The following is a 70,577-nucleotide window of genomic DNA, read 5'->3' as shown; positions in this document are numbered from 1 at the left end:
GTGTCCCCGCAGGGGATCCCGAGGGCATCCGGTGCAGGCACACGTGCTGGGCACAGCAGGGAGCCATCTGGGGAGTCTGGGTCAGGCGGGTCAATAGTACATTGATGCAAAGGAAAGTGGTCCATGTAAATAGGAAGAAGAAACAGGAGGGGAATGATGGGAAGAATGAAATAAAGAAAAGAGAGGAGAGAGAGAAGAAAGAAAGAAAGAGGAGGGAAGGAGGGAGGGAAAGGATGGGCAGCGGGTGAGGTGTGGCCAGGTGGACCTGGGTGGGCCCTGACATCACCCCCTCCTTAAGCCGCTTCGCCTCGAAGTGGCTAGGCAATTCTCTCTCTCTCTGCCTGGGGCATGGGTCAGTTGGTTGCAGGGGAGCCATTGGTTTTCTGAGTTGGGCCAGCCCACAAACTTCACCAGGTACAGGAGTTTTTGGTGCAGCCATTTAGAGTCCAATACTTTCTCGACCTCATATTCTTCCTCTCCATCTACCAGCTCTGGGCCTGGGCAGGGGTCAGTGGGTCGCTCTGTGACTTCGTCCAGGTGGTATGGCCTAACATTCATCACAGATATGACCAGGTGGATCCCCTTCTGTCGTGCGGTGAGTTGGAGTTTGAGGGCAGTGGGGGAGATGACCTTGATGATTTTGAAGGGGCCCAGCCACTTATGGTCCAGCTTTTTGGTTGGGTGGTCGGTTGTGTAGTTCTGGGCACTGAGCCATACTTGGTCAACCTCCCGGTATTCAGGGGCTGTCTCACAGCCCTGGTCATAGTGGCAGGCCATGTCATGGCCGTGCATTCCAGCCCGTTTGTGAGGTCTTAGGGTGGCTCAGCACACAAGGCCGTAAGTGATACAAGATAGTGTATTTTACGGTGGTGTGTAAGCGGTTACCCGGAGGTTCCCGCTTGCCCACGTGACTATATGTATCTAGTTTACATGTGACTTGGGGTTCGGGGCTATTGCCCTGACATTCTCCCCCTTGCGTTGCATTTGTGACGCATACAAAGTTGGTAGTGAATAAAACAGAGTTTTAATAGTTGATTTACATTGAGTTTGGAATTATCAATGAGTGTTTTGTTGTTGCCACTTTAAAGTGGGCGATTTTGTACATGTCGGTGAAGAAAAGAGAGGGGGTTTAAGGAATGAATGAGTGTGGGCTGTTACTTTGAAGTAAACGGCGATACATTGGTATCGCAGGGAGATGTCATATCCCGGAATCCCGACCCTGCGCACTCCCACCACATCACACCTTCCTAACAACTTCACCATCCCCTACGCCGTGCCTCCCCACTCCCCAAGTCACCTTCCCTCCTGACTGTCTCAGCTCCGGTCTGGTTGCAGCACACCGAACCTTGGCCACTCCCATCCCGGAACCTCGGTCCCGAGTCGGAACATTCGGAGACCCTGGATTCGCTCCGATATCCTGACGGACCTCCGACATCCCGTGACATGCCCTTAAACCATTCCTCCACCCACTTCATTTATTGGAGTCACCCAACATCCTTCGGATACGCAACTCCGCTTTCGGAGCTACCCGCATCCTTCGGTGATCTCCCTCACGTTATCACTTATTAGTCATCTTCCATTCTTAGCACAACTACCTTCTTACTACCATTCAGTCGGCTAACCCCCTTTACCCATTTGTCTTCCCCATTCATTTTCCGGCCTCCAACTCCGCCCTCCTTGGCCCGACACCTCGGTTCCCTGTTTTAGATATCGTTCGGAACCTTTCGGTACCTCTCGGTATCATTCGGTACCTTTCGGTGTTTTCCCCATTTTGTCATTTCGGGCTTTGACTAAAGTCCTCCCCATCCTCCTTTAATAAATACACATAGATTAGAACCTGTAGTTCCTCAGTTCTAATCTTGACTAAAATGCCACCCAAAGTCCCTCTGAGTGAATCCTGTCCCTGTTCTACAAGACACCTCAGACATAAGAAATACAAGGACTAACTGAGATGTAACGGAGGCACAGCACTCCCTCCGAGTCGGTGAGGCCGCGTCCTTCTTAGAGCCTCTTGTACCATCCAGCAGAACCGGGCTCCCTGAGAAGCTTCGGTTCACTACCGGAGCCCTCGGACCCCCCTCTAGTTGAGCCCCGCCTGCATTCGGACTCATGCATTTATCCCCTCTCCCACAACCCGGGTTTTTAACAGGAGAGAAGAGAGAAAATGGTGGAGTTTGTCGAAAATGAATTTCGACCCAAAGGTTGTATGTCTTTGGTGTTCCTCACTTGTTCTGTGAGGGTTCATGTGTAAGTGGTGTTTACACACGAGCGGTGGTGGATGTGGGTCTTTTGACGGAGTGGAGATTTCCGCAATTGTTACTTGCGGTTCCTTGCATACAGTATTGTGTGCGGGGCCTCGAGTTGGGGGAAGGTGTTTTCACGGGCGCCTCGGTGGTGTATTACCGTGTCACTTTCCCTTCTCTCAAGGGTGGATTCATTGCCCCGGAGGAGGGTTTTCCTCTGGGTTGTTCATCTGGACATCCGATTGCTGCGTCGGATGCGATGACATAGCCTGGGCTACATTGTTGGGCTGTGGGCTCGATGAAGTGGGTGCTCCCTGGGTGGGAGCGGGTTGTTGTGTTCCTGAGCTGCTTGGCTCAGGTGTAGAGTACGGTAGGTCTACTGTTCTTCCCATGGGGAAGGGTGGTTGTTGGGCTGGTTGTCCAGCACGGAGACTTGCATCTCTTTCCCGGTATTTGGAAGCTTTCGCTTCCCGTTCCGCAGTTCTTGCGGCACGTTCCTCAGGAGTCCTGAGTGGTTTGAACTGGGACTTTAAGTAGGCAGCTTTGCCTAGACTTTCCCAGGAGATTTTTCCCTTATTCTCTGGGGAATTATATTCCTCCGTGAGTCTTGCGATACTCGGGAGTCCCAAGAAGTATTTCTCGGTTTCCTTCGCTTTTTCGCGAAGGGTTCTGTGTACCTTGCCGCTTTTGAAGGCGGCTTTGGCCTGTTCGTACCAGTGTATGAATTCTTTCCCACTCATGCTTGTCCACCAAGCGTATGCGGTGTCATGCGCCGCTTCTGACCCCGTTATTCTCCTCATGGGGAAGTTGGGGTCGATTGTTATGTCGACTGGAGCTTCGACTTTGCTGAACTCGTTGAGTTCGGCGGTCTCGTATAGCATGTGGACACTTCCCTGCAGGGTAGCTTGCCCATAGGGTGCTGAGGTACTCAGCGGCCCGCCGCCTCTGGCAGTGGTCCCTGTTTTAGGGTCTGCCGTCGGTTGCCTACCGCTCTCCCTCTTCCCCTTGACATGGGTTTGCCCCTCTGAGGGCGGGCCCTTATGCAACCTGGACAGGGTCGCCTGCCCATGGGGTGGCGGGATAGTCGGTGCCCCGGCACCGTATCCCCTCCCCCTGACCTGGGAGGCCCCCATCATGATGGGTTTGGCAGCGAGGTCTGCCAGTGCGTGTGCCTCTCTGAGCTCACGTTTCAGTAATTCAATCTCCCTTTTTTGGAGATCAACTTCTCTCTCTGTGTCTTTCAGAGCGTCAAAGATGCCCTCAGCATCTCTTCGTGCTCTGTTGTATTCGCGCCTCCAGTGGGCGCAATGGTCGCAGGCGTCTTCTGATGCCCTCGAGTTATCAGACTGTGCCCGTTTGGACGGTCTGGACGAGGAGCCGCTGTCGCTCCCTCATCTCCCTCCTACGAGGGACTTCATCTCTTTCAGCTCCTCATGGAGCTGACCTGTCTGAGCAGCTACCGCTGATGCGATAGCTGATTCTGTCAGGGCACACCCGCCTGACCCGGCTCCACCCGGCCCAACCTGACCCGGTACCCCACTGGTCCACCCCTCCTTACCTCCTCCCCCTTTCCCTTCTTTCCCTCTCATCCTTCCCTCCTCAGCTTCTCCTTATCCTACTCCTTCTTTATTCTCTCTTTATTCTACATGGATGACTTTCTCTGTATCAATGTACCATTGACCCATCTGCAGCGCGCCCACCATGCACCCGGCCCGGGCACCTTGGGCGACTTCCCGCTGTGCCCAGCACGCGCGCCTGCACCGGATGCCCTCGGGATCTCCCACGGAGATACCCGGGTGGTTACAGCTGTGTGCGAGGGTGACGTGGCACCCGTCATGTGATCCAAGCTGCATGTATATAAACGAACCTGAAGTGGGAACCGAAGAAGTAGCCTTCTTCTCAACTTTCCACTTCAGGTAAGTAGTACAATATCCCTCCTTTAATGATAATAACAACTTTCCACTTCAGTCTAAGTGGTCAGGGGCCATTGTCCCGCATCGGGCCTGTCAGTACGCACGCCCGATCCGCCCCCCGCCAGGCTCTCAGTCCCGGATGCTACACCCGGGCCCCCTCGACCCCGGACAAGTCCCTGACAGATTCCCAGCCTGTGTTTGGCTGGGGTGTTGTTGGACCTGGGCCAAATTGGCTAATCCAGGGGTTGATCTGGCCAGGGAAGTTCCCTGGGGAGTATGCCTGGGGCTGCAGCAGCAAATGCTGCCCCTGGAATGGCGCTTGTTGTGCCATCGGTGTGGTTTGCACCATGTATGGTTGGAAGCCTCTTTGGGGAGGCTGGGGGTATGCGGTGCCTGTTAGCAACGTGGATGGTTGTTGGTTCACAGCACTCATTTGTGCTGCGTGCATCGTGTAATCCATGGCGCTTATCTGTGCCTGGTGTTGTTGTTGTTCCGGGGAGCCTTGCTCCCCGGGTTGTCGTATTTTGATATCCGGTGGTTTGTTTGGATCGAACCGAGGGTTGCCTCCCCCAGAGAATGACATTTCGTCGTTATGTTACTTGTGGTGGTGGGAGGGGTTTTCGTTCTTGCATGCGTGGGATTCGCCGCAGATGTGTGTTCTTTTGCACGTGAGCCTGTGGTTCACGTGGTCTAGGCGGGTTACTCGCCTAGCCCATGTGATTTCTAGTACATGGTGTGGCTGTCTGGGCAAGTTACTCGCCCAGAACTTTCCCACACTCTTGGCTGTGGGCCATCGTCCCTCGGCTTTACTTCCTCCACCTCCGTTTTTGGGGGCGTAGTGATGCCGAGAGTTCCCTGTCTTCTTTGATAGGGAGTTTTTCTGGTTCCCTTACATTTTGTAAGGTGAGGTACTCGTCCAGGTGGACAAGGTCGTTGCAATTTCCTAGGGGTTCCCATGTGGTGTCCCCTAGTTCCCATTTAACCTTAAACCAGAGTTCGTTGTGAACCCATGCGTGGTTTAGGATTTCGCGAACTACTGCTTTGCGATCGGGGTCTTCCCCAAAATCGTAGAATATGTTTACTTCCCTATTTGGGAAGATTTCCTGGTCATTCGGCTCGTGAGGTGCGAGCTGGGATACATGGAATCTTGGGTGGATTCCGCATTGTTCAAGTTGTGGTGGCAACTTGAGGATGTAGTTTGACGTTTCTGGAAATGTTTCCAGAATTTCGTAAGGCCCTATGTATAAGGGCTTTAGTTTTCCTGCCCTGCCTTTGGGTAGGTTCAGCTTATCCGTGGATAAGTATGTGAGCTCGCCTTTTCTCAAAGGCGGGTCCGGGCATCTTTTCTTATTCGCCTGGATTGTTTGAGCAGCATGATTATGTATTATCGCGTCGTGTGCTGCCATGAGGTTCTCCTTCGCTTTTTGAGCGAAGTCATTTACTCCCGGGTAGTCCGAGAGTGGTGCTGTTAGGCACATCTTTGGCATATGGCCGTAGATTAATTCGAACGGGGCAAATCCTGTCGATGTGTTCGAGCTCGCATTGATCGCAAATTCCGCCATCGACAGTTTCGCTGCCCAGTCGCGTTGGTCTGGTCTAACCATCGCGCGTAGTATTTGTACTACTTTTTGTATCATTCTTTCCGCTTGGCCATCGCCTTGTGGGTGGAATGCAGTTGTGAATTTCAACTGTACACCGAGTATTCGGTGTAGTTCGCGCCAAAATTTTGACGTGAATTTTGAGTCTCGATCTGATATGATCGAGTGTGGTAGACCGTGGAGTCTTACAACTTCACGAAGAAATACGAATGCTAGTTCTAGTGTGTTCGTTGTTGTCTTTATTGGAATTAGGTGGACATTGGACGTCAACCTACAGATGATTACCCAGAGGTAATCATATCCCAAGCTTGTTGGGAATGGACCTGTGAAGTCCATGGCTATTGACGACCATGGTGTCTCCGGGGTCGGGAGTGGGTGAAGCATTCCGGGATTTCTCCTGGTGCTTTTCTTTGTCGTTTGACAAGTTCCGCAAGACCTGCAGAACTTGTGGGTATCCTTTCTCATCGACTTCCACCAGAAGTGTCGACGGAGGGTTTCCACTGTTTTCTTGGATCCTAGGTGTCCAAGTGTTTCGTGGATGTTCTCGAGGATTATTCCCCGAATGGACTTCCTTTCGTAGTTTCCTTTCTGGACTACTATTTGGGTCGTTCCTCCTTCTCCAAGTCGGGTTATCAGCCCGTCTTTTATGGAGAAGTTTTTGAAATTCCCCGGGTTCTCTAGGATTTCCCAGTGGATCTGGCTTTTCAAGTATCCAGATTTTATTGCCTCAATGAGGTCTTTTTCTTCGAATTGTTTTCGAAGGTTCTCTTCTGGAGTTATGATTTCTTCCAGATTTTGGGCGCTCCCCCCTAGAGTTTCCTCTAGGTTATCGCTCCCCCTAGAGCTTCCTCTAGGGTGTTTCTCGCGCGTATCGCTGCGAGTCTCTTTCTCTCTGAGTTTTTACTCAGGGTACTGCTTAGTAGCAGTTCTTCGTATTCCTCGATTCTGTCGGGGATAATGTCTTCTGCATTTTTGTCCAGGTGGATGTCCGCTGACACATAATCGTCGAAATGCAGATCCTCGTCCGTTGACGAGTCGTAGTATTGTGAGAGTGCATCTGCCACTTTGTTTTTGTCGCCTTCCACGTATTTTATTTCGCAATTGAAGCTTGCGAAAAAGGCTTGCGATCTCAGGTGTCTCCCTGAGTTGTGGTTTTTCGCTTTGAAATATTCCAAAGCTTTGTGGTCCGTGATTACTGTGAATTCACGGCCTCCCATGAGGTTGTCTTGCCATCTCATGAGTGCTTCGAGGACACCCAGTGCCTCGAGCTCATAGGCGAAGTACCTACGTTGTGTGTTGGTGAACTTTTTGGACATGAATGCGGCCGGGCGGCAAGTCTGCCACCTTTCGCCTTGTCCAATTAATGCACCCATGCCCGCTGGGCATGCGTCTGTTATGACCCAGATGTGGAGTTTGGTCCTCTCTTCTTCTGAGAGGCTTTCCGGTGGGTTCCACTGGACGGGCTTCAGGATCAGAGCCCTGCATGCTAGACGTTTGATTTCGTTGAAGCATTTCTGGTGGAGTGGTGTCCACCTGAATGTCTGCTTGTTTGAGCAGATTGTTTGCAGTGGTCCTGTGTAACCGCTGACGTTTGGCATGAATATCGATAGATATTCTACCATTCCCAGGAATCTTAGGACTCCTGTGTGGTCTACTGGCTCTTGCCAGTTGCGGATTTTTTCCATTTTATCCGCTTGAGCATGGATGCCCTGTTCGTCCACTCAGCTTCCTAGAACGTCTAGGATTGGGGCAAATGGCTGGAATTTTTTCCGGCTTATGTAGAATTTTGCCCCTTTTAGGCGAGTGAATAACCACAATAGTGCTTTATTGTGGTTTTCCACCGAGCTTGTGCCGGTGAATATGTCGTCGAACCAGACGTGTAGGCGTCTGCCTACTTCTCCTCATAGTTCCCAGGTCAGTGCGTGCTGGAAGGTGCAGGGAGCGTTGCAGTCTCCTTGCTGCATCGTGTTCGAGTTGTACGTCCCGTGGGGTGTGGAGAATGTTGTCCTATGGACATCTTCTGGATCCATGCGTATTTGTTCGTACACGTCCAACATATCGATCTTGGATCAGTATGTTGCTCTGGCGACTGATTCTTGGATCAGTCGCATGTCTGGCATTGGTGTGACATCGAGGATCGTGTTTGAGTTACGGTTCCTCACGTCTATTACCGTGCGCAAAGATCCATCTGCTTTGCGGATGCACAGTAGCAGGCATGCTCGCTCGCTGTTCGCAGGATACCACCATCCTGCTTTTACATAGCGATCTATTTTGGTCGCTAGTGCTTCCTGCAGTGCTGCGGGACATCTTGGGGTGTTTTCCCGAAATTTCTTGTTTGGATCCTTCAATGGGATTCGATGGTTCACCTCCCTCAAGGGAGGCATTTCTAATGGTGCTGGCGCCATTACGGTTTCAAATTTTTCTCTCCACCACTCCCTGAGTATTTCGAACTCGTGGTTGTTCATGGAGAGACCTTCCAGGTGTGGTACGTCTGGAAGTTCTAGTCCTTCCAGACTAGGATTGGGCCAACCTTCAGGGTATTTTCTTGTGATTACCCTGAGGTGTGTTTCAATCCCACCTCCCTGTCAGGGGGGCTTCTTTTTTGGTTGTTCTCGGGCTCTTGCTTGAGTTTTCCATCCATGTGATCTCGTCACACGGTCTTCACTTATTCCAAGGGTGTCTATGTTGCCCTTGTTCACCGTTCTCACTTTGTGGGACCGGAAGTCTAAGCTTACCTGGTTTTTGTTTAACCAGGGGGGCACCGAAGATGGCATCGTATCTGTCAATGTTAATTACATCGAAGTAGTGTTTTTCTAACTGGTGTGCTACAGCCAGTTTGATTTTATAATTTATGTCATCGTGGTCGATGACTGACATTGGGCCCATTCTTATGGTCCTGACGTTGACTTCCTCACCCTCTGAGTTGGGTGAGTATTGAGGTCCTTTGTATGGGTCCTCTACTTTGAAGCTTGATGCTTCGGAGTTACCAGAGTTGTTCTCTGATTTCTCATCTGATGAGCCTTTCGACTCTTCATCCATTGAGTTCGCGATCTCCATGGCAGCTATGCGCCTTGGTTTTTCATCGCTCGTTATATTGTGTCTTGGGCAATCTTTTGTTTGCCCTATTTTGCCGCATTTGCCGCAAATTGGAACTGACTTTTGGTCAGTTTTCCTCGAGTTTTTCGAGGATGTATCCTCTTTCCATCTGGGTTTCAGCTCTTCCGCCTTCTTTCCTGATGGGAGGGCTCTGCCGCGGCTTGTGGTTGCCGTGGTAGTTGTTCTGGTATAATAACCTGATTTGTAGGCTGAAGACATCTTCAGCCCGTCAATTATCTCGTCTACACGAGATATTGCTTTTAGCATCTCCTCGTTTGAGGAGAAGTCTGCTCTGATTCTATCATGAGCAATCATTTCCCTCTTCCACTCGAGGGGAATGTAGTTTAGGAACCTGGCATTGAAGGATGCCTGGTCTGGCGGCGTCACCATCTGGGACGCTGCTTTTGACAGTTCTAAGTAGAACTGTTTTAGGCCTTTTTCCGCTTCGTATTTGACGTTGTGGTATTTCTTTGTCACATTCAACGCAGCGGAGGCTTTGATGAAGGTTCTCATCAATATGTTGAGAACTTCGAGGAACATGCCCTCGTCTCCTCTGAGGAGAGTTTCGTCTCGGAGTCTAATTCCGAGGTCAAACGCGGGCCCCCCTAATCCACGAATCAAGCAGTCCAGGTGGACTTCGTCAAATTGGGGACCTTTGCATCCTTGCGAGGCGAGGAATCCCAGTAGTTCTGTGAACCACTGCCAGAATGATTCCATGTCGTTCTCCCCTGACCATTTCTTGTCAGGGAATGCCGGCCCATTCTTTAGGGCTTCTGGTTTCACTCCTTCTGGGTAGGGAGTGAGTATTCTCACTTTGGCCATTCTTATGGCCTTTTCGTACCATTTCTCCAGGTACTCTTCTTGCTCCCCTGCCTTCGCGGGGTCGCTATCCAATGGAGATCTCTCCTTTGGGGGGGTTTTTGCTGGGGGAAATCTTCCTCGCAGCATTTCTTTGGTTTCAGGTGAATTCGCCTGAAGTTGTATTTGTATTCTCTCATTGTTTTGAGAGGGTCTGAATGAGTTACCTCTCTGTTCGAGAGGTCCGTCATAAGTGGACGTTTGGCCGAACCTTTGGTACGTTGTAGGCGGGATAATCGCCCACGCGCAGAGCCGGCTTGGATACCCGATTTCACGACTATAAAACCACTTCCATTCACACAACAACTCGATACGGATTCGGTATCTAAAAATAGTACTAATTCGTACGATTCCGACGATATCAAGAATGTCCCAATCGGTGGAGATTTGACGGAGTTCCGTGTTGGAGGAGTTAGGCACAGCAGGTCACGAGTATGTGCGGGCGTGGGAATCTCAAGCGGCAACCCAGAATTCCAGCCTCACTCGTTCCCACAGCGTCTAATAAATTGGTAAAAAATGCTCATTGGCTGCATAGTAGTTCTATTCAGTCACATTTCCAATTTCGGCTCATAATTCCGTAAATCCATTGAGATATCGCTTATTTTCTTTTATTTTCATATTTCACCATCATTTCAGTTATTGATTGATATTCTTTTATTGTTACTGTTACCCTTTTTTATTATTTCACCTAATAAGGTATGCAGGTGCCATATGGTACCAATATTTCCCATCAATTATTCTAAAAATAATTGTTCCTTATATCCTGTACATACCGGGTTTTGGAAAAGAAGTTCTCCCCTCCCCCATTTTCTCTAAGGTGCTAGGACACGCTAGAGAGGGTGTGAGTGTATGGAATTCCAACAGTAGGAATAAGGGCAGCTGTCTAGCTCACAACGAGTGAGTAGTGGACGCTGAGCCCGGACCTTGCGGAAATCCCGGAGAACCCACACGGAGTTTAAGGATCGAGAGTCAAGCGAAGTTTAGAGAGAAAGTAGAGAGTTTAGGAGAGTTTGGCCCCACGAGCTTAGTCGGCATAGAGAGCCGCGAGCCCTCTTGCAACGTGCCAATTCTCCTCCTAATCTCTGAACGATGCCTTCTTTCGGCATCGTCTTCTCCTATCCTTGGGAGAAGGATCTCCTGTCATATCCATCCCCGGCCATCAACTTCCGGTTCCTCTGATCCCTCCGGTCTAACTCCACTCCTCCCTCACTAACCTCGGAGCCCCCATATTCCGCAATCCTCTCAGTACCCCTCGATGGTCACCACCCCCTCATTTCAATTTATTACCTATGCCTCCCTAAGTACGGAGCCCCAAAGACTTCCGGACAGCTCCGACGTCCGCTAGCGCACCCCCGCCTCCACTGGGCAATACACTCGCCTGCCCTGCAGAGCCCACCTTCGGGCCTATCCCTCCTTTCCGTTTCTGGGTTATCGCCTGCCTTTCCGCTAACCCCGCGACCCAACTCGTCGGTAATATTCAGTCAGCTAAGGTTTAAACCCCGTTAGCTCCGCTCCGTTCGGCTCCGCCAATTGCGGGCCTGCCTTCGCTGTAACCATATATATATCCCACTTGTACATAGGTTACACCCCAGTAGTAAAATCAACTAGAGTTACCCCCCTAGGTTCTAATTGCCAGTCAGTAAGTTAGGGCACGGACGTGTCACTAGGCACAGCGCTCTTGGCAGAAGTCGCTGAGGCCGAAGCCCTCCGCTATGGAGACATTCCTTCATCTCGAATCTGGTCTCTGACATCTCCTTAGCATCTCTGTCGAGTCGCTGATGATATTCCAGTGTGCTTTCACTGGTGGTTCTTTTCGTGAATTTTTCACGAGTTCTATTTATGTCCTGGATCGTGGTCCAGGGGTGTTTATTTGTTTCCTCACTTTTTTGTGAGAAATTTATTTCCTTCAGCAAATCTGTTTGTTCGCTGATTTTTTCAGTCAACGCATCGATTGCGTTGGCCATTCTTTCTAGAGTTATCTCTAGACAAGCCATGCTATTATGGTTTGTTTCCTTGATCTTTTTTTGGATCGAGTTTATTGCGTTTATTATGCGCGATTCCTGGTTTTCCAGGAGGAAGTTTGGTTGGGTGAGCAGAGACTCTCCCCAGTTGACATTTCCGCTTCTGGGGGTTCCAGAATGGGTTCTTGGAGTGAACACTCCACGCTCGCTTTGTTTGGGCGAGGCCGTTGTGGAGGGTGCTTCCCTTTCATAGAGGGGTTTGTTTGCTGGTTTTTCCCCACTCTTATGTAAGGCTTCCTCAGCGAACTCCCTCATTTCAGTTCGCCTCCTCTTCATTATCTCGGAGACCTCCTCCGAGGTTGGCGACCTTGCCTTGTCTTGCATGGTGTGTGGGAGTGTAAACAGCGGAAGTTCTTTTGGAGCTTCCATGCTCTGGGAGATTCTGCTCTCAGGGTGTATTTTCGTGCCTTCTCGGGCTTTCAGCCTGAGAAGAAGTTGATCTTCACTTTCCATCCTCCATTCAGACAGAACCTGGAACAAGTCCAGTAGTTTTTCGGATAGCCGACGTGGGGGCTCTTCCCTTTGTTTCCCTTTGTCTGCCTTTGGGGCTTGACTTGGGGACGTGAGGGGGGGCTCCAGGGGATAGTGGGGCCCTGGAGTTTCCTGCGACTCTATCCGATCAGCTTTTTGGGCTGATCGTTCGGCACTTACGCGTTTTTCACGCAAGTCGATCACCTCATGAGGAGGTGAGGGATCTTCCCCAGCTTGGGTTAGATCGGTATGTTGTGGAGTTCTGGGGGTATTTTGCCCCGCACTTACTCCACATAAGTTTCTAAAACCTTCAGGGACCAGCCCTGAGGTGGTTGCTAATGCCGGATCATGTTGATCCTCATCATCGTCTGACGACGGCTTTTGGTTTGAATCTCCCATGATGGGAGATTGCGGTTTCTTTATAAACCGCTCATTTCTTTTTAGTGTCACTGCAGATGCGACCTTGCCCTTGCGGGCGTGTTTAGGCGCCATAGGCACTTCCGAGTCAGATGTTAAGATTGTAGAGTTGTGGGTTGTGTTGTAAAACACACCTCTTGCACTTAAAAAAGTGTGAGGTCTTAGGGTGGCTCAGCACACAAGGCCGTAAGTGATACAAGATAGTGTATTTTACGGTGGTGTGTAAGCGGTTACCCGGAGGTTCCCACTTGCCCACGTGACTATATGTATCTAGTTTACATGTGACTCGGGGTTCAGGGCTATTGCCCTGACACCGTTCCCCGCCCATCCCGATGCCACCCGAGCCTGTTCCTGCTATGCAAGCGTGAGTGCAAGCCCCAACCTCAGCCCTGTCCTCCCTGAGGACTCCCTGCTCACTCCCCTGCTTGCCCCTAGGCTCCCCTACACTTGGCTGACTCCCCTGCTGCTGCACCAACCTTCCCGCCCTGAGTCTGCCTCTGGCACCGTGCCCAGCGCGACTCCTCTACCCCACCCACTTGGCCCCCACAGGGCCGCTACCATTCCTGCGCCCAACTCTGGCCCAACTCCGAGTCCAGCACCGCTATGATACCATCACCACTATCACGGCCTGTCAGGGCACCCACCTGACCCGGTTCCACCCGGGCCCACCTCACCCGCTCACCTGCTCCCCGCTACCCATCCTTCCTCCTCCCTCCTTCCTCCCTTTCCTCCCTTTTCCCTCTTTTCTCTTTCTCCTTTATTTCATTCTCCCTTTCTGTTTATTCTTTCTATTTACATGGACCACCTTCCCTTGTATCATTGTACTGTTGACCCGTCTGGCTCGGACACCCTGGACAACTTCCCACTACGCCCAGCACGCACACCTGCAGCGGATGCCCTCGGGATCCCCCACAGGGATACCCGGATGGCTGTGGCTCTCTCCGTAGATGACGTGGCACTCGTCATGTGACCCAAGCCGCATGTACATAAATGTACCTGAAGTGGGAACTGAAGAAGTAACCTTCTTCTCACGTTTTCCACTTCAGTCTAAGTGGCCAGGGACTACAGTCCCAGATCGGGCCCATCAGTACGTGGGCCTGCTTCGTCCCCTGAGAGGGTCCCTCTGCCGGGTGCTACAGCCGGGCCCCCTCCACCCCGGATGCATCCCTGACAGCCCCCTAGCTGTCTCTTGGCCCTCATTTCAGACTCACTGGGGTTGCCTTGTTGGGGTCAGGACTTAGGGGTCATGGTCACATCGATATTAGAGCTAAGGTACAGTAAAGTATCATACAGGATATATATAGGAGGAAGAATGAATGGAAGCGGACCTGGGCCGAAGGCCGAAGGGTCTGGAAGCAAACAAGAATAAGGAGCAGGGTTGGCCGCATAGTGGCTGGCAATGACCAAGGGTCAAAACAAACAATAACAGATAAATAAAGGAAGGAGTGTAGGGCTGTGTCAGAGACGCGTCTGGGGTGGAGGGGGCCCGGCTGTAGCACCTGGCAGAGGGACCCTCTCGGGGGACGAAGCAGGCGCATGTACTGATGGGCCCGATCTGGGACTGTAGTCCCTGGCCACTTAGACTGAAGTGGAAAACATGAGAAGAAGGTTACTTCTTCAGTTCCCACTTCAGGTACATTTATGTACATGCGGCTTGGGTCACATGACGAGTGCCACGTCATCTACGGAGAGAGCTGCAGCCATCCGGGTATCCCCGTGGGGGATCCCAAGGGCATCCGCTGCAGGTGCACATGCTGGGCGTAGCGGGAAGTTGTCTGGGGTGTCCAAGCCGATGGGTTGTTAGAACCGGGCAGAAACAGACGACTCCGGAGTGGAATCGGAGACTTAGCGTGGAGGGACCTTGGCCTCAGCGACTCAAGCGGAGCGCTGTGCCATTGCTGTTTGTCCATTTGGTCCTTAATTTCACAGTAGGTGAGCAGGAAGTCTCTAGGGGGCATTTCAGGTCGTAACTTGGCAGAAGGGTGGCGGAGGAGTAACAGAGGGAGGAGAGAGGGGAAAGGTAAGGGAGAAGGAGTGGCGGAAAGGAGAGTAGTCAGGTCCGAAGGTGAGTATCGGAGCGGACGGGGGAAGCGTAGGAGGATGACGGGAGGGTGGAGGTGTTGTGAAGGGGGAGCGGAGTAGTAGGAGGGTGGTGAGAGGGGTGGTGTACGGTCCGAGATGAGTATCGGAGCGGACGGAGATAGGGTCGGAGAGGTAAGGAGGAGGTGTGTTGCCAGAACCGAAGGTGAGTATCGGAACGGCAGCGGTAGGTTATGACTCCGGAGGTGAAGAGGGTGGAGGTCCGGAAGTCGGGTTGGGGTCGGGTATGCACAGATATGACAGGTCAACAGTACAATGATACAAGGGAAGGTGGTCCATGTAAATAGAGAGAATAAACAGAAAGGGAGAATGAAATAAAGGAGAAAGAGAAAAGAGGGAAAAGGGAGGAAAGGGAGGAAGGGGAAGAGGGAGGAAGGAGGGAGGAGGAAGGATGGGTAGCGGGGAGCAGGTGAGCGGGTGAGGTGGGCCCAGGTTGTTACAAAATGGGGCCAGAGGCGCCCATTTTTGTCCGTTCTGAGCGCAGGAGAGAAGGGAGAGGAAGGGAGAGGGTCCATTAGAGGTTACAATGGTTTCACAGTTGGTGTAACATGTGGTTTAACAAATAGTTCACAAGTGGCGATTTTGGTGGTTAATTGATTCGTTAAACTATATTACTATATAAATCACATGATACAGAACCCATAAGAGTCTAAAATGGGAAATTCCCATTTCCATAACACAGGTGGAACCGGGTCAGGCGGGTGTGCCCTGACAGGGGCACAGCACTCCCTTTAGAGTTGCTGAGGCCAAATGCCCTACCCTCGGGCCTTGTCTGAGGCATCGCAGCCATTGTGGCCAATAGCGGCCCGCATTGGTGACCTTCGGTGCCGACCCCGGACCAGTGTCTAACAGGCCATCTTGTCTGCTGTGTGCTCTAGTGCTGCCTTTGCTTCCTCCTGCATCTTCATCATCCTTGATGAGAAGGCATCGGCAGCCTCTACCTTGGACGTGCATGTGGGTTCTGTCCCCATCCTGGGGTGCTGCCCGGTGTCTAGTTCGAAGGGGGTTCGGCAGGTGGAAGAGTGGATGCAGTTGTTGTAAGCAAACTCTGCTAACGGGAGCCAGTCCGCCCAGTTGTCTTGGTGGTGGTTGACAAACACCCGGAGGTAGGCCTCGATTTCCTGGTTGACCCGCTCCATCTGTCCGTCCATCTGGGGGTGGTAGGGCATTGAGGGGGTTAGCTTGACTCCCAGGAGGTCCGCAAGTTCTCTCGAGAAGCACGAGATGAAGGCGCTTCCCCTGTCGCTAAGGATCTCCTCAGGGAGCCCATGGTGTTTCCAGATGTGCTCTAAGAAGAGCCATGCGATACCCACTGAGTCCACTGACATTATGGTGGGGACCACATGGATGCGTTTGGATAGGCAGTCCACTACGACCAGGATGGCATTATAGCCTTTCGACTCTGGGAGCTCCCCCACCATGTCCACCAAAATTACCTGCCAGCAATGGGTGGGGACTTTATTTGGGGTGAGCTTCCCAACCTTCCGTGCAGGGAAGGATTTGACATGGTTGCAGGTGTTGCATCCACATATGTATCGCCCAACATACTCTGCCATCCGGGGCCACCAGTAGTCATGGGAGACGAGCTCCAGGGTCTTCCATCGCCCCAGGTGCCCCGTCACCCATGAGTCATGGTGTAGCCTCACCAGATCATGGTGGAGTTGTGGGTCTTTTGGGACGTACACCCTACCCCAGTAGAGGACTAGCTCTCCTTGCTTCTCCCACTCGTCCGACCTCAGCATCCCCTCCCCCAGTTCTTGCATGGCCTTCACCACCTTCTCATCATGATCCTTCGCTTCACGTATCCTCTCTAGGATACCTGCCTCTTCACCCTCTACTGAGACTGCCTCTGTCGCCCAGGCTTCAAACCAGGCTGGTTGGAGGAGTGTCAGCCCCTCGTTGTCATCCTTTCCCTTTGGGTGGTCTGCGCGGTGGGAGAGTGCGTCTGGCTTCCCCATGAGCCTTCCTGGGTGGTGGACGAGGGAGAAGTGGAAGTGGGAGAGGAAGAGGGACCACTGGGCCTGACGTTGGTTCAATCTTTGGGCTGTGTGGAAGTACCCTAGGTTCCGGTGGTCAGTGTAGATCTTGACCTCTTCTTTGACGCCCTCTAAGAAATGTCGCCACTCTTCGAGGGCCCGGACGATCGCGAGAATTTCTTTGTCATACACTTTGTAGTTCCGCTCCACGTTGTAGGCGGGATAATCGCCCACACGCAGAGCCGGCTCGGATATCCATTTACACCATTCAAAAATCATCTTCATTCGTTCTATAATTCGATACAAACTTGGTACCTAAAAATACTCCTAATTCCTGCGAATCCGTCGATGTCAAGATCGTCCCAATCGGTGGAGATTTGGTGGAGTTAAGTGTTGGGGAGGTTGGCCACGGCGCGGGTCACGGGATCTGGTCATGTGCGGGCGTGGGAAGTTCAATTTAGGCAAGCGGGAAGTCAGAAAAGCATGCTTCACACATTCCCAAGGCATCAAATAAATTGGGAAAAATGTTCTTTAGCCGCGTAAAGGTTATTCCCAGCCACATTTCCAGTTTCGGGTACTAATTTTGTGAAATCATTGATAAATTCCCGATTTTCCTCATATTTTCACATTTTTACCATCATTTTGATATATTGGATGATATTCTTTTATTCTTTTGATGCCCTTTTCAAATATTTCGCTTACGATGGGGTCCAGGAGCCATATGGCGCCAATATTTCCCATCAATCATTTCTAAAAATGTTTATTCTTTATAATCCTGTACATACCGGGATTGAAAATTAAGTTCTCCCCTCCTCTAAATTTCTCTAAGGCGCTAGGACGCGTCAGAGTTAGTGTGAGTGTGTTAGAAGTTCCAACAGTAGGAGTAAGGGCAGTCGTCTAACCCACAAAGAGTGGGTAGTGGACACTGAGCCCGGACCTTGCGGAATTTCCGGAGAATTTCCCGGAGTTTTAGGATCGAGGCCAGTGGAGAAAGGAGTTCTTGTGGAGAGTTTCCCCCACGAGCTTGGTTGGCGCTGAGAGCCGCTAGCCCTCTTGCATTTCTGGTGGTCCTTACAGGGGGACACTCTCACATCATCGGACATTTCATCAAGTTTTTCACGCATCGTTGGAGTTTCTCAGGTCTCAGTTGGATCTTAGGGACGCTGGGTTTGGGGTTATCAGTTCAGACGAAAGAGATCACGGTTGTTCGAGAGGGATTTTCATTGCGCGAGTTTTAGAGAAGGGTACATTGGGTAACTAATGGCACACATCGTTGAGCCGTTTGGTTTCCAAGCCGAGGAACATGCTCCTCAGCACGAGTTCGACGGGGTTGAAGAGGGGTATGAGTACGAAGAGCAGGAAGGGGTTCCGGAAGATGAGGGTGGTGAAGCGCCAGAGTTGGATGGAGTTGCTCAGAACGTAGCTGGAGTCGCGGCCGCGACCGTTCACACGACGGTTACGCGCATGCCAGGACCAAGGAGTAGAGAGGCCCCGAAGTTCAAGGGGAAGAAGGTGAAGAAGTTTCTGTATGAATTCGAGTTGCAGGCGAGGAGTGCGCGCCTATCGGAAGTGCAGAAGTGCGAGTATATTGTCTCATACTGCACGGAAAAGGAGGCGAAGTTTATTAGAACACTTACCTCGTTTAAGTTGAAGCTTTGGCATCAGCTCAAGTCCGAGCTGTTGAGCTTCTACCCTGCAGAACACGAAGATCGCGCTTATAGGACGCGAGACCTCAGGAAATTCGTCAAGAAGGATCGCAAGATTAGACGCCGATCCCAGCTCGACGATTACCGACGGAAATTTCAGGTGATAGCCTCCTCCCTCGAGGAAAGAGGAGTGCTCCATACTGTGGAGCGCGACGATTGCTTCTTTAGGGGGATAAAGCCTAAAAGTTTTAGGAGACTCATTAAACACGAGCTGAAGGCACAGGGTGGGTGGATTGACCTTACGAAGCCTCCCGTTATGGCCCAAGTTGTAGCCACAGCGAAACATCTGTTGAAACACGACTTGTATCGCGACGATGATTCAGATGTGGAGACGGATAGTGATGATGACGGTTCGGATAGCGGTTCAGATTCGAATTCGAGTAGTGACGGGAGTTCAGACGATGAGTCAACGGACGATGAGAGTATGAAGCGTACGGTTCGCAAGCGACAAGAGGTCAAGGTCGTAAAGAAAAAGACGCCCGTTAAGAAAGTACAGAAGAAGTCTCCATCGACGACAGAGGCGTCGAAGTCTGTGGATAAGAAACCAGAGCCGCCAGTCGCAGCTCCTAGAGTCGAACCTGACGCGGGCTTCAAGTCCAACATGGACGATCTCGCAGATAGGATCAGCAAGCTCACGATTGAACTTGCTAAGGCGGAAAACAGACCCAGAGCTGGGCCTCAGGTATCCACGGGTGGAATTTTGAAGTGTTACATGTGCGACGATGAGGGACACGGGGTTAAGGAATGCCCCGAGACGAGAGCGTTTTTAGCGGCGGGAGTGTTGAAGTACGATGCCACCAACAGATTGGTTATGGCAGATGGTAGTAGGTTACCCCGAGCTTTTGGAGAGAAGCTGGCGCATTTGATCAGGCAGAGAGCCGCGATGCGCACTACGACAGCCAACTTAGAATGGATGCGGGATTTTGATTTTGAGACCGCGAATCATGAGTTTGGAGGGCTAGGGGACGCTGTATACGAGGTGTTTCCAGCAGAGCGAACGGAGAAGGAGAGGGGAAGGCCATCTAAGTCGAAACCTTACGAACGGCCGAAGAGTCCTCCACCGCCTCCACCCCAAGTCAGAGTAATACCGCAGGATGAGTTGAGGAAGCACGCGGCGCCACCGAATAGGGCATATGTTGAAGTGCCAGCGCCCCCGGTAATTCTTAAGAGGACGCCTCCAGAGAGTGGTCCATCGAAAATGGACGTTGATCGAGAGGAACCCTTGCGAGACAAGGGGAAGCAGAGGGCGGACCCTCAGGTCGCGCCGAATCCGAGAACGCTACCCAGTACGAGTAAGACCAAGAAGATGCCTGAGAATGTTGAGGTGCAGGACCCGAAGCGGACAAACTTCAGACAGAAGTCGGGCCCAGCATATCGATTTGCGTCAGAATTGCAGGAACGGGTCAAGAATGACGACTTATTTGAACGTTTGATGAATCAGGAGGTCACCGTTCCGTTGGGAACGATCTTTGGGACATCTTACGAACTTAACAAACGGTTGACTGCAGCGACAAGGATTCATAGAATTCCTACGAGGCAGACTAATATCGTAGAGTACATGACGGACGAAGAAGAGGATGCGAGAGTTATGAACGCGGAGGTTTCTTTGATTTCGAACGAAAATTCTCCGATCTCGACTGAGATAGCCAGTCTCGATGTAGACGATAGCGATGACTGTACCTACGTTGGATCAATCGAAGAGTTAGCGGATTTGTACTATCAGCGCATGCTGGAGTCAGAGTATGAGCGTGCTTACGGTGTGGCAGATCTAAACCACGTCAAGCGGCCACCCTCGTTTCTAGCGATGGTTACTGCGAAGGTTCAAGGAGTGATTTATAAGCGCCCGTGTACGATGTTGATCGACACGGGAAGTGAACTCAACATTATGACCAGCGAGCAGGCTGACGCGTTAGAGTTACCGATCGACCCAGCTGGAGCCACCTGGACGCTGAGAGGCGTTTCCGGTCATCAAGTAGCGTTAGAGGGATTGTGTAGAGACGTACCCGTTACCATCGGAGGTGTTGAAGTTCCTCACAATTTTTTCATCACGCGAGATAAGCTGAACGGCAAGGATATTATATTGGGCCAGCCATGGTTGTTCGGCCATAGCACGCGCATCGATTACGTTCAGGGTATGGGAATGGAGATACAGATTTGGAATGAAGGAGACAGAGAAAATGGCGCTTCCGTGAAGATCAAGCTGCCTATTCTTTCAGCGCCTAGAAACGTTTTTCCAGCGTATGCTCGTAAGAGATTGAATTCGGCGATGGCAGAGTTTGATCTAGAGAAGGTTAAGCCGGGCGACGACCCTAAAGCCAAGGAAGCGCCAGTGTTCCTATCGCGCCTTGCCAACGTGTTCGAGACTCTTGAGACGGGAGAGGTAAGCTCGAAAGAGCTTAGGCCTAACAGCCTTGAGACCATTGTCGCGTTGAAAGAAATTGAAGAGCCCTCAATCTTGAGAGCGGTGAAGCGAGTTTGGCATATCGTGAAGGAGCCAGAGAGTCCTCCTATGCCAACTAGAGTCGAGAAAGTTCTGATGGCCCGAGGAATGAGCCAAGAGGAAGCACAGGGCACGGCGAGAAGATTCGCGAGAGCAGTGATGGGCGCTAAGTACAAGCCTGTAGCCCAAAAGATATTGCCGGTCGCAATGCATGATCCGGAGGCGACTGTGCCTACGTATGCACCTATAGAGGTTGAGGAACTGCCTCAGTTGCCGACCAACCCCCCGGAGTTTGCGAACGTGGAGTTGAGCGGTCGGCTGACGAGAGACCGTATGGCGAAGATCATAGCGCGGGTGCCAGCAGAGTTTTTGACGAAGCCAGAGACGAACTTATTGGCTTATGTGTTGAAGCAGTACGAGAACGCTATAGCGTTTACAGACTCCGAGAGAGGCACTTTCAACAGGAAGTACTATCCGGATTATGTCATGAGGACAGTGCCTCATACGCCGTGGCAGATCAAGCCTTTGAGGTTGCCTTCAGCGAGAACGGAAGAGATACTGAGAATGATGAGAGAGCAGATGGACGCTGGGAAATACGAACCATCCCAGTCCTCCTACAGAGCAAGGTTTTTCGCGGTGGAAAAGAAGGACCATAGTCTTAGGATCGTCCACGATCTACAACCGTTGAACGCAGTGTCGATTAGAGATGCAGCAGCGTTGCCGAGAATAGACGAGATGTTGGATTCTTTCGCGGGTTCAGCGATTTATGGGATTTTCGATTTGAAGAGTGGATTCGACAGTGTCGTCTTAGCGCCCAGTTCACGGGATATGACGACGTTTGGAGCTTATAGGATGGGATCGCTGAGGCAGACAACCTTGCCTCAGGGATACACCAACTCCCCAGTCGAATTTCAGAGACGCACGACTCATATGATCGAGCCCATGATACCTGAGAAGGCAGACGTGTTCATAGACGACTGCGCGCTTAAGGGTCCCAAGACACGTAGTAACGATGAGTCGATTCCAGAGAATCCGCAGATCAGGAAGTTCGTGTGGGAGTACGCGCATAATCTACAAGAGTTGCTAGCGAGAATCAAGGAGAGTGGAGCGACGGTGTCAGGGACGAAGATGGTGTTGGCTACTCCGCGTTTAGCTATGTTGGGTGCGGTAGTATCGATCGACGGGATGCATATATCCCATGAGATTACGGCCAAGCTTAAGAACTGGCCCTCGTGTAAGAATCCGTCTGAAGTGAGAGGATTTCTCGGAACTGTTGGAGTCGTGAGGCGCTGGATTAAGGACTTCGCGAAAGTCGCCAAGCCTCTTACACTCCTCACGAAGAAGATGGCGCCGCATGAGTTCAAATGGTCGAATGAGGCCGAGCAGGCGATGATAGAGCTTAAAGATTTAGCATCGCGAGCGGTACCCATCAGATCGTTGAACTTTCAGCTCGCGTCATCAGTGAAACCCAAGAACCAGCGGGAGACAGACTTGGGCCTAGTCACGATCCAAGTTGACTCTTCAGTCATAGGAGTCGGGTGGCTCATTAACCAGCGTTTTGAGGATGGGGTGTATCCAATCGTTTTCGGATCCCTCACGTTCAACGAAGTTGAGAGCAGATACTCGCAACCGAAACTGGAACTGTATGGAGTACTACGGGCTTTCAAGGCAGAAAGGCACCGTTTATACAACATTCATTTCAAGCTTCAGGTCGACGCGATATCTTTGATCCAAATGATAAATTCGCCAGACTTGCCGAACGCGGCGATGACGAGATGGATAACATTCATCTTGATGTTTAGCTTCGAGATTGAACACAATCCTGCTGAGAAGCACAGAGCCCCAGATGGACTCTCCAGACGAAGAAGTGCAGAGGAGGATTCCGAGTATAGTGACGGTGAGATCGACGTAGAGGAGGGAGTGAAGTTGGTGAAGGCTCTGGACACGCCTTACAACGAGGAGTTCCGCGAAGTTTCCAGCATGGAGATTCTGGAACAAGAGTTTGATGTTGACGAGGACCTGAGGGTCAAGGATACTCGTCTTGATCGTAGAAGCGGAGAGTGCAAGGCGCTCGAGGTTAGTTGGTTAGAACCCGAGAGATTAGCGCGAGCCAAGCGAGATGGTGAAGTGTATGAGGGAAGGGCAGACGAACCCGAGCCGAAAGAGCAGAAAGAGAAGCTAGAGCACCCTCACAGGACGGAAGAGTACGATTCAGAGCAGTATTGGAAGGAAATAATATCATTCCTCCACTTGGGGACGATTCCAGCGGACAAGCGTGTAGCGCGCCAGCTGATCAATCGCGCAAGAAACTTCCTCATCTATGAAGGAGTGCTGTGGAAAAGGAACGGGGATAAGCCCCTTTTGCAAGTTGTCCTCAGTCCAGAGATTCGCGTGAGGATTATTAGAGACGCCCACGATGGCAGTGGACATCGAGGTCGAGATCCTACATATCAGAAGATCAAAGACAGTTACTGGTGGCCGAACTTGTACCACTCAGTCGGTCGGTATTGCCAGACATGCCATGAGTGCCAGATGCGATCGACGTATAGGAACGCGATCCCAATTCAACCGCAGTATGTTAAGACGCTGCTCAGACGGTTTGACGCGGACACTGTGAATATGCCCCGCGGTCGCGGAGGATTTAAGTTCGTGGTGGATCTAGTGGATAATCTGACGGGTTGGATTGAAGCTAAGGCGCTTAAGAATATCAAGTCTGAAGCAATAGCCAAATTTTTGTTCGACGTGATGTGTCGGTTTGGATGTATCTTTCAACTCACGGTAGATAACGGTAGCGAGTTTCAGGGTGCGGCCCAAGTTCTCATGGACAAGTACAAAGTGCCAATCGTGAGGACGACGGCATACAACCCAGGCGCGAACGGGAAAGTTGAGCGAGGGCACGGAGTTTGGATTGAGAGTATATGGCGCGTTCTCCAAGGGAGGACCAACGAATGGCCAGACTTTGTTGGATACGCGCTGTGGGCAGATCGAGTTACTACGAAGAAAACCACGGGCTATTCGCCCTATTACTTGCTTTATGGGCAGCATCCGTTGATGCCCTTTGATGCCACAGATCGGACTTTCCATGCGTTGGATTGGCCATCCGTGACGACAACCCGAGATCTCATAGCGATGAGGATAAGGCAGCTCTCCCAGCGGGAAGAATTCCTTGCGAAGGCTGCGACATCGTCGTATGAATCCAGGAAGCGCGTCGCAGATGCTTTCAATCAGAAGCACGCAGCGAGAATGTTTAAGGGAGAGTACAGGAAAGGGGAGTTGGTGTTAGTCTCAAACGAGCGCATGAAGATGCAACACGACATGAAAGGGCACCTTAGATGGTTTGGTCCTTATGTCGTCGTCAAGAGATTGCAGTCTGGCGCGTTCATACTGCAGGAGTTAGATGGGACGACTCTTAAGCGCCCAGTTGCGTGGAAGAGAATCAAGCTCTACCACTTCCGTAAGAGCACGGAGCCCGTTATTCGGAATGTGCGTCTCATGCCAGAGGACGAGCAGTTTGATGACGACAATGAGGGAACGAACGAAGTAAACGTCGTCAAAGCCAAGAGAGTAGGACTGCCACATCCCTGGGAGCTTAAGGGACGGGAAGCAGAGAAGTATTGGGCGGACAAGCATAGGAGGATGAAGCTGAGAATCAGCGATCCCAGCAACCCTGAGCTTGCGATCGCGAGCCAAGCAGACCAAGAGTTAGAGAAGTTTATCGAGGAAGATGCCCAGTTTTGGGACTTTAGGCACGAGACGTATCCGGGTGAAGATGGGGAGTTGGTCAGATTCAAGAATAAACCGAGCGGGCGGCCAGAACTCTATGAGTGGAATCCGTACGGCCCGCGTGGTTACTTCATGCCCTGGCACTCCTTCCCGATCGTCGTGGATTCAGAGCAGAAAAGTTCAGATCAGATGTTAGGGTTGGGCGACCCAGAGATAGAAGTCGTAGCGCCCTCGGAACCGAAGCTAAGCGCAGCGCAGCCACCAATTCAGAATGGCGGCAACGTGATCGAACTCGTTGAGACACAGACTATGCCATCTATGGAGACGGTCTCAGATGAGAACGGGAGCATAAAAACGCGCAGTTTTTCTTTTGAGTGCAACGTGGCAGAGAGCAGTCACCCCAACGACTCAGGGAGAGTGAACGCTGCGAGAGCCTCTAAGCCAGACAGGAATTTTCCAATGCAACGAGGATCCGCGTACCAGAAAGGAAGTCGTGGATTAGGAGGACTGTCAGGTCCGCCCCATCTTCGACCTCCTGTACCTGGGCGAAATTCCTCACCTCCTAGAATCGCGCCCACGGAGCCTAAGTTTGAGCGTGAGATAGCTCAGAAGATCGATAACTACGCAGCGGAAGTGGCCCAATTGAGACGAGAACTAGAGGCGGAGAGGCGAAGGAATGCGACACCCCCACTGAACCAGGGACCCATCTCCTCCTCGCCGAAGTCGAAAGAGAGAACACCAGATCTGAACACGAGTAGGCGAGCGAATAAGAGGAGGCGGGGCAACTCACCTAAGGATGGTGATTGGAAGAAGCGCGATGGACCGTGGACGGCGCGGGCCTCCCCACTGACTGATGAGCCGAAGGACGAACGTTCCTTTGCCGACGTGATAAGAGAGGAGCAACAACGAGAGAAAGAGGACGAGAAGAAGAGGCAGGCAGATGATGAGAGGACGGCAGAGAAGAACAAAGTTAGGGAGTCACTGAAGCGGGCCCCCCACATGCCGATGATAGCGGCCAGTAGAGATGTTGTGGACTGTATCGTGGAGGCTAGGGAACGGACGGACGAGCTACTGGAGATGGGGCGGAACTTCAAGAGTGAACATGATGAGCGGGTTAAGCTTTTATACGAAGCCTTGAAGGAACAGGAAACTCTCATTTACCATCTCAACGAGCGGACTACGACGTTGATGGGTGGACTTAGGGAATCGGGCACGAAGATCCAACTCATGCACGATCGGTTCCAGCTCCAATTCACGAGAACGGCAGATGCGGCACGCGCGGTGGAGAAGATGTTCACTGCGACTCACGAAGAAGAGTTGACGAACGACGATTATTATTTCATCGTCCTGGAATGTCTAGGGGTAATGCAACGTAGGATAGGAGACGGAATCTCTACGACGGATTTTCGATACCGCAACTTTGTTGCATACACGCGGTTGTTATGGGATGCGTGGGGGACGATATTCCCACTCCCTTCCATCCTACCACCCATGGACTATACCGAGTTGGACTTGGCGCAAGAGCAGTTTCGTCGGGAGAGGTCGGCAGAACGAGAGATGGAGGCAAGGAGAGTCGTGAGGAATCAGAGGGCGAAGGAGAAGTTGGAAAAGGAGAAGAAAGAGGCGTTGAAAGGGAAGGAGAAAGAACAGATCAGGGAAAGGGACGAGGTGAGGCCTTTGGAGGCCGAAACCTCGGGGTCCGCGAAGGGGAAGTTGTCCTTCAAGGACGACCAAATGATGAGTGGTGAGGCGAATAGGTCGGCCGCAGGAGGCAGGAAGTCCAAGAAGACTAGGACTTAGTGGAGAAAGCTATACCATGTACGATAGGTTGAGGACGGGAAATTGTTTGGAAATATTTATACGGGGATGGGGAGATATTTATGTTTGGACTCAAGTTGTTAACGCTCGCAGGACGAGCAAGGAACCTCAAGCGCATTGTGAGGGACCACAATAAGAGCTAGGCCTGTATGTAGGCGGGATAATCGCCCACACGCAGAGCCGGCTCGGATATCCATTTACACCATTCAAAAATCATCTTCATTCGTTCTATAATTCGATACAAACTTGGTACCTAAAAATACTCCTAATTCCTGCGAATCCGTCGATGTCAAGATCGTCCCAATCGGTGGAGATTTGGTGGAGTTAAGTGTTGGGGAGGTTGGCCACGGCGCGGGTCACGGGATCTGGTCATGTGCGGGCGTGGGAAGTTCAATTTAGGCAAGCGGGAAGTCAGAAAAGCATGCTTCACACATTCCCAAGGCATCAAATAAATTGGGAAAAATGTTCTTTAGCCGCGTAAAGGTTATTCCCAGCCACATTTCCAGTTTCGGGTACTAATTTTGTGAAATCATTGATAAATTCCCGATTTTCCTCATATTTTCACATTTTTACCATCATTTTGATATATTGGATGATATTCTTTTATTCTTTTGATGCCCTTTTCAAATATTTCGCTTACGATGGGGTCCAGGAGCCATATGGCGCCAATATTTCCCATCAATCATTTCTAAAAATGTTTATTCTTTATAATCCTGTACATACCGGGATTGAAAATTAAGTTCTCCCCTCCTCTAAATTTCTCTAAGGCGCTAGGACGCGTCAGAGTTAGTGTGAGTGTGTTAGAAGTTCCAACAGTAGGAGTAAGGGCAGTCGTCTAACCCACAAAGAGTGGGTAGTGGACACTGAGCCCGGACCTTGCGGAATTTCCGGAGAATTTCCCGGAGTTTTAGGATCGAGGCCAGTGGAGAAAGGAGTTCTTGTGGAGAGTTTCCCCCACGAGCTTGGTTGGCGCTGAGAGCCGCTAGCCCTCTTGCAACGTCTGTAAAGCTCTTGGACATGAACGCTACTGGGTGGAACTCTCCATCTGGCTGGAGCTGGGAGAGGACTGCACTGGTCGCGAAGTTGGAGGCGTCACACTCGAGCCTGAAGCGGCCAGAGTCCGTGGGGAAGGAGAGTATGGGGGCAGAGGTGACAGCTTCTTTGAGGGCATGGAAGGCCCGGTCCTCATCTGGGCCCCAGCTCCAGGCTTGGGCCTTCCGGGTCAGCGAGTGGAGGGGTCATGCTTTCTCAGAGAAATCCTCAATAAACCAACAGTAGAAATTCACAAATCCTAAGAAGGATTGTACCTCTTTCACCTTGGTTGGGGTTGGCCAGTCGAGGACTCCACAGATCTTCACCGGGTCCATTGCAATGTTGCCCTCAGAAATGACAAGGCCAAGGTATTCGATCCTTGTCTGCTCAAACTTGCACTTCTCAGGCTTTAGAAAGAGTTTCCTCCTCCACAATGTCTCTAGGACCTCCTGGACGACCTTCCGGTGCTCTTCTAGGGTGGCAGTGAAGATGAGGATGTTGTTCATCATCGTCTGGAAGGTTGCAGGGGAGTTGCACAGGCCGAAGAACATCACCATGGGCTCGAACAGCCCTCGGTTGGTTGCAAATGCTGCCTTCCACTCATCCCCATCCTTGATCCGGACATTGTTGAACCCCCAGCGCAGATCCAGGGCTGAGAAGTACTTAGCCTTGCAGAGGTGGGCAAGGATGTCTGAGATGAGTGGGAGTGGGTATGAGTTCTTCATGGTGATCTCGTTCAACTTCCGGTAGTCCTGGACCAAGCGTAGCGACCTGTCCTTCTTTTTAATGAAGAAGACTGGGGCCCCCATTGGGGACTTGGATGGTCAGATGCGTCCATTCTGTAAGTTCCCACGTAGGAACTCGTCCAGCTCCTTCTGCTCCAGGTGGGAGAGGGGGAAGGTCTTTCCTCGGGGAAACTTAGCGTCTGGCACCAGGTCTATGGCGTGGTCCCGGGCAGTCAGTCGAAGGCCTCCTTCAAGAACACGTCCCGGAAGTCTTGGTAGTGGTCTGGTACCAGCTCTTCAAACAATGCAGGTTCTGCATCCGGCTTGCGAGCTTCCTGGGCCATCCGCTGGGAGGGTGTCGTGGTCGCCCTCAGGTTGTGGCCCCATCCTGGGGGATGATTGCTGCACAAATCCCATCCCCAGGCTCTAGCTCAGGGTTCTGATCATCTAACGCCCGTGGTAGCTGGCAGGATGATGGACAGCGGGACATGATGACTTTCTGTCGTGCCCAATCCACTTCCGGGTTGTGGTGGAGCAGCCATGAGTGCCCTATGATGAGGGATTGCCGTCCGAGGTTTGCAACAGCGAAGCGGTGAAGGAGAGAACGAAGGAAGGTCAGTTGGGAGGTTCAAACGAGACCACCACCAAGCTGTTCCCTGGTTCTTTAGTTAGGATGGGGAAGTGTACTAGTGTTATTTATTGTAAATATAGTACCAATCCGAGTGTTTTGGCTAATTCTGTTAGAACGGGCGGAAACAGACGACTCTGGAGTGGAATCGGAGACTTAGCGTGGAGGGACCTTGGCCTCAGCGACTCAAGCGGAGCGCTGTGCCATTGCTGTTTGTCCATTTGGTCCTTAATTTCACAGTAGGTGAGCAGGAAGTCTCTAGGGGGCATTTCAGGTCGATTTCGGACTAAACCAAAACGAGTATGTACAAGCGCCGATATATATAATGGAAGGGGCAAAAGCACAAGGAAAACAAAGGGTAACCGAATCGGAACGAAGACGTCCGAACGGGAACAAAGGGTAGAAGGAGCGGAGAGGTACCGAAGGTCATAAGGCAGGACCTGTGATACATCCGAAAGGAGGTAGGGAGGGCGATGCCCAGAGGGGCAGGAGGATGAGGGGAAGTGGGGATGATGACTAACTGGCTAGAATAGGAAGAAGCAGTAGTCCAAATAGGGGTGAGGGGAAAATGCAAGAAATACATTACAAGCGGCGAGGGTGCCGAAGGCGATCCGTGAAGCTCGGGGGTTGCGGAGCTTACGGAGGTTACGGAGGCAGGGTTGAAAGTCCGAGGGATATTGGCAATGGTGTTTACGTAGTATGAGGTCACCAATGCAATGGACTAAGACCGAGGTGGAGTCAAAGTCCGAGGTAGGGACTATGACGGAGGCTCGGAGTAAGGTATGAGCGGTGTCCGAGTGTGAAGTACGGAACAGCAGTGGAAGGTCGTAACTTGGCGGAAGGGTGGCGGAGGAGTAACAGAGCATCAGCAAACCTGGATGCGGAGGCCTGAGAGCTCATAGAGCTCATAGAGCTCTCAGAGCTCTCAGAGCTTCAGTACTTTGAAATTGCAGGTCCCCTTCTCTGAGAGCTCCAAAAAGTAGTCAAAGCTCCGAGAGCTCATAGAGCTATATTTGCACACAGGGGACTATTATCTATATGAGCTCCCTGAGTGTTTAATTTACCCGATATCAAAATTTAAATTTAAAAGCATTGACTATGGCATCATGTGACTAGCCATAGCCAACTCCCTACCATACAAGGGACTGAACAAACTCAGCTTCACTTTCAGCACCAATGCGGCACCAGACACCAAGGGTATGTAGCCCAATCAATATATAGACCAAATTTAGGGATATAAATGCAGTTAATCTGAAATTACTTAGGGAAAATGCGGGAAAATGAGTGGGGGGGAAATGGGGGGAAATGGGGGGGAAATGGGGGGGAAAATGAGGGGAAAATTGAGGGGGGGAATGGGGGGGAATTGGGAGGGGGAATGAGGGAAAAATCAAAGGGGGAAATGGGGGGAAAATGAGGGGGGAAATGGGGAAATTTGGAGGGGGGGATGAGGGGGGAAATGAGGGGGAAAATGAGGGGAAAATGGAGGGGGGGAATGGGGTGACATTTGGAGGGGGAAATGAGGAGGGAATTGGGGGGAATGAGGGAGGAAATGAGGGAGGAAATTGAGGGGGGAAGTGGGGGGAAAATGGAGGGGGGGAATGGGGTGAAATTTGGAGGGGGGAATGAGGGGGGAATGAGGGGGAAAATGGGGGAGGAAATGGAGGGGGGAAATGGGGGGGGAATGAGGGGAAATTTGGAGGGAGGATGGGGGGGAATGGGGGGAAATTTGAGGAGGGAATTGAGGGGAAAATTGAGGGGGGAATGGGGGGGAATGAGGGGGAAATTGGGAAGGAATGGGGGGGGAATGAGGGGGAAATTGGGAAGGAATGGGGGGGGGAATGAGGGGAAATTTGGAGGGGGGAATGGGGGAGAAATGGGGGGGAAATTGAGGTGGGAATTGGGGGGGGAATGAGGGGAAAATCGAAGGGGGGGATGGGGGGGAAATTGAGGGGGGGGATGAAGGGGAAAATGGGAGGAAAATGAGGGGGAACTGGGGGGTTTCTAAAAACTTGAAAAAAAGTCAGGGAAAATTAAGGAAAATTCAGAAAATGGGGGACTTTCTAAAAAAGGAGAATGTCCAAAAAATCAGGGGGAAAATCAGAAATTTTGGGATAAGTTAGGGAGAGATATTTCAGGAAATTAGGAATAATTGGAAAAAAAATTAATTCACTTTTTTGATAATTCAATGTGCATTGGAAAGTGCCAAAGTGGGGCAATGTAGCAATGTATGTTTCAGTGTTAGAAAAGTCTCCCACCATGTTTTGGTGAGTGTCAGGGCACAGCCCCTCACTATTCCACAATCCCGCATGCATGCAGACCCATGGGAAAGTTCTGGGTAAGTTACTCACCCAGAAACCATCACAGCCACAACTGTGGGAACTTTCTGGGTGAGCAGCTCGTTCCCACGGGGGGGTGCCATTTATGGGGAGTCAACAAAGAGCTGAAAACTGTATAGTTCCTGGCTCCCATTTGTAGAGGAGGTTGAGAAGGTTTAGCCCCCTCAGTGAGTTTGAGGATCTTGGACTGGGACTAGATACCCCAGCGACTAGGAGGATCCCCCTGGGCCTGTCACAGAACAAGGGCTGGGCCCTGACAGTGAGCCAAATAACCATGGCTTTTTGACCATGGGAAATTTGGTGTCAAAGGCTTGGATGATATCTGAAGAATACATCAGCTTTTTGTTTGCTTTATTGGGTGGTATTTTCAATTTACTTCATTTGGAACACTTTGTTAAAACTGATTTATACCCTACATAACATGCATGGTTACATTGCCACACTTTGGTGCTTTCCAATTCACATAGAATCATCAAAATTGGTTGAGTTTTGAGCAAGAAATGAGATGAAAGATAAAGTGCAAATTTTTGAATTTCAGAGTTTTCCTCATATTTTGTAAATAGCAATAAACAAATAAGGTGCTGATTTTAGTAAACACAAAAGGTATATGAGCTCTATGAGCCCACTGAGTTCATAGAGCTCATAGAGCTCATAGAGCTTTCAGAGCAATGACAATGGCCATTTTACACACATATATATCCATATTATCTTTGCACTACTGGTGCCAAAATAACTAAGCAGATTTCATGGAGATATGAAGACCATCCATGATTTAAAAACAAAAAGCTCTATGAGCTCTATGAGCTCAGTGAGCTCATAGAGCTCATAGAGTGTTTCAAGTAATGATGCTGGCCATGGAATATGCATTTCCAAAAATGTATATACATATTATCTTTGCACTTCTGCATCCTTAGGAGAATAAAATCATTCAAACATTTAATTTTCTCCACCCAATGTGTAGAGGGTGCACAGCAAAAAGACTCAATTTGCTCACAGAGCTCTGAGAGCTCTGAGAGCTCCAAGAGCTCCCTACCAAGTTTGCTGATGTTCGCTAATTTCTATCAATGTTTTATCCACGAATATTCTGATATTGTGGTACTGCTGACCCGACTCACCCGCAAGGGAGTCCCCTGGGTGTTCTCTGACGACTGCTGCACAGTGTTTCAATGCCTAAAGCAGGCCTTTACCTCTGCCCCCATCCTAACCCATTGGGTCCCCGATGCGCCGATCATCATCGAGACAGACACCTCTGATTACGCAATATCAGGCATCATCTCCATCCGCTGCCCAGATGATGAGATACACCCTGTTGCTTTCGGTCAAGGACGCTGACGGTGCCGGAACTCAATTATGACACCCACGACAAGGAGCTTCTAGCCATCTATGAAGCCTTTCGAGGATGGTGGCACTACTTAGAGGGCTCGGGAACACCCATTGACATGGTCACCGACCACAAAAACCTGGAATATTTTTGCACCACAAAGCTCTTGACCTGCCATCAGGCACTGTGGTCAGAGTTTTTATCCCAATTCAACATGGTGGTCCGTTTCTGCCCAGGAAAATTGGGCACGAAACCGGATGCGTTGACTAGACGGTGGGACGTTTACCCCAAAGAGGGGGATAGGGACTACGCTCACGTTAACCCTCAAAACTTCAGACCGGTGTTCACACAGGAGCAGCTCGCGTCCTCCCTAAGAGCTACATACCTCGCAGAACCTGTCCTCCACACAAGCTCCCTCATTGACATCGACGCTATCCATAAGGACATCATCACCACCCTTCCCCATGACCCCACCGTTGCAGACTATCTCACTGCCACAATACCAGAGGATTCCCGTTGGTCTAAGGATGCAGATGGCCTCATAAGGCTGGACAACCGGATCTACGTCCCAGATGCCAACAACCTCAGGCTTCGCATACTGAGATACAAGCACGACCACCCACTCTCTGGGCACTTTGGACGGAACCGTACCTTGGATCTCATCTGCCGGGAGTATACCTGGCCAGCATGTGCACCTTCATTAAAGACTATGTGTCTTCCTGCACCACTTGTGCCCACGCCAAAACTCCCCACCACAAGCCGTATGGCCTGCTCAAACAACTCCCAATCCCCAAATGCCTGTGGCACTCCATCTCCATGGACTTCATAGAACACCTTCCCACCTCTTCTGGGTACACTGCCATATTGGTTGTTGTTGACCAGTTGTCCAAGCAGTGCATCTTCATACCATCAACGGACACCATCACGGTGCCAGATTTGGCAAAACTGTTCTTACTCCACATCTTCTCCAAGCATGGTGTTCCCTCCCACATCACCTCGGATAGGGGATCCGAGTTTATCTCCCACTTCTTCTGCTCCCTGGGCAAGGCCCTTGATATACGGCTACACTTTACCTTGGGATACCACCCTGAGGGCGATGGTCAAACCGAGCAGATGAACCAAACCCTGGAGCAGTATCTACACGTTTATTGTAACTACCAGCAGGACAACTGGTCGGAACTCCTGCCCCTCGCCGAGTTCGCCTACAATAATGCCCTGAATGCTACCACGGGGGGTTTCACCGTTCTTCACCAACAAGGGGTATCACCCCAACCTTGCCATCCACCCCAAGCGAGATCTGACCTCGGCGCGAGCACAAGATTACTCGGTTGATCTCGACTCCCTCCACCAATTCCTCTGTGAAGAGATGACCCATTCCCAGCAGCACTACCAAGGCCCTGCAGACACTTGACGGCTCCCTGCACCACCGTTCAACATCAGCAGCTCAGCATTCGTCAAGGCCAAGTATTTCTGCACTACTAGGCTGTCGGCAAAACTCACCGAGAAGAACCTTGGGCCGTTTGAGATCATTGCACAGCCAGGCTCTCATTCACGCACTCTCTGCCTCCCCAACACCATGAAGGCTGTGCACCCAGTCTTTCATGTCTCTCAACTTGAGCCCGTGACACCCAATACCATCCCTAACCGGGAACAGCCTCCGCCACTGCCAGTCGAGATCAATGGTGAACTCGAGTACGAGATCACCGAGATCCTGGATTCCAAGACTGACTGATGGCACAGCTGCAAGCTGCTGTACCTGGTACATTGGCTTGGTACGAAGGCACTGACAAGGAAACCGAGTGGCTCCCCACTACGGAGCTGGAACACACCTCGGATCTCATCACCGATTTCCACGCATGATATCCGGCGAAGCCGGGACCACAACATGCTTGATGACAGAGGATGGGATTGTTAATCGGTAAAGGCAGAATCTAACAACAGAGTGGAATAGGAGTCAGAGGTACTAGTCTCAGCCTGCCCCACTCTCTCTCCACCCAATCTTGCACCCTGCTCCTCAGCCTCCACGTGTTCTCTCCTCGACCACATGTCCATTAGGCATTGTTCCTCAGTATCAGTGACATATTCGAGTAGGCAGCCCGCTATAGCAGTCAGGCCTGTCAGAGTCTTGTTCATGGCCAGGATCGCCTTGTGGATCCACACAAGGTGATCCTCAGTGGAATGCTCTCCCTCATCATCTGATTTGTCATCGTCCACTTCCAACACCTCCGTGTCCTCCTTAGGCCCCTTCACTCATGGGCACTTTGCCACAGGTGACATCCAGTCCCCACATCAACACTTCTGCTTCAGTCTCTGGCACTCGGCACAAACACTGCAATTGCCTGTACTGTCAGAGATCAGATCGAGATGAAGGAATGTCTCCGTGGCGGAGGGCTTCGGCCTCAGTGACTTATGCCAGGAGCGCTGTGCCAAGTAACACATCCGTGCCCTAACTTACTAACTGGCAACCAGAACTAAAGGGGGTCAACTCTAGTCGATTTTATTACTGAGGTGTAACCTATTTACAAGTCAAGTATATATAGTTACAGCGGGGGCAGGCCCGTAAACGACGGGGCGGAGCAGAGTGGAGCTAACGGGGTTAAACATTAGCCAATTGAATATTACCGACAAGTCAGGTTACGGGGTTAGCGGAATGATAGGCGATAACCCAGAAACAGAAAGGAGGGATAGGCCTGAAGGTGGGCTTGCAGGGCAAGTGAATGTATTGCCCAGCAGAGGTGGGGGTGTGCTAGCGGACATCGGAGCTGTCCGGAAGCCTTCGGGGCTCCATACTTAGGGAGGTGTAGGTAATATATTGAAAAGAGGGGGTGGTGATGTCAGGGACACGTCCGGGGTGGAGGAGGCCCAGGTGAGATGCCCGACACTTGTCATATCCATCCCCAGCCACCGACTTCCGGTCCCTCCGATCCCTCCGGTCTAACTCCGCTCCTCCCTCACTAACCTCGGAGCTCCCATATTCCGCAATCCTCTCGGTACCCCTCGATGGTCACCACCCCCTCATTTCAATTTATTACCTACGCCTCCCTAAGTACGGAGCCCCAAAGACTTCCGGACAGCTCCGACGTCCGCTAGCACACTCCCGTCTCCGCTGGGCAATACACTCGCCTGCCCTGCAGAGCCCACCTTCGGGCCTATCCCTCCTTTCCGTTTCTGGGTTATCGCCTGCCTTTCCGCTAACCCTGCGACCCGACTCGTCGGTAATATTCAGTCAGCTAATGTTTAACCCCGTTAGCTCCACTCCATTCGGCTCCGCCAATTGCGGACCCGTCTTCGCTGTAACCATATATATATCCCACTTGTACATAGGTTACACTCCAGTAATAAAATCAACTAGAGTTACCCCCCTTCGGTTCTGATTGCCAGTCAGTAAGTTAGGGCATGGACATGTCACTAGGCACAGCGCTCTTGGCAGAAGTCACTGAGGCCAAAGCCCTCCGCTACGGAGACTCTCCCTCGTCTCGAATCTGGTCTCTGACAATACTAGAAGTCTTGCAGGGTGTGGAGCGGGTGTGTGTACTGGTGGGCCTGGCTCAGGAGACAGTCCCTGGCCACTTAGACTGAAGTGGAAAAGGGTGTTATTATTATTAAAAGGGAATACTATGTTACTTACCTGAAGTGGAAAAGGGTGAGAAGAAGGCTACTTCTTCAGTTCCCACTTCAGGTATGTTTATATACATGCGGCTTGGGTCACATGATGGGTGCCACGTCATCCTTGCATACAGCTGTAGTCACCCGGGTGTCCCCATGGGGGATCCCGAGGGCATCCACTGTGAACACACAAGCTGGATGTAGCGGGGGTCGCCCGAGGCGCCTGGGCTGGGCATGTTGTGAGCACACTGCAGGTGGGTCAATGGTACATTGATACAAGGAAAGGTCGTCCATGTAGAATAAAGAGAAAATAAAGAGAAAGTGAAATAAATGAAGAGGAAGTGAAATGGAGAAAGAAAGAAAGAGGAAGGGGGGAGGAGGTAGGAGAAGACTGGGTGGTGGGGTACCAGGTGAAGTGGGGCCGGGTGGGGCCAGGTCAGGTGGGTGTGCCCTGACAGGTGACCATCGAGGGAAGCAGAGGTGATTGCGGAATATGGGAGCTCCAAGGTTAGTGAAGAAGGAGTGGAGGTAGTCTGGAGAGATCGGAGGTAGTGGAAGTCGATGGCCATAGATGGATATGACACGTACCCAAGATGCAGGTAACCTTATGCTGGACGCAACGATCACAAGGTGGGGGATCATCTCCCACTGTAGATGGTCAGTTACTGGCCACAGGACGCTGTGATCAAGATGATCAGGATGATCAGTAGCACCCTGTGCCCCCGATCAGTCGACCAGGACTACTCACCTTCCCTGTCACTGACTCAGCTGTTTTCCTTTTCTTTTTCTCTTCTTCTTCAGCAGCAAGACAAGCTGCCGCTAGTCGCTCTGCCTCGCAGTGAGCCTCTTCTGCATGACGCAACTCCTCCACACAATCAGCCTCAACCCAGCGCCATCTGTGGCGTTCCTGGCATTTCTGGAGCATGAGCTCCTGCTCATCGCCAGAGTCGTACTGGAGGTCTTCAATCTTCCAGGAAGAGAGGTCCATCGCACGAGCCTTAGGGGGCATCTTGGGTTGCAACAGCAAAGTTAAGTCCTTTTGTTCAGATCGCTGTCGGAATCAAACCTGGCATAGGCCACAGGATTCTCACACACGCATGGGACTTCAAGGGTTCAGTCCCAAGGGGGGATACTGTCATGACCCGGTAATTCCCACAGTCAGGTGACCACTCCCCACACCTTCTCCCTCCTCCGCTTCAACCCCATCAACTCCGCTGCCCGCCTGATGCTGCCTGGACAAGCCCGTCATCCCTCCCCGTCACTGCTACCTGTTCCACAGCCCATCATGGGCCTATGAGTCATTCCTTATTACACTTGTTTTCTTGATGGCTGTGCACAGCCATCCTTCTCCCATGCTCTTTGTTTGTTTTCGTTCCTTCTTAAGGCTGCCTGCAATCTCTGTGAGATCTGGCGACTTATTCCTATTCATTCCATTACACTTAAATACTGGTTGTACACTACCTTGTACATTAGTTCGAAAATCAACTAGGGTTACCCCCTGTGTTCTCTGTCTGACCCAGTCGCACTCTCTTATTAGACGAAATGTTGGACTAGCAATGTTGTCGCTCAGTCCCGTTGTACGTGAACTAGAAATATATAGGAAGTATTCACCTAGCGATGTTGTCGCTGGTGTAAGAATATTAGATACAAGTTGTTAAACACATAAATGAAGGAGAAAACTTAGACTCACCTCAGTCCGCTATGCGTGAACTGAGGAAAAGTCATAAGGTCCAAAAAATGGTGTTTTATAGTCAGGCGCTATCAATGTGCACTGACTTTAGTAACAACTGATCCAAAAAAGGGAAACAAAGTAAATCTTAGCGCTGCAAGACTCAACATCAACAACGTGAGTTGGCCTCAGCGTACGCTTGTATCCCAAGAAATTTAACATCTCTGTCCTCCAAAATATCAGGGCCATGTCAAGTATGAGGTGCAACGCTCATGAACGAGTCGTTGAAGCCGAAACCCTGCTTTGCCACGATTGTCATCCCCACCCTTAACGGGCTGTTATGCTGGAGTAGCGAACCTTAACGGTCACCAACAGCGAGTCACGGTAATGTTTTCCCATGCCCTGACAGATAGAAACAGAAATATAAGCTTGTCTGGAGGATGAGAAGGTTGAACCGATGAAATTGGGCAATAGAGAGACTTTCCTCTGGAAAGTAGGGTCCAATGAGAGTGCTTGGGATGTCACTGTACAAGATAGTATCCTCTGCATGCAACATGATGTGACATGCAAGTGCAAAGCCATCCATGAACAGATGCTTAAAAATGCAACAAAATTGACAAGCGTGATCACTTCTGAACATGTTAAATTGCCTTCCATAACCAGTAGTACTTATGCTGTGCCGGTCGGGTGTAACATGTAACGCTGGGTTGCCGGTTGATGGGTTTGCAAAACTTTTTCCCACGCCTTCACGTGATCCGGTTGTTGGTCGTCGGAGTACAGTACTCCCGCGGGGATTTTGGGGTAAGGGCTGTAAATCAGTGGGAGGAAGACTAGAGCGCGGTGTCTAGAGCGCGATGTCAAACGGGGTTAAATATGTTAGGCAAGATGTAAACTATGTACAATCTGTAAGGTTGAGGACTTACCTAGAGCGCGATGTCAAACGGGGTTGAGCATCGCACTCAGGTAATCCTCGCCCTTTTATGTCTATCTAACTATACAACAAAGCGGATAACAATGGTGAAACTAGCGCCTCCGACGCTTTGTGCGACTAAGGGTTTGCCACACGGCAACGCTTTGCCTGCAGCTCCGCCTCCCCTTTGTCCTCGTGTGGCGTCGGGCTGCCACATCAACAAGGGCACGGATATCCGAATCTCGAATTTAACACGGATACTGCCAAAGTCTCGTATCCGAGCTCGGATATCACTTCGGATATTTTGTCTCAAATCGCAGTGAATCAATAGTAAACCCAATAGCCAATGGGAAGAGAACCACAGGGTGGGAAAAGTAAAATTCCCACGAATTGTGGACCTGGAAAGTGACCTTGCAAGCAAGGTAATGGGTGCCTGAATATATAAAATGCTGAGCGCGAAGAATGGACAACCCATTCATAACGTCACCAAGGGAAACGAAAGACACAGCTGCAGTGAAGTAGAATCCTCACCCAGCAAACACGTGTATTAATGGTGAAGACAGTGCCGAAACAAACACGACACAACAAACAAGCAATCCGTGTCCTTCTCCCATCACTCGTCACGCCATAGGCGGCGCTAAGTATATATGCCGCGAACCAAGCAGAATGCTAGCACCAAAGGTGCTGTTAAGTCCCCTCAGCAGAAACAACGTTCTCCAAACGGATCCGGAGGTACCACAAACGGGCCCGTTTCCCCGCGTAACTCGAAGACTCGAAGACCAAACGCCAAGTCCCGATCAAATAGCGTCTCGCAAACACCGATTCATCATCAACAGCCGCATGCCCCATCCCAGTCTCAACACCAATCTCAACACAACAGTGCCATCCACTCCAAACAAATTACTCCAATGAACTCGACTACACCTCAACGTTTGGTGCCTCCACTGCCAAACGGTGGCGTGACGAAAATGATGTCTCCTGAAGCAAAGCTTGCGTGGAATTTGAAGATCTTACGACGACATGATCCTCTTATATCGCGGATATATGATCAATGTCCATATGGCGTTCTATATACGTTTGCGCATGCGGCAAAGAATACAGAGTCTGAAGCTGGTAAGGGGAAGTATGAAGGGCATTGGGAAAAAACCAATATTGAAGGGACGGTATTTATCATTGAGAGGTACGTGAATTACTTACATGCAACCAATTATCCGTCATGGGTCAGGTTGGTGATGATGCGCGCCCATGATTGCTAGGTCGGCTTTTCCACACTATGGATTTTTCCTGTTAAACCGTGGCGGCACGTCTAGTATCGTGCAGATGTTTCATGAACACGACATGATTGAGGTTGGCACAGATACGAAATTTTTGACATTTCGCCCGGGTTTGTGGAATCGTGCCACAACCCCTTATGACGAACCGTTTACGGAGTGTGTAAAGCCAGAGTTGATATGTTTATGGTTATCCGATGAAGCTGCTGGTCCCCGGTTTGCACGCTTCATGCTTCGGTAGGCCCGCCTCATTCAAATACCTCGTTTGGCTACTCACCTCAGCGTACCAGAGTTAATGAGCGACTGGCGTGGATGGCCGAACATGGTGAAAGCGAAATACCTCCTATGACGCCGTTATCACAGATGGGGGACCTCAGTCCATCCGAATCGAGCTCGAATGCAGATGAATCTCCATCCCCCGGTATAACAGCGCCCCTACAAAGGAAGCTACAATAAAAAGTCAAGAGTCCCCGTCCCGAAATTCAACGATGATTACAGCAGCTCTAGCCATCGAGCGACCGCTCGACAAGCTGTTTGCATCCCTTGTACCTGGCCCGCCAGCTGCCGGCTCCGCGACACCCGTATCTATTGAGCCACAACCCATTGAAACCGTCATCTCGAGCGACGCAGGGCCTAATCTATCCTTAGAACGTACTGGTGCAACTCAGACTACTTTGGCATCTGAAGCGAATGGCAAAGCCCTCCTAGAGTCACTTTTTCGAAAACCCCCTACCCCTACTAATCCTACCGTTGTCGCTACGCCCCCTTTAGCCGCACACTCACAACCCCGGCCGCTTTCTGGTCTTTCCCTCTTGGATGCCATATTCGCATCTGCTCGGGCTTCCGATGCCACTCAGCCCAGTGCTGTGAACAGCCTGAATAATATTTCTCGGGGCGATCCGCACCAATTGCAGCAAATAGATCGCCCTGTTACGCCCCCACCACGCTTAGCCCTTCACAATGACGTTAACAGCTCCGACGACGATTCGTCTGTGCCAGTCAAGAATAACATTGGTGCGCAAGCGAATGGAGCTCGTTATAAACCCACAGTTGCAGCCAGCACGGGTGATGCTTCTGCTTTCAGCCTTCCTTCCCTATCTCGTAACTATCTCACACCGACGACGCCTGCACATGTTCCACCTAACATTTTGGATCAACCCCAAGCCCCGTCACCCTCTATTATACCTAATCCTCCCCATACGCCCAAGCCTACTGTAATGTCGCGGCGACAGAGAGCCAAAGCCAAGTCTGAGATGAATCAGCGTTCCAAGGGAATACCTTTGGAACTTGAAGGTGCAGTAGAAGGCATTTCATCCGCGATTCGAGAGACGAACACAGGACGAGCCTTCGACAACCTGGATCACGTAGCACAGGAAAACCCATGTCCTGGCGACTGTGTCGAGAAGCATCCGGGGGTCAACCCAGATGCCGCTTCTAGTTGCCTATTGGCGGCGTACGAGAATCATGCGGCGCATTCGTCGTTGCCTTCCACTGCACTCAGCAAACATGATTTTGTCCACAATATCAAGCTGTTACTTCATGTCAGTGTGTGAAGCTTTCTCCTCTCTATTATTAATTCACCCCAGCGTCCGCACGTGTAGGAGGACACAGATTTCGCAGACGATCTCTATTGCCGGTATCAAGCTTTACTAGTACAACAACAGCAGCAACAGCCGTAATATTGACAGCTTCTAAATGAATAAATCACATATCAATCCCTCTTCTACCATGTTTTATTTATTGGTCCGATCCCTGGCACTACCGCCACTTCAAACCGCTTTAGTTCATCTCATGTCTACCAGTTCCATTGTTGTCTCTCTCCTCTGCATCACTCGCACTGTATCTCATCATTATCGCTTGTCGTGGCGCTCAATAGTCTTCTTTTGTGTACTTCCTGCTCCATTCGATTTGACGCGGACTTCTCATCCTGGCCAGAAAAAGATGTAACTAGGAAAACCCCCTTGTTTTCTGTTCTAGCTGGCTGATCGCCTACGTATGCTTTCGTATCGACGAGTCTTGCGTCGCATACTTTGTTGTCGCGTACGGTTTCTTACCCTACCAACTCGGAATAGTTCTGGCTTTTCTGATTGCTTTGTACAATACCTAACCGCTTTGCGTCTCCAATCAAACGCAGCTACAATTTCACTACTTGGATACATTTGCTACAAAATCAGTTCCTGTGAGTTTCTTCAGTACAACATCTTGACCTAGTGTGGTTTCCGATACATATGATGAGCCAGATGGGCCTATTCTTTGCGGTGTTTCTGGTACCAGTGAATAAGGCCCGTGGTCTTTCAAGAAAAGGTGAAGAGTCAGCGAAAATGTCACGAGAGTTGATTACACAACTGACCGAACTGTCATGCCCCGTAACGTCTTCAGGCTTGTCAAGCTGCTTAAGAATGTTCTTGGCCAACACTTTCCCTAGTTCAACACCCATCTGGTCTGAAAGTCAAACTACTTAGTCGGGGGTGCTCTGACACAATGGTAAAGGTGACTTACCAAAGGAATTGATTCCCCAGATAACGCCCTGCACGAAAATCTTGTGCTCATATAGCGCAATCAGCGCTCCTAATACTGGGGTAAGACGCCTGTCTAACATGATCTCATACAAAGACTTACCGAGGATACGAGGAGTTGAGATGGGGAACAAAATCGAATTGCTCGGTCTGTTTCCCTCAAACACCTTACTCCTGATCAACGCCTCAGATGCATTCGCGCCGAGTTCTTTCCTGACTTGTTCTTCTGTTTTGCCGAAAGCAAGCGCCTCAGGCTGAGCGAAGAAATTAGAAAGGAGAATGCGATGGTGGTTGATCGGTAGCGGGTTCAGGGAGGTGGCAGGCGCGATGAAATCAGCCGGAACGAGCTTCGTTCCCTGATGGAGGAGTTGGTAAAAGGAGTGTTGGCCGTTCGTGCCGGCGGCTCCCCAGATGATGGGCTGTGGGGATGCGCGTCACGGTTGGTCGGAGATATGAACAACAAAGATCGTACCCCTGTTTGGTAGCCAACGCGATGTCCATCCTTTGTGATAAATTTGCCATTTGATTCCATATCACCCTATAGAACGTCTTAATGATAGTTTCGCACATGAATGGCTTATTAAATGCCGTACCTGCTGGAAGTAGTCGGCAAATTTGTGCAGATATTGGTCATACGGCAGAAGGGCGTGGGTTTGAGCACCTATGGGGGGAGATCATAAATCAGGGCCTCACCATCGTTGGATGAGATAATGAACGAACGACTCACCGTAAAAGTCGTTGTACCATATTCCAAGCACTGCTAAGATCACCGGAAGGTTTTGTTCAAGGGGCGTTTCTTTGAAATGTAAATCCAACCCATGAGCGCCCTTAAGGAGCTCCTCGAAGTTATCATAGCCGATATAAATTGCAATTGAAAGACCAATGGCGCTCCAGAGACTATAACGGCCACCAACCCAATCCCAAAATCTGAACATATTCTTTTCGGAAATACCGAACTCCGTGACGTCTTTGGTGTTCGTGCTGAGGGCTACGAAATGCTTAGCTACGTGAGACTTGTCTTTTGCCGCTTTTAGGAACCATTCCCGAGCAGAGATAGCATTAGTGATAGTCTCTTGAGTCGTGAAGGTCTTTGAGGCGATAATGAACAGAGTCGTTTCGGGGTCGCAGACCTTGGTCGTCTCCGCGAGGTGGGTTCCGTCAATGTTGGAAACAAAGCGAACGGTCAAATCGCGCTGGGAATAATACTTGAGAGCTTCGGTAACCATTACAGGGCCAAGATCGGATCCACCAATTCCAATGTTTACGATGGTATTAATGCGCTTCCCAGTGTAACCCTTCCATTCACCGCTGCGGATAGCGTTCGAGAATTCCTTGATGTGCTGGAGGACATCGCCAACCTCGTCAACGCCAGCCTCTTTGATCTGGAACGACTTGGAGATATCACGGAGTGAAATGTGCAGAACTGCACGATCCTCAGAGGTATTGATGTGTGCGCCACTAAACAGCTCGTCCCGAGCTTTCTCGACTTCGGCCTCACGGACCAATGAGAACAACGTCTCCAAGATGGGTTCTGTGATCAAGTTTTTGGAGAAATCGAGGAAAATGATCGTCGAGGGGTCATCCGGGTCCGCGTATGTACGAGAGAATTTATCAAATCGGGAGGGATCTTGAGCAAAGAGATCCTTCAGGATGGTTTTCGAATGCTCCGAGTCGTAGATCGACTGGAGCTTCTCCCACGTAGTGTACTCTGGCGCCATCACCCTCAGAAACTATATATATGCGCATGATTGACTACACCTACTCGATGCGAGAGTGCCAGGCATTTTATTCGGTGGTCGAGGTCGGGTGGGATGAAGTTCTTGACCCCGTGTGTTCACATTGTCACGCGCAATCGTCACCTAAAAAGTGGCAGGAACTACGTAATATCGGGAGGTCACGTGGGAAGTAATTCCGATCGATCAAGATTCCCACGTCCCCAACTCAATTGTCCTATGCACAGGGTCCATTCTCTGCCCCCATACAGTTCTATTGCACGGCCTCAGTGAAAATTAGAGTACGCGGTGGGTTTACAGAGCGAGAGCAAATCTCGGCCTTCATCTCAGCCAATAGCAACGTTGAGAGTGAACATGCATGCAGGGTAAGAGTAGCGGGATCTGTGTTCCCAGTTATAAATTCCACGCGAGTGCCGATAATATAATCGGTGTTGTCCAACCTGTTACCCAAGTAGGGTTTACATAGTGGAACAAGCAGCACCTGTGTGGAATTATTGTCCTGCTTGAACACGGCTGAAAAACAAAAACAGAAAGAATTTCAATCTCGAGGCAGCCCCAAGCTGTCACCCTCACGTAGAGGATAAAGTAGTAAAAAAAAGGTGTATGCTTATAGCAACAGACTAGAAATAAGACCCGACACATAGAGAGTCAGCTATCATGGCACAGTGGTGGCGAGTCGACCATTGCTGTCTCACAACAGATAAGTCCGGAACGCAGTTTTGCTCACTCGGTGCCAATCATCTCTACTCGACCCCTCTCTCTACCTTCCCAAATTGCGCTAAAATTTATGATACTGCAGCAGCGTGCGAAAGACAGAACAGAACGGTCAAGGGTGCTGTGCATGTGGCCCATAAGGTTTTCTTCGTTCCTGTTCGGTCGAAAATCCGAATCGGCGTCCGGTTGTCAACCAAAGAATAGTGTTGATAAGGCCTGAGGCGCTGTACAAGGCGATTGCGAATATCAGCCACCCAGGTCCCACCCCGGGACAAGGACCATTCGTGCCGAACTGCACCAGTCGAATGACACTTATCGGCGTCACCTCAAGAACATACGCTGTATTTGCAGAAGCAAGTTAGGGACGCACAATATCCAGCTTTGAATGTGCAAATTCTCACCAAGAGAATACCACATCATTCCCCATGCCTCCTCCACCGTGTAGGAGGGAAGGATAATGCTGTCGCTTCCCTCCTGTATTTTTGGGTCAGGGTTGTTGAGGGTCCCCAAGAGCACATAACCATATCCCAGTAACGATATGAGTGCTGCAAGCCACATTAATACATAACAGGTGCCGAGTTGGAGCCTGGAGTTTAAAGGATCGCTATGGACTATCCAACACCAAAGCCCAGTGTTCCCATACAAGTTCGATATCACACTGACGGGTGGGACGATGAGGGTAATCAAGAACGTGACCAGGAAAGCAAGCAAACAACATGACACTGTTGCTGGGTTTTCTTCGATCCACTTGACGCGACAATAATATCCAACGACCAGTAGGACTACTAATAACGCCGATATGGCCGTCCCTGTATTGCCAAACTGCTGTAGTACCCCTAAGATTTAATGGCACATGTGTGTGTGGCAGGTCAGAACACCTCCCGATTGTTCCTCGCCCCCATGCGGACGCACCTTGGGCAATGCAGTGTTCCCCACCCTGATCCACTCTGCCTAGAACGGCCCAACGAAGCGAAAGGGCATGGGCAAGGCTCTGAATGACGTCCATGAAGATCCAGAATGCAAAAGCAACGCTGAGAGGACGAAAATGCCGTTTCCAACCTTGCCGATGCCATCGATACTGCGAATAGAATGGCTGTAGGGTTTGAGATGCAACACAAGATGATCTCTCTTTACCAAGACGAAGCCCAGGAGACAAACTGCGCATCCAGCTGAAATGGCTGCTGTGTACGCAGCGATCTAGGATGAGGGAAACATGGGGCATGGTGAGTCAACCTTGAAAAAGCTGATGATCCTGACGTACACCTAGAGCCACAATAATTGACCTGTTATCTACGAAATAGTATGGAGTGTTAGGTGGCGCTCGCGGGTCGCAGCTCAGGTTGTTTCCGCTCGACATGCTCTTGGAGAGGTGAAGGTGGAGTGTGTTGTTGTTGTTGGACTTGTTGGATTCATTTTATACTCAGTCCGTCGTCGTTCATGAGTGTGGACGCGCCGCAATTTCAAAATTTGACTTAATGTCACAGCCACGTTTACATAATACACACCGTGCCCCTGTCGGACAAGCGGGCGCTAACTGAAGACCCCGCTACTCTTCCGACGTCATGACATAATGCGCTGTATCTCCAACACCATACAAAACAATTCTAAACGCATGGCTCTTACTACGTTATAAGAGATTTCGTATAAGGCAATTCGCTACCTCAGGCAGCGAACACGCCAAAGCACCTACGATGTCGAGTAATGGTCACTTTTTTTTTGCAGCGTCAGAGACGTCGGCCCTCTGTGTCCGCTGTAATCTCAAACGGACCCTCTCAACATCGTCCAAACTCTGAACATTGGGGTACTTTCTCCACACTTCAACCTGAAGCAATACCTTTCAATGGCGTGCCACGCCATGCCAATGGTGTGGTGCATTGCTTCTTACGAGTGAAGATCCTCCGTTGAGGCACCGAAGATTTCCCCCCCCTTTCACTGTTCCTTGCGTCTTTCGTCTCTGGCCATCCTTCCGATGCTGGCAATGGCTTTAGAGCCCTGTATCATCTGTTCAGCTTTAACGCTGGAAGGTTTCCTGGAAATTTTCACATGTTCCAAAGTGCGTACCAACGTTGCTCTATTACCTTGTCTCTCTTCCACAGGTCCTTACTCCAGCCGAACATACCGTCGAATCATGCCGAGCCGGCCTTCCGGCCCTCCTCTTAATTGGTTTTTACACGATCCATCTGTCTTCCTCCTCATCCCATGCCACAGCATTCTGACATCCTACACTCAGCCCGGTGAAGTTCGAGGATATCGAATACACCATCTGTACGGAAATTCCTTGAACCATAAGCTAACTGCGGACAGTGATGACATCTTATCTGATTCACTGCAACGATCATCTGCTTCAATGAGGGTCACATTAACGTCGAGATCGTAATCCCCCTTAATGTTATCTCTCTGCAAGGGGGTAGACTTCGCTATCGGTAGTCCTGGCAGTCCCTCCGGGGCCAACGGCGTTGGTCCACATGGCCTCATTCTATTGTGACCACTTCACTTCCCCATCCTCGAACTCATCCAACCCATTAGAATTGCGCAAGAACCACAGTTTGCTGACATGATGTCTCCAATGTCCGTGTTGTTCTCGACCACTTCATCACAAGGTGTGCTGATCTGAACTCGTTGCAAATCAATCTATCACTATATGTCAAAACGTTCGTTTCTCACCCCCGCTCAGCTTAAGCGTTGACAAAATCAACTTCACAATACTCTATAACTGAACGATTTCGAAATCCGTCAAATTATACGTTTCACGAGATTCTCCGCTCACGTTCAATAGCCTACATCTCAATGGTTAGTATCAGTCCTGCACAGAGACCGTTCATTCCGATAGCCACTCCGAACTTGAACCACCTAGCGCTCGCACACCTCCCGCAGAGACCAACAGTGGTTACCACAACGACATCTTTGCTCTTGCGTTCATCTGTCAGACTCGTTACATTAGTTCAGGCACAACGCTCTGAGCAGTGAGGATGCCTCTAGACGTATATCGGTACGTCACTCGGGTGGTACATGTGCGGTGCCCTGAGAGCTGGTAGGCGCTTCCCCGAGTCGATGAATGGAGCCTCGGATGGAGGAGCCCGTGATCACTCTAGACGCTAAGGGACAGTCAAACCCACTGTCAATTGGGATGGGACGAGGGGACGTGCAATCATGAAGACATGGATGTGCAAGGCATTGTTGTTGTCATGCTCGGCAACGCTTTGGTTGTTGCTCTAAATGATTAGACACAGCATGGTAATCTCTCCAATGCATGAGCGTGCATTCTACACGTCCCTGCTGTTCGGCGCGTACGCGCTGAATATTCACCGCAAAGGAGTAACATGGACATATGGCTGCCGAGACACATGCAGAAGACTCATTGACCATAATTGGAAGCATTGGTGAGCTGAGACACCAGGAGCAGGGTGAAACTCGGAGGTGAAGAGGGGCACGAAATGGAAATGGGGCGAATGGGGCGAATGGGACTGAGATGTGAAGGAGCAAAGTGGAAAGCGTGTAGGATGGATCGTAGAGCACCAGTGGTGCTTTGGCTGGCTTCTTCAGATTGCAGGTGCCACGTAATCAATAAAGGTGGCGAGAAGTGAAGTACATGAGATGTCACCAATGACGCCGAGGAACGTGAGGAATGAAAACATTGGATGCGACGGATGGAGTGCTTCATTTCTCTGCGCCATGCAATGTGGCTAGCTGGATGCAGCCTATATTTTACCACCCCCAGTCACAGGCGGTGAACTTACTGCCGTCCAATCGAGCTTTCGCCTGCAAACAGCCACAGGCAGTCAACTAGAAATGAGCTAGCGAGCGAGCGCCATGCGCACTTAGAGAACTGAGAAGAAAAAACAAAATGCGGGTACCACTTCGATAACGTACGTACGCTTAGTGCAGGGGAACCGCAAGAGTCAGGGATTCGAGATGCTCTGCTTCCAATAGGAAACACCTACCAAGAGAATACCACATCATCCGTTTTTCATCCTCCGCTGTGAGGAAATCCGCGGACCCACCCTCCCGTTTCGCCAGATTGAGGGTCCCTATAAACACATAACCTAGGCAGGTTCCCAGCCTCTACGCATGACCATACTCAACGACCGATCCAAGTGCCCCAAGCAGCATCAACCATAGCATTCCATTCTTTGTTTCCCTGTACATTCTCGAAGCTATGGTACCAAAAAAGCCAGGGAATCATGCTACAGGATGTTCAGTCGGGTAGCAGAGCAAGCAATCGTAGGCGTTATTAGATTACCACACAACCGGACCACGCAAAGTTTCTGTGATAAATGTTTTTAGTGAAGTAGAGGAATGTGTGTGGTTGCAAGCATGCTTTACAAAGGGCGCATGTGGATAGAGATGCAGCTAAGGTGGCGATGTCATCGCGTGGCTTGGGATCGTCAGCGGCGCCAATTTAGCGCAGGATTTACGTAATATCGAGAGGGCAGGTGGGAATTAAGTGATCCCGACTAATCAGTTCGGTTCCGTGAGCGGTCCATGAGTTAGTGGACACGGTCCGTATGGACCTGCAATGCGTATGATTGTGCGCCAGCGATGCGAGCCGTACGTCAATTAAATACATTAATAGTAAATGCAGGAGAGGGTAGCAAGTGAAAAAATGATGTAACGCAACGGAGGCGATGGGGAAGGAGGTGGGAAGCGCGGAGATTCAGTTAAGAACTATGAAAGTAAGAGTAAGCGCGCGTTTAGTGGATAGCGAGAGCAGGGATAACCGTGTGCAGGCCTGGGGAGCGGGGCCAGCACACACGGTTAGAAGCCTCATCGCACTACCGTTAACTTACCAGTTAGACGTTGTAGTACGATTGCGCAGGCAGGTGGGGAGTGGATAAGGTGCGCTATTTATCTCGCTCCCGGATGCAACTTGTCTCTTCCCGCAGCTGGTCTGAGACCAAGTTTGGGCCCGGAGGAGGGTTTCGTCCGTCTTGTTCCATCCGCACTGCGACAGTGCAGAACAAGACGGCCTCCTCTGAGGCGCGCGCGGATCCACCTGATTAGTCACGTGAAATGGGATTAAACTGAGATTAAATTCAAGTGTGACGTCTAACCTGTCACCCAAGTAGGGCTTACATCATGTGTGGAATTACTATCCTACTTGAGCGCGACTGAAAAACAGAAAAAAAAACTTCAATCTCGAGGCCTCAGCCCAAGCTGTCACCCTCATGTGGACGATAAAGTAGGAAAGCAACAAGCAGATCGGAAGGAAGGTGAATGCTACATAAAATACAATAGCAATAGATGAGTCCTGGAACGCAGTTTTGGTCACTCAGTGCCAATCATCTCTACTCGACCCCTCTCCACGTTCCTAAGATTCATGATACTGCGGCAGCGTGCGAAAGACGGAACAGTCAAGGGCGCTGTGGCCCATTAGTTCTTCTTCGTTCCTGTTCGGTCGAAAATCCGAATCGGCGTCCGGTTGTCAACCAAAGAATAGTGTTGATAAGGCCTGAGGCGCTGTACAAGGGGATTGCGAATATTAGCCACCCAGGTCCCACCCCAGGACAAGGACCTTTCGTGCCGAACTGCACCAGTCGAATGACGCTTATCGGCGTCACCTCGAAAACATACGCTGTGTTTGCAGAAGGAACGAAATGAAGTCAGGACGCACAACATCCAGCTTTCAATGCGAAAATCCTCACCAAGAGAATACCACATCATCCCCCACGCCTCCTCCACCGTGTAGGAGGGAAGGATGATGCTATCGCTTCCCTCCTGTATCTTTGGGTTAGGGTTGTTGAGGGTTCCCATGAGCACATAACCATATCCCAGGAACGATGTGAGTGCTACAAGCCACATTAATCCATAACAGGTGCCAAGTTGGAGCCCGGAGTTTAAAGGGTCGCTATGGACTATCCAACACCAAAGCCCAGTGTTCCCATACAGATTCGATATCACACTGACAGGCGGGACGATGAGGGTAATTAAGAACGTGATCAGGAAGGCAAGCAAACAACATGACACTGTTCCTGGGTTTTCTTCGATCCCCTTAACGCGACGATAGTATCCAACGACCAGTAGAACTACCAATAACGCCGATATGGCCGTCCCTGTATTGCCAAACTGTAGTAGTACCCCTAAAAGATTGAATGTGTGTGTGTGGCTGGTCAGAACACCTCCTGATTGTTCCTCGCTCCCATGCGAATGTACCTTGGGCAATGCAGTATTCCCCACCTTGATCCACTCTGCCTGAAACAGCCCATCGAAGCGAAAGGGCATGGGAAAGGCTCAGAACGAGGTCCATGAGGATCCAGAATGCAAAAGCAACGCTGAGAGGACGAAAATGCCGTTTCCAACCCTGCCGATGCCATCGATACTGAGAAATGGCCGTAAGGTTTGGGATGTAACACAAGATGATACTTCTTTACCAAGACGAAGCCCAGGAGGCAAACTGCGCATCCAGCTGAAATAGCTGCTGTGTACGCAGCGATCTAGGATGAGGGAAACATGGGGCATGGTGCATGGTGAGTCAACCTCGAGAAGGCTGACGATCCTGACGTACACCTAGAGCCACAATAATTGACCTGTTATCTATAAAATAGTATGGAGTGTTAGGTGGCGCTCGCGGGTCGCGGCTCAAGTTGTTCCCACTCGGCATGCTCTTGGAGAGGTGAAGGTGGAGTGTGTTATTGGATTTGTTGGACTTGTTGGGTTTATTTTATACCCAGTTCATCGTCGCTCATGAGTCAGGGCCATCAGCAACCTCAAAAGCTGGACTGAGATTGCAGTGATTTTAATTGGTTAAGATCGGCAGGGGTCTTCCAATTGGGACGCGCGCTTGCAAACCCTCAATTTCAAAATTTAAGTCACAGCCACATTTACATAGTACACAATGGGCGCTAACTGAAGATCCCGCTCGCTCTTCCGAAGTCGTGACATAACACACTGTTGTAGGCAAGACTCCAGCCTCTATGACTTCGCAATAATGTGCTCGGACACCATACAAAACAATTTTAAACGCAAGGCGTAGGTATTCCGTATACTTAAGGCAATCCGCTGCCTCAGTGGTTACACTCAAGGAAATTGATGTTTTTTTGTGAACGTTCGTCTGTGCGTATTTATATACAAAATGGAATCTATTGCGGAGCGGTCCCATGTAAGGTATGCGATTAGTAATTCTTCCACATAAACACCGAGTATGTATCCCCGGCTCCGACGACTCAACAAAGGCTATGACGCCTCAGCTGTCCAGACAGTTTTGGATGAGTTTCGAGGTATGAGCCACTCATGTAAGAACTGTACAGTTGATGCCATGCAACCATCTCCCGCCAACACTGACCCATATATTTGATGCCACGCTCGGCTGTATCAATCCATCACACTCACTCTGCTGCTGTGCGACAGGTCCGTAAATTCTTGATCCTATTTTTCACCCTGAAATAAATGCATCCTCGTATTATTAGCATCGAACAGTGTTCTGAGGAGTACGTATCGGGGACTTGCCTGCTCTCAGCGAAGTCCGATCATTGTGTATATCCATTTCGTTCGGTAGCGCTTATACTGCTGCCGCCACATGTGATGGTCAAAGCATAGGGGTGAACAACGAAAATAATGTGGAATCGCCACAACGTGAGGTTACTCTGCTGCACGTTGTGTGGTTTGAGCATGCCACATTGGCAATAAGGTGCCTAGTGGTCTTCCTGTCTAATCGAGCCCAAGACTGTCGGCCTTCTGTGTCCTAAACGGACCCTCTCAACATCGTCCAAACTCTGAACATTGGGGTGCTTTCTCCACACTTCAACCTGAAGCGACGCACATAGTGTGCCACATCATGCCAATGGTGTGGTTTAAGAGTGAAGATCCTCCGTTGAGGCACCGAAGCTTTGCCTCCCCTTTCACTATCCCTTGCGTCTTTTGTCCTTCCAATGCTGGAAATGACTCTAGAGTCCTGTGTTATCTGTTCAGCCTTAGCACATGAGGGGTTTCTGGTGAGTTTCACATGGTCCAAGGTGCGTACCAACGTTGCTCCATTACCTTTTCACTCTTCCACAGGTCATTACTCCCTTCACTGGCCGAACATATCAATTGAATTATGCCGAGCCGGCGTTCGATTACAGGTGCCACGCAATCAATATGTTGTCCTTCGTAAGGTAGGAAATAATATGCTACCAAAATCCCTGACTACGACGCCGAGGAAGCTAGGTGAGGAATGAAAACATTGGATGCGACGAATGGAGTGCTTCATTTCTTTACACCATGCAACATCGATGCAGCTTATGCTTTATCAAAGGCGGTGAATATAACACTGTTGTCCAATCGCACTTGCGCTTGCAAACAGCCACACAATGACACGCTGTTCTCCAACATAATAGCGTGATCTTACGCACAGCCATGACATCTACAAGAACAATCGGAATGTGCTGGTCCTACATCTCTCCTTCGTTCCTCTTCGGTTGCAAATCCGAACCGGCGTCCAGTGATTATCCAAAGAAGAACGTTGATGAGGCCGGAGGCCCCAAGCAAAGAGATTGCAAATACATTCCATCCTGCTCGGACCCCGGGGCATGGAAACTTTGCATAGAAAGTCACCAGTCTGATGATGACAAAGGGCACCACTTCGATAACGTACGCTTAGGCAGGGGAACCGCAAAAGTCAGGGATTCGAGATGCTCTGCTTCCGATAAAAAACACCTACCAAGAGAATACCACATCATCCGTTTTGCATCCTCCACTGTGTACATGGGGAGGAAATCCGCAGACCCACCATCCCGTCTCGCCAGATTAGTTTCATTGAGGGTCCCTATAAACACATAGCCATACCCAACGACCGATGCAAGTGCTCCAAGCAGCATCAACGCATAGCAAGAAGCTATCTGCAGCGTGTTTCTTGACGCACCACCGTGGAGTATCCAGCACCAGAGCCCAACATTTCCATAGAAGTTACGAATCATAGTGGTGGGTAGGATGATGAGGCTGACCAGAGCCATCGCAAAGAAAAGAATTAAAACCCATGAAACGGCCCTTGGATGGTCAACGATCATGGTGACTCGGCGGTAGTATGAGACGACTAGTACAGCTACTAAAAATGCTGCAAGGGCCGTCCCCGCATCACCAAACTGCTCTAGCACACCTGAAAGATGTAAAGACCAGTCAGAACACCCGCAATGGCTTTCCTCCTTCGCAATATCCACCTTGAGCCATGCAGTACCCCCCTCCATGGTCTACTGCTCCCGAAACGGCCCATCTAAATGTCAGGGCACGACTTGAACTCTGAATGACGTCCATAAAAATCCAGAACGCAAAGGTTACTTCGAGAGGGCGGAAATGACGCTTCCATCCATGTCGATTCCACCGATACTAAGGGAAAATTGGTCCTGTAGGTTCACAATGTGGTGATGACATATAACAATCCTTACCAACACATTTCCCAGTAGGCAAAGTGCACATATAGCTGAAGTGGTGGCGATAAACGCCGATATCTGGAAGGATGGGAAGGCAGTAAGATAAGAGTTGCTGAAAAGTTCTAAACGTACCCCCAATACCACAATCAGCGACCTATTGTCTACGAAGTGGTAGAAAGTTTGGGGGTCACAGGTCACGTCGGTCCGAGGCATCAATTTTCTGGGTTTTGGCAGAGTGAGGGAATCTCAGTGGTAGGTGCAATGGAAAACATAATCCGTAAGCCAGTCTCCCCCATGCAAATTCCAGCGTGCGCCCGAGTAGGGCACAGCATACAAGCTGTGCATGCTGTGACAGGACATTGACGTTGCAAAGCCGGGATCGGCATAAAAGACAATTCAACGCCGCTACAATACGGCTAAGGTGCGGCTTGCCATGGCCGCTTAATTCCCACCAATTGTGGGGACTTTTTCCGGGCGTCAAAGTTGTAACAACATGTAAACCCCGGGCCCCAGTCTAACGCCAGTATGTACGCGCACTGCCTGTTGGAAATTCAACGATAACGTTTACTATGTCTGTAATCCTATACTAATAGAGGCTGGTAACCTGCCTAGTTTGTCATTTTGTTTGTTGGAAATGCGATTCACGTGGAGGATAATGCGGAGGATATTAGTAGAGGCTGGGATCCTCCCTAGTAGGATTTTCCTCTTATGTCATTCGTTCCTATATATATACGCATGGACATTAAAATCATTATTTATATTTCCTGCCTTTATCTTACATTTGTGGTACGAGTGAGCCGCTGGGAGACACGTTGCCTTATTACTTGATGCGATGGCCGCCGACATCATTTCTATTTGACTGATGAGAGCCCATTATCGGCCTAGGCAATTCTCTCAACGAGTGTCTGAGACTTGCGATCTCCCGGATTCAATATTATATTACGTACGTCACGTCGGCTTGAGATGAGCTTTTCGTTCTTTTGGGCAACACCAAACCACCTATTTCGTTCTCGGCCACGAGGTGCATCCAGCTTTAGGCAGGATCCCGGCCTCTACTAAAGTAGAGTCCAGCTTGCAGCTTAGCCTCGAGTATATATTCCTTGCACGAGGCCAGAATTGCATGGTGCTGCGGCGGACATCGTTAGGGAACAACCACGAAGAGAGGGGCGTACAATGATTAGGGACCTGCGGTACGTCGTCTCATCATTAGATGATGTACTATCGCAGGATACAACGTCCTGTGGGTATAGATAGAGAGAAGGCGAGGACGCTTTGGAGGCGCTGAAAAGACAAGGGAGGGAGTCGCTACGTGTAGGGAAAAGGAACAAAGGGAGCGCGCGCAGGTTGGTAGTGGAGGGGCGCCGCTTTGGGCGGATATTCGAGCCTGCATACTCATGCCAAAGAGATTGTGAATTTGACGTGACTGGCGCGTGGGTACAGACAACAACACACAAAGCCCGCCACCGGCTGAACTTTCAGCTGGCAGAGTTCATTAAATCAGAAGCAATTAGGCAAGTCATCCGTATCAGAATAGAATTGGGAAACGATGTCGATTCACCGTGCAACACGCTACTTCAATGAAACCCTAAGTAATCCTTTTTCATAATTGCCCGCCGACAGATCCAGCGGTCCATAGTGCTACAGATTTTTTTCCCAAGCTGTTGCAACGTTCATGACGGCATGCGGATTATATTATAATCCATGTATCACACCTTCAGTGAGGGTGGTACACTGCCGTTCCCGTCAGGCTCGGAGTGGTTGGGTTCAGAAGTTTTCCTTCGCTCCTCTTCGGTTGCGAATCCGAAGCGGCGTCCTGTCGTTAGCCAAAGGCCAGTGTTGATGAGGCCCGATGCGCCATATACGGCCACGGCAAAAATGATCCACCCGGGTCCTACGCTAGGGCATGGACCCTTTGAACCGAATTGCACTAACCGAATGATGCTAATTGGCGCTACCTCAATAACATACGCTACGATTGGTAAATTAATGAAAGTAATTAGGGGAATATAATATTCACCGTCAAATAGGAGATATCGTACCAAGGGAGTACCACATCATCCTCCAGGCTTCTTCCACTGAATAAACAGGCACATGGCCGGAGCGTCCTGTTTCCTGTCTTGCCGCATCGGCGCCACGGAGGGTGCCTATGAGAACCCAACCGTATCCCAGAATTGACGTGAGCGCCGCAAGCCACATCAGCGCATAGCACACGCCAATCTGTAGCCTGGCATTCGTAGGGCTGTGGTGGGCTATCCAACACCAAAGCCCAGTATTCCCATAGAGGTTGTGGATCAAGGATGGTGGTGGAACGATGAGGACGACGAGGAATGCAGGGAAAAGGAGAAGTAGACAACAGGAGACTGTCTTCGGATGATGCACAATCCAGCTGACGTGAAAATAATATGCAACAACCAGTAAAGCCACCAAAAATGCTGAAAGGGCCGTTCCTGCATCGCCAAATTGCTGAAGGACCCCTGGATGCCATGTTGGGTTCAGGAATCAGGAAACCTTCGAGCCATCCACAATCATACACACCTTGAGCGGCACAGTATCCTCCATCTTGGCTCACGTCCCCAGACACAGCCCATTTAAATGACAGGGCGTAAGAAACGCCCTGGATAGCATCCATTGAAATCCAGTAGACAAACACTAGGCCCAGAGGGGTGAAATGACGTTTCCACCCCAATCGATTCCATCGACGCTAAGGACAAAAAACCACTGAGAAGATTCTCCAGCAGCGCATGCCAAGTGTTCACCCTTACCAATACGAAGCACAGTAGGCAGACTGCGCATGTAGCCGAAATGGTCCCGATAAATGCTGCAATCTGGAAGAATAAAACAGTAAGCGAGGTGATCACTGAACCGGACTAGAGGACTGGGGGCTTGACGAACACCGAGCGCCACGCTTATCGATCTATTGTTGTAATAGTAGTAGGGTGTATTGGGAGGTGCTAGCGGATTGCAAACGTCTCCTTTATTCCCCATGGTATCCAGGCTCTCGAAGAGAAGGAACAGATATCAAGGACGCGTGGGGAAGAGTTATCTTGCCCAGACGGAGGTGGCACGAACCCCTTAAATGTGGTGGTACCTTGTCGGTTAATGTTAATCATTCACATACCAGTAAGACGCGGGACCGTGTTCCTTTTGGGCTAGGCATTGTTCATTCAACTGGAAAGTGGTGCAGTTTCTGGAAGGAAATTGTTTTATCATGACATTGACAAATCCGAATGAATGTCATTGGGAGCGTGAATTGACTGTGTGATCCACGTCTACTGAAGCAAAATCGCTCTGACCTGTGCTGATAGAAGATGTGCGTGGGGTTTTCATAATCCCTTTGTCTGTGGCGCTAGAACACAAGTTCGCGCGGAAATCCGATGTATTGAGGCTGTTCCAAGGGTTACGGCAGAATTCAAATTGCGCAGCGCTGCGCGCGCTGCGAATGCTATTTCGTGTGGGAAGATCGGAGCCTCTGGAGATGCGAAGGTACAACAGCCATTATGTAACCTTCGTTCATTCTGGGGTCCCAACGTAGTCCCAGGGCGAACCTGCCCAGGAGGGCCAATGCGATGGGCAGCTGGATCAGCGATTTACTAACAGTAGCTCAGCTGACCAACCTCACATGTCGCCAAAATGACCCCACCGAATGAAGCAACAGCATGAAACATAAGAGACACGGTTGGAACGCACGACTGCATAGATATATGATCATACCCACGATAGCTCTTAGTTGGACTTCTCTTTCGGCGTGGGGAGAATAACCCACGCGTCGGAGGTGCAGTTTCAAATTTCAGAGGAAAAGAAGCATTTCCCTGTGAGATGAATAGAGGTCTGCCAAGTACATCCCAGCCATGAGCAGTCAATTGAACGGCTGCATGTGTTATCATGATCCAAGCTGACCGCGAGGACGCCGGGGATTATACGATATGCAAAATGAATCAGTTGTGCAGGACCCCCATCAGGCATTGGAACATGGTAATTGATTTCGGGCGCGCGCGTCAGCGGCTCAAATCGCTTGAGATTATGTGTTAATTTTACTTAAAAGTCGTCCTGCCATAAGGATAATGCCTATGAGGAATTTGTACGTTGTGCAATCAAGAAACAATCAGGTCAAATGGCCTGCTTTTCAACCCCATAGAGCTAAAGGATATCACGAATGTGATATAACTGACGCGCAAAGCTAGAGGACAACACACGAGCCTCGCACCAGGCTTGTGCCCTATGGGTAGAGCAATCCACAAGAATACAATCACTGCTGGCGATGTATCGATTGACATGAGTCCGACCAGGCGTCTACTGAAGTTCTTGGAACTCAAGTGGCGCGTGTGGAGACAAGGGTTGCTCACTATCGACCGCAACGGGGATGGAAGGCGATTCAGCCCACCATGCTGAGCGGCTTCGTGACGATGAGGGTTGATTATAAAATCCACCTCTCGTGCACACTTGGATTATCCTGTCGATCCATTGCCAGTCAATGCGGGAATCATGATTGCGAGATATTGCCTGCCGCGCGGCGCCTCGCGAAGATGAATGGCATCCGGTTGCCCGAGCGGTCATTTGATAAGCACAACTGAAGTACGAGAAACTTGGCACCAAGTTGCCACGCTCAGACAGTTATAAGGACCAACATGCAGGTCTCGCCGAGGGTACTTCATTGCACGCACACGCTGCAGGTGACAGTCAACGGCGAAAGCCGAGGAGAGAAAAGAAAAAAAAATTGACCGGAAGTATCCGGGATCGGGAACGTGGTGTTTGCGCGACTAAGGATCGGGCAATTTCTCCGGGCGTGGGACACTTCGAGGCGCCCGCTACTCAGCAAGTGATCAGCTTCTGTGTGCAACAGATCCTTGTGGTGGAAAGGGGCTCTTTTGAATTCATCATCCTCCTGCGGGAATGCATCGCGCACGCCAACCCGTGGACTGATGAAAGGTGCTATGGGGATAAGATTCCCGGATCTGATGATAAACGCAGCTTCTGAAACTGGGTAGACAGAAACCAGAAAGGATGCCACATCCTTAGCGACAAGAGACGTCACGGCGTCGCGCTGATACCCTCGATCTTAAACTTTAATGATACAGAATTCAACTATAAGCGTACTGTGTTGCAGACACACAAAAAAAACACGATTCTATAAGTGAAATTACGAACGGTGTTCTGCCTCAATGGCTCGTCTCCTTTCTTCTTCTTTTTCAGTCCAAAATGCGAACCCGTGTTTAGTTGTTGGCCAAAGAGTAGCGTTGATAAAGCCTGAAGGAGGGAGATTGCAAATATCGTCTATCCAAGCTTCACTGTGGGGCATGGGCCATGCGAACCAAACCGGATGATGCTGATTGGCCCTACCTCAACACGATAGACAGGGCGACTGACGCGTGATACAGACAACAATACACAGAGCCCGCCACCTGCGGCTGGCAGAGTTTCATCTAGTTTTATCGAATCAAAAGCAATCAGGCAAGTCATCCGCATCAGCGGATGGGTCTTCTGATGCTGTTTAGACTCCATGCCTGCTGTGTTGAACCGAAGCCTAGTGACGCAATAATCGCCCACCGACAAATCCAGCGGTCCATAGCACTACAATTTTTTTTTCTCAAACCATTGTAACATTCATGATGGCATGCGGATTATATATAGAATTCATGATATTACGCATCCAGCGAGGGTGGTGCACCGCTGTTCCTATCAGGCTCAGAGTGGTTGGATTCATAAATTCTCCTTCGTTCCTTCTCGGTTGCAAATCCGAAGCGGCGTCCTGTCGTTAGCCAAAGACCGGTGTTGATGAGGCCCGATGCGCTATACACGGCCATCGCAAAAATGATCCATCCGGGTCCTACTCTACGGCATGGACCCTTTGAACCAAATTGCACTAACCGAATGATGCTAATTGGTGCCACCTCAATAACATACGCTACGATTGGTGAATTAATGATATCCACCGTTAAATAGGAGATATCCTACCAAGAGAGTACCACATCATCCTCCAAGCTTCTTCCACTGAATAAACAGGTACATGACTGGAGTGTTCTGTTTCCTGTCTTTCCGCGTCAGCGTGACGGAGGGTGCCTATGAGAACCCAACCATATCCTAGAATTGACGTGAGCGCCGCAAGCCACATCAGCGCATAGCATACGCCGATCTGTAGCCTGGCGTTCGTAGGGCTATGGTGAGCTATCCAACACCAAAGTCCAGTATTCCCATAGAGGTTGTGTATCAGTGATGACGGTGGAACGATGAGGACAATAAGGAACGCAGGGAATAGCAGAAGTAGACAACAAGAGACTGTCTTCGGATGATGCACGATCCACCCGACATGAAAATAATATCCGACGACCAGTAAAGCCACCAAAAATGCTGAAAGGGCCGTTCCTGCATCACCGATTTGCTGAAGGACCCCTGGGTGGCATGTTGAGGTCATGAAATCTTCAAGCTATCCGCAATCATACACACCTTGAGCGTCACAGTATCTTCCATCTTGGCTTACATCCCCAGACACAGCCCATTTAAATGATAGGGCGGAAGAAACACCCTGGATAGCATCCATTGAAATCCAGTAGACAAATACGAGGCCTAGAGGGGTGAAATGACGTTTCCACCCCAATCGATGCCATCGACACTAAGGACATGAAGCCACTGAGGATTCTGCAGCAGCACATACCAAGTATTCACCCTTACCAATACGAAACACAGTAGACAAACCGCGCATGTAGCCGAAATAGCCCCGATGAATGCAGCAATCTGGATCAGTAAGTGAGTGATCACTGAACCGGACTAGAGGACTGGGAGCTTGACGAACACCGAGTGTCACACTTATCGATCTATTGTTGTAATAGTCGTAGGGTGTATTGGGGGGTGCTAGCGGATTGCAAACGTCTCCTTTGTTCCCCATGGTATTCAGGCTCTCGAAGAGAAGGAACAGATATCAAGGACGCAAGGGGGAGGAGTTATCTTGGAGGAGCCGTGAACCCCTTAAATGTGGTGCCTTGTCCCCATTAAAGGCGCGACACCATGTCCCTTTAGGGCTGTGGTACTAGGCGCTGTTCACCCAAACGGAAACCTGTGCAGTCTGTGAAAGGAAATTGTTTTATTATGACGCGGACAAATTCAAGTAAATACATACGGAGATCATTGGAGGGTGAAGTGACTGTGCGATCCACGTCTGCCGATGTAAAGCCGCTCTGACCTGTGGTGACAGAAGATGTGCGTAAGGTTTTCATAATCCCATTGTCTGTGGCAGAAGTTCGTGTGGAAATCCAATGTGTTGTTCCCAAGGGTTATGGCACAAATTTTCAATTGCTCAGCGCCGCGCGTGCGCCGCGAACGCAGGGGTTGGTATTACCTGTGGATCCTCTGGGGGGTGGCCAAGACAATGGTCACCCCGCGAAGGTATTAACGACTCCATATGATCATACCCACGGTGGCTCTCAGTTGACCATTAGATGTAGGACCGTGCAGGCCTTCTTCGGCGTGGGGGGGAATAACCCACGCGTCGGAGGCTCTTACATGCAGTTTCAGGCTTCAGAGGGCAAAGAGCGGTTCCCTGTAAGAAGTTGAATGAAGGACTGCCACATATAGACAAGTACATCCCAGCGCCTCGTTGTGCCTGAGCAGCCAATTGAACGGCTGCACGCGTTATCATAATCCAAGCTGAACTGCCGGGATGTTGGAAATTATACGATATGTAAAATGAATTAGTTGTGCAGGGGCCATTGAAATACGACGATTAATTTCAGGCGCGCGTCGCGGCTTAAACCGCTTGAGAGTATTGTGCGGGAGGGGGGGTCAATTTTACTTAAAAGCCGTCAGGACATGCGCTATCATAAAGAACAATGCCATGAGGGATTTGCACGCAGCGTAATCAAGGGAGAACCAGGTTAAATGGCCTGCCTTTTCGGCCGAGCCTGGCTTCGGTAGAACTAAAGGAATGTGATATAACTGACGTACAAAGCCAGAGGACAACATATGAGCCTCGCACCCAGGCTAACTCGAGTGCACCCCATGGGTAGAGCAGTCCACAAGAATACAATCTATCTGGTGACGTGTCGGTCGACATATGACCAGGCATCTATCTATTGAGGCTCTTGGAACTCAAGTGCCGCTTGTAGAACCAAAGGTTGCTCACCATCGAGCACAGCGGGGATGGAAAGCGATTCAAGCCCACCGCGCTACGCTGTTTCGTGACGATACAGGCACGGAGGAGCCTTTTGTGCACATTTGGATGGTCCTGTCAATCAATCAGTGCGGGAATCATGATTATGACAAATTGCCACCAAGTTGCCGCGCTCAGACAGTTATGAGATCCGACATGCAGGTCTCACCGAGGGGTCCTTCATTACCGATTGAGTACAAAGGTTGACTCCTTGTATGTCAGTTGTCAAAGAGCAGAACGGCAAAAGCCGAAGAAAAAATTGACCGGAAGTATCCAGGACGTCAGCTGGAGCCATCTCTCTCCCTGACCCTCGTCCTGGCTGCCAGCCCGATCTGGCTCGTGCAACTAAGGATCGGATCGGGCATTCTTCCCGAGTGTGGGACATGAAATCACTTCTTTCGAGGCCGCCCGCTGTGATCAGTGTTGCAACAGACCCTCGTGGTAGAATTAAAGGGGCTCTTTTGAATTCCTCATCCTCACGCTTCGCGCTCGAACGAATGGCTCGGACGCTGGCACACCTACTTATATCACCTTGCGCATCGCACTAGCGATACATGAGCCAAGGCACTCAGGCTACCACGCGTTAGTTCTCGACCTGTGGACTGATGAAAGATGCAACGGGACAAATCTTCCGGATCTGACGATAAGCGCCGCTTCTGAAACTGGGTAGACAGAAACCAGAAAAGATGCCACACCGTTAGCAACAAGAGACGTCACAGCGTCGCGCTGATTACCCTCCACCTTAAACCTTAATGATACACATTAAAATTCAATTATAAGCGTACTATGTTGCAGACACAAAAACACAATTTCATAGGCGAAACTACGAATGGCGTCCTGCCTCAATGGCTCGTCTCCTTTCTTCTTCAGTCGAAAATCCGAACCCGCGCTTAGTTGTTAGCCAAAGAATCGTGTTGATAAGGCCTGATGCACCAAGGAGGGAGATTGCAAATATCGTCCATCCAGGTTTCACTGAGGGGCATGGGCCGTGCGAACCAAACTGCACCAACCGGATGATGCTGATTGGCCCTACCTCAATGCAATAGGCTGCGGTTGAAGAACCAAAGGACCGCAGTCAGGGATCTGTATACTCCATACTCAGTGGGGGGGATGCATTACCTAGAGAATACCAGAACATTCCCCATGCTTCCTTCGATGTCCATGTAGGAAGGACGATGTCGCTGTCGGTCACCACCTTGGACGGATTCCAACCGATGAGCGTGCCTATAAGCACGTAGCCATACCCAAAGACCGATGTCAATGCAGCAAGCCACATCAATGCATAGCAGGCGCCGATCTGTAGCCTGTCGTTCGTGGGACTGCTATGAGCTATCCAGCACCAAAGCCCGGTGTTCCCGTAAAAATGGGATATTACGCTAGCTGGCGGAACGATAAGGATGACCAAGATCATCACCATGGATATAATCAAACACCATGATACCGTCCTTGGATTCGAAACAATCCAGTCGACACGATGATAATACGCAACGACGAGTACGGCGACGGAGAATGCCGCAAGGGCCGTCCCCGCATCACCAAACTGCTCCAGTACTCCTGAAAAAAAAAATCAAAAGCCAGTCAGTGACTCCTCGGATGCATGCCCCCCCGCTTTCATGCGTACCTTGAGCGACACAATAATTCCCGCCTTTGTCTACTTTCCCTGAAACGGCCCATCGGAGTGAAAGAGCATACGATGTGCCCTGCACGATGTCCATTAGAATCCAGAAGGCAAAAAGTACGCTGAGTGGACGGAAGTGACGTTCCCATCCTTGCCGACCCCATTTGATCTATAACCAGAAAGTCAATGCGAGCTTGAGAACGCGCACGAAAGTGTTCATCCTTACCAATACGAATCCCAGGAGGAAAACTGCGCATGCTACTGAAACAGTTCCAATGAACGCGGCTATCTAGACCGGGAGAAATTAGTGAGGAAAACAGTCAAAAGAGGTCCAGCAGGCGCTAACGTACTCCTAGAGCTACACTCAGGGATCTATCGTTCGCGAAATAGTATGGGGTATCCGGCGGAGCTCGCGGGTCACAGATCACATCGCGAGGAGTCTGCATGAAGCCTCCAGTGGGGTGGAAAGAGGATGGGTTTTGCCAGGCAAAGGGAGCTGGCTTTTAGCGGTGAAAAATAATACTGATCATTTCATATCTTGCGGCTGGGCGGCTGTGCAATGGACCTTTGTGGCAGTTACAAGGCACACGACTCACCAGAATGTTACCCGTCTATTGAATCCTCATGCGATGACATCCAATAGCTATAGAGGCTGCCTGCTTGGAACTCACAGCCAGAATCGAGTGAACATACTTCAACACAGGTTGAACTGTGTTCTATAAATACGCCGCATTGGCGCCCGCCAGCGCTATTATAACGAGAGACGCTCATTCCGGAGTTGCACGTCCGCGCCGGATCCGGCATCTGTCCCCACAAAGAATAAATGAGTGGAGATATGAAATAGGGGGGCCACGCGTCGTCACCTCGGGGTGTCTGTGCTGAATGCGGGAAAGCTGCGAATGAGCTTCATGACAAAACTTGAACGCACTGAGGTATGGAGACGTTGGGTTATCTTTATCCTAGGAACCCCCGTCACATCCTAACAACCCTCAGCATACTTTCATGTTCAACCAACGTCATAGCAGCCAAGTGAATGCAGGTACTAAGCACCAATTTTGAGTTTTAACGTGTATACAACTTCCGCACAACATCGCCACCACGCCATGGCAGGCAATTTCACCTCTCTTTGATTCATCATCATCTAGTACAGTGTACATGTATGCCACCTGCAAAAGCACCCACGTCCCTAAAATGATCACAACAACAACGTCAAACAACAACAGCGAAAACGAACAATCGAACAAATAATCACCCAGGTTGAACATGGAAAACCAAAAAAAAAAAAAAAATACATGCGAGTTATCGGTATCGTGGATGAGGTGGTGCTAAAATACAAGGTACTATCACGAGTGTGTAGTTGGTAAAGATTCAACAGCCCAAAAAGACAAAGGGACCTGTCCGAAAAAAAAAAAACCCACAGAGCAAAGACTGAATAAATAATCAATACATGAAAGCGCTCTGCCATGCGCGACACTGGGCTTCATCGTTATTCGTCAGTCTTGCCGCTCGTTCGGCGATTGAAGCTCGATTTCTTGAACCCTCCTTGATTTGCTTGTCAAGGAACTCGCTCATAGGATCCGGCGATGATCGTGCTGCCGCTCCCGTGGCGTTGATGCGGATAAGCTTTGTGAATAAATTGCGACATGCCGACCACTTTACGCTCCCATCCTCATCTGATGATGCAGCTACGAATGAATCGCGTAAATTATCACGGAGGGCATCTAATAACTCAAGGTGTAAAGATGAGGGGGGACAGGGAAACGAGATGGGGACTGCTTACCGAGTGGGTAAAGGCATGGGCCCGCAATGTCGAATCTCTTCTTCGATTCCTCAATACGCCCGAGAGACTCCTGGAAGAGGACTCGGAACTTCCCTTCTGCGTCTTTCACTGATTCATTTCGCGTATGCTTCAGGCCACGAATATGGTCGGAATTCAGGGCTTGCATGATTGCGCACATACAAGCATAATTCCCATCCCGTCGACAGCGCTAGAGCGATGATCGTCAGGGAAGAGCCAACAACAACAAAGCCACATCGTAACGTACATCCGCTAGTTTCAAGAAACATCTATACCATTCTTTCCGCTCCTCGAAACCATTGCAGAGGATGGTGTTCAGGACCCAGTAATATATCTAATACATAATCATCAGCGCTTGAACACAGGAAATGGGAGTTTGGCTATACCTCTTCGGACGTATTGAAGAGCTGAGGCCCGGGTTGACGAGACCATTCCCTTGCGTGGGGTGAATACACCCACTCAAGCCATTCCATAATAGTTAGGGGAAGAAGCCTTTCCCTCATGTCCATCTCCCGTTGACGCAACGCCGCAATGACCTTCCGCGTGACGCTGCGCCTTCGAGAACGCAACTTGTCCGCGATTTTCCTGTCTTCAAGAATGGAAGAGGTATGTGTATTTACCGGTACATGCCTCTGACGTGGGGGCCCAAGGGTAGGATAGTTTAGAAATACTGGGTCTGCAAGCATGTGCCGGGCATCTGCGGCCAAAGCTAAACTCTTGCGGACCACCCACTCTCTGACGGAGTCTTCAACATGACGGTCCTTGAAAGCATCCATTGACCAGAGCTTAGCTATTTGGATAGCCCTAAAGGGAAGGCTGAGAAACGGATGACATAACGTCTGGAAGGTACTCACGGCAGTAGAGAGTGAGTGTTGGAACGCGAGGCGATCTTGAGGGCGTCCAACACAGCTATGCCATTTGCAAAAGCTCTGTATGTGACCAAGAACACGATCTTGGTCTCAAGGTCTGTGGTTGTTTGTGAAATGAGCGATTTTTTGCCAAAAGATGACTCTTATCATTCATTCCTACCAGATGATTCCAATGCAAGAGACAGATGGGAATGCCAGTGTTTAGGTGACTCGGGTATATCTCCTATTTGAAAACATTCCTCTAGGGGGGACTCGAACATAAATGATGGCAGGGTTGGAGGGTCGGAAGTTTGGGATGACTCCAGTGACACGGACCGTGAAGGTGTGGGTCGGAAACGAAGAAACCGCCCTAGAGGGGCCGCACAATGGTGTCACTTGAGTATTCGACCAGATGGAATAAATAATCTCACTTTCTGAATGAGTTGGGCTCTGCGGTGTTGTTGGGTCCAATAAAATCCCTGTCTTCGCGATAAACATGCGAGTGACGGCCTCCGTCTGGCGTTCGGTATCTGGTCCCACAAATTTAATCACCCTCTTCAATAGATTCTGATGCGTGATTATTGGAGGCTCTCCCGGGAACAACTGTGCAAGGTTTTGCCAAATGACTGACGCAAACCACCAGCAGTTGAGAGAGAACAGGCGGTATAACGGCGACTCTCGCTCAATTATACGCCAAAGGTCGACGACGTTGCCAAGTTTCAACCCTCGAGTGACGATGGATCGAACGTGTTGATCCGAGGAAAGTTTGGCTTCGTGGAACGATACCGTCAAGGTGTCGGAGGCGCGAGGGTCCTGAAACGGGAGTGATGCAAGGCGTATGAGGGTTGGACGTCGTTCGCATCGAATCCATACGTTTTTCCCGCCTAGGTACTCTAGACCGGCAGTGCCATGAGCATAACAATGTATTCGTGGGTCTTTTTAGGGATTAGGGACCCGTCAACACGAGAAACATCACAGACCGCGCAAGGACACACACCTGAGCTCTGCAGAGTCGGACTAGAAGTACGTCTGAAGACAGGAATTTTTGAAGGTCGGCGCGATCGTTGGTGATGCAGTCGCAAAAGAGCTTTAGGGGCCATGCTACGGGTTCATCGGCGCTTGCAAAGGCAGCAAGGTTGTGAGACGAGATTGCGGGCTCAACTCCTTCGGATACGGTCATATGGTCATAGGTCATGGAACTGAGGTCGTCAAAATCTTATTGGTCGAGGGTGTGTACGAGAAAGTGCGGCGGTGCGGCCCTGCAGACTGGGCCAGTTTTTATCATTGGGGACTAATTGCAATTAACATTTACGTTTTTCCATTTCGGGAGTCAAGTGAGTCAAGTGTTGCGCTGTACAGACGCGCGTTAAATCTCCGCAGTGTTACCCGTTCCACTGCCTTAACACCGATCAGGGGGTCGTGCGTGCTTGACCCACTTGTTGATCGAGGATGGGCGCGAGTCCAACCCCACAAATCGTTTCCCGTTGAATCGTGGGAACTTGGTCTTCTCCTTCAACTTGACTGTTTTCCTAACGCGCTAACAATCACGGAAACTTCTTTTTTTTTCCTTTTTTTCTTTTCATTGCGCATGGCCAGCTGATGTCGGGTGGGCTTCCTCCCCCTCATTGTTTTGTGTTTGTGAGCAGGTATTCTTACTTCACCGTCGGATGATACGCGCGCTGCCTCGAGTACTGTACTCAGTATTTCGCCGCGATTAATCTTCCTTGTATTTTGGACTAGATGGAGAGTGACACTGCTGTGCAGGTAGTCATTCCGCAGATATATGCGGCCGCTGTGTTAGACAAACCGCTTGTGTGTTTTCCTCCGGTATTTTTCCGGCATCTTAACAATTCCCAGCGCCTGAAGTTCTGTGGCACTTCTTGCCGTTGTTGCTTTCGTCTATGTCTCCATTTAGGTGCCCTAGTTATTAGTACTTGGCTTCATACCTCGTTTGGAGCTTGTCCTTGACTTTTTGCTCCAACCATCACTCAGGGACTTCACATCAAATATTTTGTCCACTGATTCATGATTTTCATCTTCTCTCCCATCTGCATCACCATTTGTGCCGAACACTTGATTGCACATTGGGAGGGCCGACTACGATTGTAGTGATGGCGTAATAAACGGAGTCCGTCATGTCAGCCCTTACCGCCTTTGTGTGTGAACGTCGTGATGATCTCTCATTCAGGCTCTGCCTTCTTATCTGTGCTTCGGGGTTCTCGCGAGCTGTTCCGCCTCGCAGAAAGAAATGCTGGCTTATTCATGAATCGTTTTTACGCTTGAAGATTGATCATCATCGATGCCACATCCGATTGTTCCAAGTCTTCAATCCAAAGAAGGCTGAGGTTTCCGTTGTACATATCGCACCTTGCGGCGAAACTTGAGCGTTTGGGGTCGTGGGACTGCTTGTCCTTCTCCAGTGAAATGCGGCGTGCGATGCATTGATATTTCACATCTTTTGAATCAACAGTGATGACCCATTGGACGGACGGGGTAAGGGGTCATAAATACGGCACACGGAGACGACACGCAAATGCCCCCTTGCGGGTCATGACTAAAAAACAAGATATGCAGTAGCGGTGCACGGCATTGCGCAAGCCTTAGTTTCTTTCATATTCTCAGGCACAGCTCGGACATTTGTATTTGGGCAGCTGCCCCCTCTCTTTTGGCAGCATGTGTGACACAAGGGGCTTGGATGGAAAGATTCGATAGCTCGTGCTGTTTGGTTTGGCTGTGTTTCCATGATCCGAGTTACCAGCTGTTTCTCTTCCACCGGTACTGTGCTATGGGCTGCCAGCTGGTTATTCTTACGGTTCTGCTGTTCGGATGCCATCGGGGCACGCAACCCTATTTGTGCATTTGTATTATTAGTCTGCGCGGCAGTACTCTTGTTGCACTGCCCAGAACTTGCACTGACGTTTTCCACGGCACGGGTCGAGTTACGCCTCTGTACTCCGAGCCACGAGTCTTTGGGGAGTCATGCTGGGCAGTGTTCGCTTTTATTTCTAGTCCACGAATCCCCATTGCAAAGAATATATAGCCACCAACGAATAATTCAGCGGGTCTGACCCAGCTATCGACATGGCATTCAACGCAGTTTTCATTTCGGGTTGTATCTTTAGATGTGATTCCAGTACGTTGCCTCCTTGTCGTCCAATCATCGCCCCAAGCGGTTTGGGCCAGGTACAACCCCTACCGTACTACTCTTCAATACGCTAACCCTTTAACTAGTGGGAACGGGCCCTACGAATACGGCGGCCGAGCCAACTCTAACCCCCTTCCCCTTGGTGTCTTGTTTGCTTTTTGGGCATGTCTCCCGCACGCAATAACTTTTCGTGGCCGGCGGCGGGTTACATAAATGGACGCGAATCCACCTGGTGTGCGAGCGAGCGCGCAGGTGTGGGCAGATGCTACATAGCGATGGTCAGTGGTCCTGACTTGGCCCATGCGGCATAGAGTAAGAAGGTGGGTCACCGACCTCCCCGCTATTTCCGATGACGTTCCAAGGAATTGTTGGTGTCATGGTTGTCCTGGGAGCATCGTGCCAGTGTTTGCGAGAATGCGCGCTAGGGTGCATTGGTTCCGACCCGGTAACGGAACTGGTTCATCGCACTAGGTGGGCACAAATGGGACATTCCGTCCTCGTTCTCCTTCCACAGACGCGAATATCTACTCCAGACCTCCTAGACCATACCCAGGGTAACAGGGGAACAACACGCAAAATCAGTCTGGCGGATTCACAGCAAGGCGGTGGTGCGCTGCGCTCGGTCAAAACGAGCGCTTCCTTCCGTCGCTGGAGTGCCAGCTTGGCGTCATTGAGTGCATGTTGTCAAGATCGCGCCTTTATTTCTGCGAACGAGTATATGAATATATTGTGTTTGCTGGAGCCGTCGGCGTGTTTCTCAGATATTGTGACCAGTTTGAGGCATAATATATGCATGTATCATACGCCAATATATTGGTGCCACAGTCACATCGTTCACCGAGCTTG

General features: G+C 50.3%; 5 protein-coding genes across 5 annotated transcripts; 1 reads left to right on the top strand and 4 right to left on the bottom strand.

Annotated features, from left to right (window-relative positions):
- Window positions 1–23,974: 23,974 nt before the first annotated feature.
- EI90DRAFT_943854 (uncharacterized protein) lies at window positions 23,975–26,519 on the top strand (the record flags this gene model as incomplete). The annotated part of the gene is made up of 1 exon (XM_039068272.1): window positions 23,975–26,519. A coding segment is annotated over one exon (2,388 nt), but the record flags the coding sequence as incomplete, so codon positions are not given.
- Window positions 26,520–49,905: 23,386 nt separating this feature from the next.
- EI90DRAFT_3096227 (uncharacterized protein) lies at window positions 49,906–51,467 on the bottom strand. Its single transcript, XM_039062528.1, has 4 exons — window positions 51,210–51,467; window positions 50,992–51,157; window positions 50,484–50,918; window positions 49,906–50,413 (listed from the first exon to the last, which is right to left on the bottom strand). Exons 2-4 carry the CDS (start codon window positions 51,083–51,085, stop codon window positions 50,193–50,195), a joined length of 750 nt encoding a protein of 249 aa, XP_038907818.1. The 5' UTR covers window positions 51,086–51,157; window positions 51,210–51,467; the 3' UTR covers window positions 49,906–50,192.
- A 1,385-nt stretch (window positions 51,468–52,852) lies between these two features.
- EI90DRAFT_3160423 (uncharacterized protein) lies at window positions 52,853–54,864 on the bottom strand. Its single transcript, XM_039066266.1, has 6 exons — window positions 54,787–54,864; window positions 54,315–54,718; window positions 54,198–54,260; window positions 53,973–54,138; window positions 53,477–53,911; window positions 52,853–53,411 (listed from the first exon to the last, which is right to left on the bottom strand). The coding sequence occupies exons 2-6, from the start codon at window positions 54,393–54,395 to the stop codon at window positions 53,161–53,163; spliced, it is 996 nt and encodes a 331-aa protein (XP_038907817.1). The 5' UTR covers window positions 54,396–54,718; window positions 54,787–54,864; the 3' UTR covers window positions 52,853–53,160.
- Window positions 54,865–55,888: 1,024 nt separating this feature from the next.
- EI90DRAFT_3138263 (uncharacterized protein) lies at window positions 55,889–56,811 on the bottom strand (the record flags this gene model as incomplete). Its single annotated transcript, XM_039064891.1, has 3 exons — window positions 55,889–56,151; window positions 56,222–56,656; window positions 56,718–56,811. 3 exons carry the CDS (start codon window positions 56,809–56,811, stop codon window positions 55,889–55,891), a joined length of 792 nt encoding a protein of 263 aa, XP_038907816.1.
- Window positions 56,812–57,336: 525 nt separating this feature from the next.
- EI90DRAFT_943560 (uncharacterized protein) lies at window positions 57,337–58,233 on the bottom strand. The gene is made up of 2 exons (XM_039068271.1): window positions 57,797–58,233; window positions 57,337–57,727 (listed from the first exon to the last, which is right to left on the bottom strand). Exons 1-2 carry the CDS (start codon window positions 58,064–58,066, stop codon window positions 57,506–57,508), a joined length of 492 nt encoding a protein of 163 aa, XP_038907815.1. The 5' UTR covers window positions 58,067–58,233; the 3' UTR covers window positions 57,337–57,505.
- Window positions 58,234–70,577: the final 12,344 nt, after the last annotated feature.

The sequence above is a fragment of the Cantharellus anzutake genome (genome assembly GCF_015039405.1).
Source record: "Cantharellus anzutake strain C23 chromosome Unknown EI90scaffold_218, whole genome shotgun sequence".
Lineage (NCBI taxonomy): Eukaryota > Fungi > Basidiomycota > Agaricomycetes > Cantharellales > Hydnaceae > Cantharellus > Cantharellus anzutake.
The sequence above is the reverse complement of the archived record's forward strand: the minus strand, read 5'-3'. Positions and strand labels throughout refer to the sequence as shown.

Bases quoted from the DNA above. Each gene is read 5' to 3' on its own strand.
- EI90DRAFT_3096227 (XM_039062528.1), bottom strand. From the start codon at position 51,085: ATGGACCTCGTTCTGAGCCTTTCCCATGCCCTTTCGCTTCGATGGGCT. The intron at 50,919-50,991 runs GTACATTCGCAT...TCAATCTTTTAG, and splicing joins GGAATACTGCATTGCCCAAG to GGGTACTACTACAGTTTGGC. The intron at 50,414-50,483 runs GTGAGGATTTTC...CTGCAAACACAG, and splicing joins GATGATGTGGTATTCTCTTG to CGTATGTTTTCGAGGTGACG.
- EI90DRAFT_3160423 (XM_039066266.1), bottom strand. From the start codon at position 54,395: ATGCCTCGGACCGACGTGACCTGTGACCCCCAAACTTTCTACCACTTC. The intron at 54,139-54,197 runs GTAAGGATTGTT...ATTTTCCCTTAG, and splicing joins GCCTACTGGGAAATGTGTTG to TATCGGTGGAATCGACATGG. The intron at 53,912-53,972 runs GTGGATATTGCG...TACATCTTTCAG, and splicing joins GGGGTACTGCATGGCTCAAG to GTGTGCTAGAGCAGTTTGGT.
- EI90DRAFT_943560 (XM_039068271.1), bottom strand. From the start codon at position 58,066: ATGATAACACATGCAGCCGTTCAATTGACTGCTCATGGCTGGGATGTA. The intron at 57,728-57,796 runs GTTGGTCAGCTG...CCTCCTGGGCAG, and splicing joins TCATTTTGGCGACATGTGAG to GTTCGCCCTGGGACTACGTT.